Here is a 66181-nt window from a genome sequence, read left to right as displayed (position 1 = left end):
GTCACTTTTGGGTATTTTCTGTCATAAAGACCTCTCAAAGTGACTTCAAATGTGATGTGGTCCCTAAAAAAATGGTTTTGTAAATTTTGTTGGAAAAATGAGAAATCGCTGGTCAACTTTTAACCCTTATAGCTCCCTAACAAAAAAAAATTTTGGTTCCAAAATTGTGCTGATGTAAAGTAGACATGTGGGAAATGTTATTTATTAACTCTTTTGTGTGACATATCGCTCTGATTTCAGGGCTTAAAAATTCAAATTTTGAAAATTGCAAAATTTTCAAAATTTTCGCCAAATTTCCGTTTTTTTCACAAATAAACGCAAGTGATATCGAAGAAATTTTTCCACAATCATGAAGTACAATATGTCACGAAAAAACAATCTCAGAATCAGGGGGATCGGTTGAAGCGTTCCAGAGTAATTACCTCATAAAGTGACAGTGGTCAGAATTGTAAAAATTGGCCCGGTCATTAACGTGCAAACCACCCGCGGGGCTTAAGGGGTTAATGGACAATCCAAGAATAAATAGATACATTTTTTTTATAAGAATATCGTGATATTGATACTTTGCGAAGTCCTCAGTAGAAAAAAATAATACAGAAAGAGTATTATTTTACAGTGTTACAGGGGCCCACTGAGACCCTTTCGCCCAGGGCCCACGAAAACCTGGAGCCGGCCCTGGTTGAAAGCAATGATGGAGGAGGGAGCTTCATGTGACACTCCCTCTCCCATCATTCCTCCTCTGCGTCTGACGCAGCGGCATGATGACGCGCCACGCTGTGTCAGACAGTGGAGCTGGCAGCTGCTGAGGTGATCAGCTGCAGAGACTGAAGCAGCAGGGAACGAGGAGCGGTAAGTATGTATTTATTTATTTATTTATTTTTAAATCAGTGTGTCCTGATAATACTGGAGGACTGGGGCTGCATTTTACCCTATGGTGGGGGACCGCATTTTACTCTTTGGGGGGCTGCACTATACTGCGTACAGGACCATGGGGAGTGCATTATACTGTGTGCAGGACCATGGCGAGTGCATTATACTGTGTGGAGGACCATGGGGTGTGCATTATACTGTGTGGAGGACCATAGGGTGTGCATTATACTGTGTGGAGGACCATAGGGAGTACGTTATACTGTGTGGATGACCATAGGGAGTGCATTATACTGTGTGGAAGACCATAGGGAGTGAACTATACTGCGTGGAAGACCATAGGGAGTTCATTATACTGCGTGGAGGACCATAGGGAGTGCATTTTACTGCATGGAGGACCATAGGGAGTGCATTATACTTAGTGGAAGACCATAGGGAGTGCAATGTACTGTGTGGAGAACCATAGGGAGTTCATTATACTGTGTGGAGAACTGTGGCACCCCAGGGGTCTGGTTTCCACAGTAACAGCAATGTTATGTCTGAGAGCAGGTGGGAGGTCTCTTGGTCAGGAATCCTATGCATGCCACACCTCCTGCCCAGTCCTGGGAGGGGAAGAACTTCCCCTGTATAAACCTGGGGCTGAGGCAGGGTTAGAGGGTTCAGAGGGAGAGTTCAGCCAGGAGGGCTGACAGGGAGCTGTGGCTCCGGCTGGGCCCAGCTCCTGGGCCATGCCAGAAGTAGAGAAGAGAAGCAGCATAGGAAGAAACAACAGGAGCTCTGTGGGAGCAGTGTTACAAAGAGTCAGGGGCTGGCAGCTGCAGAGCTCGCCCTGACTGAGAAGATTTCTTACCGGACCCGGAGTCCGAGGCTGTGGGGACTAACTCCTACCCAGCAGCAGAATCCGTCAGGCAGGGGATTTCAGGTCCTCTGGCCAAGAAACCCGAAGGCACGGTCACACGCATGGGACCAGCACCGCCGTCGTGGAGCGGAAGCTACTAGAAGGCCCCGAGTCACCGGCCATACGGGTGAGCACCACACGGTACACTCAGGGACGTGGGCTACTTATACTCGCTTCTAGCAAGGTAGCCAGAAGAGTATCGTTAGTTTGGGAGGCCTACAACTCCGCCTGGCCAGGGGAGATCCCATCTGCTCAAGGACTGACCAGGCCCCAACCGCTAGCCAGTACTCCGGGAGGGTCTATCTTTGTCACCAGTAAAGACCCTGAACTACACCGCATCGTCTCTGAGTGGTTCCTGCTACCCCCATCATCCACGTCGGCTGCCCTGAGGCCATACCCCTCCCGTTGGGGGTTATACTGTCACGCTGCACAATCCTACCACCGGCCTCAGCGGTCTGCCCTGCAGCAGCAGCTCCTTAGCTGTACTCAACGGGTGGCGTAGTCGTCCAACATCTACCGCTAATACAGCGCCACTTAGTCTGACTCCCTGGGCACGGACCGGGTCACCGCCACGAGACTACAACCCTCAACAGATCCGGCTCCGGGTAAGCTCCCGCGTGTGCAACGCTGCGCGACACAGGCCCAGGGGCGCGTCAGAACTATAGGGAGTTCATTATACTGTGTGGAGGACCTTAGGGAGTGCATTATACTGTGTGGAGGACCTTAGGGAGTGCATTAATCTGCGTGGAGGACCATGGCGAGTGTCTTATACTGTGTGGAGGACCATGGCGAGAGTCTTACACTGTGTGGAGGACCATGGTGAGGATCTTACACTGTGTGCACTTTCTGCTGCTCACGGCACTTTACTAAAACTGTGGATGGATGTTAGCAGAAATAACCATATCAAACCCACTAAAATGTAACGCTAATTCCCAGGTGCCGGTACGTGTGATCCTGATGCGGCACACTGTTGCCACACGTGTGACAAACAGGGACACACGGGACACGGATATCTCTGGTACCGTTTTTTCCTTTCCGGTACTGGAAATATATGGACGTGTGAAACCGGCTTTATAGGGAGTCTGGCCGACTGACAGCGGCTCACCGCTCCTGCAGCTGCACGATCTCGCGACCTAAACACAACAAGGTAAAGGATTGAACTTTATAAAGACACAACGATCAATGACAATGATGTAAATGATTTATCACTTTTTATTAATTCTTCAATACCTTCAATATTTGTCACAGTTGTTAATAGTAAACTAAAATGTTCTATGGAGAAAAAAAAGACAAATGAGGAATAAACCTACACATTATTTCCCATATGACGGAGTATATCTTTTGGGTGTGTTCACAATTGGCTGTTTTTCTGCGGCAATAACACTGCACTTTAAAGTACGAGCTTAGTGTATGAGATTTCTGAAGTCTCATTCACATGCTGCATTTCTTTTCTAGTGTTTTTTGTATTCTGCAGCTTGTCAATCCTTTTAGGGCCGTTGCAGCGTTTTTCACCAATTCAAATGAATGAGAAAAAAAACAATTAAAAACACAGCAAAAACGTGCGTATTTTACTCAGTGTTTTTCCTGCCACCAGTTTGGTTTTTGTTGAGCAAAAAATGCTGCAAAAATGCAGCGTGTGAACATACCCTTATACTGGTTGTGTTCTAACTGGAAATAAAAGAGAACGGTCATGATAACATGGAGATGGATTTTATTCTATGGAGTTTCCACTGTACACATTGCTCGGCAGCATCTGTTTGTGCAGAGTCGCCTCTTGAAGATTCTATCACAAGATTCTATCATGACATCACTGGTGATGCTCGCCCATTATGACATCACAGCTCACAGTCACTACTTCTACAATGTACACAGGGTAGCGGGTGCCATTTTGGCTCCATAGCTAGTTACTGAGCGCACTTACAGTTTCTCACTATGGCCGGATTTTTTCTGGATAATTTTCAGGTACAAGCGCTATGGGGTATTCTTATCAACAATCGCCCTAACATTGTGCTTCTACCACCCGATGGCGTCCTCAGCTTCACTCACCGGCTGGTGGTGCAGCTAGTAAGGAACTGCCTGACCAAATACCAACAAGGTCATCTCACCTCAGAGTATGTGACGGATTTACTTCATAACATCAGGACATTACTACAGCAGGTAAATAGCGGACACTCCGCACAAAACTTCTCCATATAGATAATTGAACCCGTTCTACACCCTAGTGACAAGCATTTTTATTGGTACAATTTCGGCACCATTTTTTTAAAGACACTGTGTCTGCGAATTCACACATAGAGTGTCTTCAATAAAATGCAGCCGGATAGCGTAGTATGCGCACATGCAAACCCCCATAGCCTCCCCACGTCCAGCAGGAGACCCCCATACCCTCCCCACGTCCAGCAGGAGAACCCCATAACCTCCCCACCTCCAGCAGGAGACCCCCATAGCCCCCCCACGTCCAACAGGAGACCCCCATAGCCTCCCCACGTCCAGCAGAAGACCCCCATAGCCTCCCTACGTCCAGCAGGAGACCCCCATAGCCTCCCTACGTCCAGCAGGAGACTCTCATAAACTCCCCACGTCCAGCAAGAGACCCCCATAGCCACCCCACATCCAGCAGGAGACCCTCATAGCCTCCCTACGTCCAGCAGGAGACCCCCATAGCCTCAATGCATCAAGCAGGAGACCCCTATAACCTCCCCACGTTCAGCAGGAGACCCCTATAGCCTCCGCACGTCTAACAGGAGACCCCCATAGTCTCCCCCGGTCCAGCAGGAGACCCTCATAGCCTCCCCACGTCCAGCAGGAGACCCCCATAGCCTCCCCATGTCCATCAGGAGACCCCATAGCCTAAACACGTCCAGCAGGAGACCCCCATAGCCTCCCCACCTCCAACAGGAGACCCCCCATAGTCTCCCCACGTCCAGCAGAAGACCCCCATACCCTCCCCATGTCCAGCAGGAGAACCCCATAACCTCCCCACCTCCAGCAGGAGACCCCCATAGCCTCCCACCTCCAACAGGAGACCCCCATAGCCTCCCCACATCCAGCAGAAGACCCCCATAGCCTCCCTGCATCCAGCAGGAGACCCCCATAGCCTCAATGCATAAAGCAGGAGACCCCTATAACCTACCCACGTCCAGCAGGAGACCCCTATAGCCTCCACACGTCTAGCAGGAGACCCCCATAGTCTCCCCCAGTCCAGCAGGAGACCCTCATAGCCTCCCCACATCCAGCAGGAGACCCCCATAGCCTCCTCACGTCCATCAGGAGACCCCCAGAGCCTCCACACATCCAGCAGGAGACCCCTATTGCCTCAATGCATCGAGCAGGAGACCCCTATAGCCTCCCCACGTCCAGCAGGAAACCCCCATAGCCTCCGTAGGTCTAGCAGGAGACCCCATAGCCTCCCGTGGTCCAGCAGGAGACCCTCATAACCTCCCCACATCCAGCAAGAGACCCCCATAGCCTCCCCACATCCAGCAGGAGACCCTTATAGCCTCAACGCATAGAGCAGGAGACCCCCATAGCCTCCCCATGTCCAGCAGGAGAACCCCATAGCCTCCCCACGTCCAGAAGGAGACCCCTTTAGCCTCCACACATCCAGCAGGAGACCCCATAGCCTCCCCATGTCCAGCAGGAGAACCTCATAGCCTCTGCACATCCAGCAGGAGACCCCCATAGCCTCCCCTGGTCCAGCAGGAGACCCTCATAGCCTCCCCACGTCCAGCAGGAGACCCCCATAGCCTCCACACATCCAGCAGGAGACCCCCATAACCTCCCCACATCCAGCAGGAGACCCCCATAGCCTCCATACATCCAGCAGGAGACCCCCATAGCCTCCCCACATCCAGCAGGACACCCCATAGCCTCTATACATCCAGCAGGAGACCCCCATAGCCTCCGCATGTCCAGCAGGAGACCCGCATAGCCTCCCCACCTCCAGCAGGAGACCCCCATAGCCTCCATATGACGCGCCCCTGGGCCTGTGTCGCGCAGCGTTGCGCACGCGGGAGCTTACCCGGAGCCGGATCTGTTGAGGGTTGTAGTCTCGTGGCGGTGATCCGGTCCGTGCCCAGGGAGTCAGACTAAGTGGCGCTGTATCAGCGGTAGATGTTGGACGACTACGCCACCCGTTGAGTACAGCTAAGGAGCTGCTGCTGCAGGGCAGACCGCTGAGGCCGGTGGTAGGATTGTGCAGCGTGATAGTATAACCCCCAACGGGAGGGGTATGGCCTCAGGGCAGCCGACGTGGATGATGGGGGTAGCAGGAACCACTCGGAGACGGTACGGTGTAGTTCAGGGTCTTTACTGGTGACAAAGATAGACCCTCCCGGAGTACTGGCTAGCGATTGGGGCCTGGTCAGTCCTTGAGCAGATGGGATCTCCCCTGGCCAGGCGGAGTTGTAGGCCTCCCAAACTAACGATACTCTTCTGGCTACCTTGCTAGAGGCGGGTATAAGTAGCCCACGTCCCTGAGTGTACCGTGTGGTGCTCACCCGTATGGCCGGTGACTCGGGGCCTTCTAGTAGCTTCCGCTCCACGACGGCGGTGCTGGTCCCACGCGTGTGACCGTGCCTTCGGGTTTCTGGGCCAGAGGACCTGCAATCCCCTGCCGGTCGGTTTCTGCTGCTGGATAGGAGTTAGTCCCCACAGCCTCGGACTCCGGGTCCGGTGATAACTTCTCAGTCAGGGCGAGCTCTGCAGCTGCCAGCCCCTGACTCCTTGTAGCACTGCTCCCACAGAGCTCCTGTTGTTTCTTCCTATGCTGCTTCTCTTCTCTACTTCTTCTCTACTCACTAACCCTGCCTCAGCCCTAGGTTTATATAGGGGAAGTTCTTCCCCTCCCAGGACTGGGCAGGAGGTGTGGCATGCATAGGATTCCTGACCAAGAGACCTCCCACCTGCTCTCAGACATAACATTGCTGTTACTGTGGAAACCAGACCCCTGGGGTGCCACACATACATCCAGCAGGAGACCCCCATAGCCTCCACACGTCCAGCAGGAGACCCCCATAGCCTCCGCACATCCAGCAGGAGACCCCCATAGCCTCCCCACATCCAGCAGGAGACCCCCATATCCTCTGCATGTCCAGCAGGAGACTCCCATAGCCTCTGCACGTCCAGCAGGAGACTCCCATAGACTTCTCACGTCCAGCAGGAGACCCTCATAGCCTCCACACGTCCAGCAGGAGACCCCCATAGCCTCAATGCATTGAGCAAGATACCGCATAACCTCCCCATGTACAGCAGTAGAACCCCATAAACTCCTCATGTCCAGCAGGAGACCCCCATAGCCTCGCAACATCCAGTAGAAGACTCCTATAGCCTCCCCACGTCCAGCAGGAGACCCCATAGCCTCTGCACGTCCAGCAGCAGACCCCCATAGACTCCCCACGTCCAGCAGGAGACCTCCATAGCCTCCACCCCTCCAGCAGGAGACCCCCTTAGCATCCGCATGTCCAGCAAGAGACCCCGATAGCCTCCCCACGTCCAGCAGAAGACCCCCATAGCATTCGCACGTCTAGCAGGAGACCCCCATAGCCTTCCCCGGTCCAGCAGGAGACCCTCAAAGCCTCCCCACGTCCAGCAGGAGACCCCCATAGCCTCCCCACGTCCAGCAGGAAACCCCCATAGCCTCCCCACGTCCAGCAGGAAACCCCCATAGCCTCTGCACGTCCAGCAGGAGTCTCCCATAGACTCCCCATGTCCAGCAAGAGACCCCCATAACCACCCCACATCCAGCAGGAGACCCTCATAGCCTCAACGCATCGAGCAGGAGACCCCCATGGCCTCCCTACGTCCAGCAGGAGACCCCCATAGCCTCCGCACGTCCTGCAGGAGACCCCCATAGCGTCTGCACGTCCAGCAGGAGACCCCCATAGCCTCCGCACGTCCAGCAGGAGACCCCCATAGCCTCCGCATGTCCAGCAGGAGACCCTCATAGCCTCCGCATGTCCAGCAGCAGACCGCCATAGCCTCCTCACGTCCAGCAGGAGACCCCTATAGCCTCTGCATGTCCATCAGGAGACCCCCATAGCCTCTGCATGTCCATCAGGAGACCCCCATAGCCTCCGCACATCCAGCAGGAGACCCCTATAGCCTCCCCACGTCCAGCAGGAGACCTTCATTGCCTCCCCACGTCCAGCAGGAGACCTCCATACAGAGGCGTACATAGGAATCATGGGGCCCCATAGCAGAAGCGCTAAATGGAGCCCCTCCAAAAAAGTGAAAATTGTCGGGGGTCAAGGAAGAGCATATCTCATAACTTTCCAGCCTTTACACAGTAATTTTTCTCCTGCTGAAGTCCTAGATTCCTCTTTTATTTCCCCATAAGGTATGATGCCAACAACAGTGCCCCCCCTAAACACAGTATGTTACCCCCATGGTGAATTCCTCCACATGCACAGTATAATGACTCTACCGTACCCCACCTCAACTCTCAAGGCAAAGTATGGTGACTCCAACACAGTATGATCCCCCAACTGTGACCCCCACACAGCCCTCCATGTAGTATAATGGCCCCACACCTCTCCACACAGTATAATGCACTCGCCATGGTACTCCACACAGTATAATGCACTCGCCATGGTCCTCCACACAGTATAATGCACTCGCCATGGTCCTCCACACAGTATAATGCACTCCCTATGGTCCTCCACGCAGTATAATGCACTCCCAATGGTCCTCCACACAGTATAATGCACTCCCTATGGTCCTCCACACAGTATAATGCACTCCCTATGGTCCTCCACACAGTATAAGACATTCTTCATACAGAATACTGGCCCCCATATAGTCCTCTCCATACAGTATACTGGCCTGCATATAGTCCTCCATACAGTGTACTGGCCCCCATATAGTCCTCCATACAGTATACCGGCCTCCTTATAGTCCTCTATAGAGAATACTGGCCTCATATAGTCCTCCACACAGTGTATGGGTCCCAATATAGCCCTCCATACAGTGTATTGGCCCCCATATAGTCCTCCATACAGTATACTGGCCCCCATATAGTCCTCCATACAGAATACTGGCCCCCATAGAGAATACTGGCCCCCATATAGTCCTCCATACAGTGTACTTCCCCCATATAGTCCCATATAGTCCTCAATACAGTATACTGGCCCTCATATAGTCCTCCACACAGTGTATGGGCCCCCATATAGTCCTCCCTACAGAATACTGGCCCCCATATAGTCCTCCCTACAGAATACTGGCCCCCATATAGTCATCCATACAGTATACTGCCCCTCATATAGTCCTCCACACAGTGTATGGGCCCCCATATAGTCCTCCATACAGTGTACGAGCCCTTATATAGTGTATGGGCCCCAGGCCTCCATACATTAAAAAAAAAAAAAAATTACATACTCACCTTACCTCACCTGCTGCCGCTGCTCTGCTCTGGACTCCTCAGCGTCGCTGTCTTCCCGCTCTGCACTGTGACTGCTCAGCAGAGGGTGTGGTGGAAAGACGTCATCCCACCCTCTAACCTGAGACGTCACAGCACAGGACGCGGAAGACACCGGAGCTGCGGAGGCACGGGGAGAGGTAAGTATTGTGCCGGGGCCCTGAGCGGAGCGGGGCCCCCCGCCTGCTCAGGGACCCGGCACTTGCCTGGGAGTGGAGCCTGTTGCAAGGGCCCCGCTGCGGGGCATACACGGTGCAGGCGACTGCTATGGGCCCCCCCCCCCGGCTCACGGGCCCCATAGCAGTGGCGTGGCCTGCCGCCATTGGCGGTACGCCACTGCCTCCATAGCCTCCCCACTTTTAGCAGGAGACCCTCCATAGCCATGATGAAATGACGCATACCTCTATTTCTGGCACCACACTCCTCCTCCATCCCCATCCGCCTCCCGGTCTGGATGTGTTCTTCTATCTGCGGCCACATTGTGCAGGTACAGTGCGCTTGCGCAGTCTATAGAGGCTTCGGAAAGAAGGACCCATCCCTGGTTATATTGTAGATAATGGTGGGATAGAAGTTTCTTTCCTCCAATATAAAACACGATGAGTCCCCAGAGTTATTGTATCTGCAGAGAGGAGCAAATGTCACATACAATGGCGGCCTCCTCCATTGTGACCTTTCTCATCTCAAAATTTTCCTTTTTGTTTCTTTTCCTCTTTTTAGGCTGAAGAAAGATCTCAATATGGAGATTTGGCTTTTATTAAAGACCTGGCCGAAAAAGTCCTGTGTGTACTGGAGCGTCCGGCTCGCTCATTGGAACGCCTGGTAAGGAGCCGTCATCTTCTCTAGCACACGTCTGATTTGTACAGTTACAATTGGCTGCATCTGTAAATGCAGGTTTAGTCCTTCCTGATTTATCTATGTGATGATTTAGTGTAAGGTTCCACATGTTAATTATATATATTATATCTACCAGGAAACAGCAGAAGGCGACACCAAAGACGAGCAAAATCTAATCCCGGGACTGAACAGCAATCTGACTACAGGTAAGCCGATCACCCGACCTCCTACAAGAAATATCCAGATATTATACAGAACAGGGAATAATCTTACATTTACTCTGTATATTCTGTGTAATGGGAACCTGTCAGCACATTTTTGCATATTGTGGTATGACTGTACTGGCCATTTCTCTGTAATAATTTTTTGCAGAAATCCAATGTCTCAGTCAAGGGAAATCTAATGTAGAAGCCGTATACAAATCAGCATGGAAGTGCACTGGGGGCGTGGAAGAAGAAATCCATACTGTGACACGCCCCCAGTGCACTTCCAGGATAATCTGCATATGGCTCCTACGCTTCAGCTCTCTTACCATCACTCACATGTACAGCGAGGGTGGGGGGGTCCTCATTCATGTGATGATTGGGGGGTCCTTCATCATTTCCATTACATTTATTCATGGATGCGCCGTACGTTCACATATTTGGAATCCCTATATAATAAGTATTATTCCCATTTACAGACATCTTGTCATGTCTGAGTTATATTGTTGTAATATATATGTAGGATTAATATCGTCTAATACATTTTATTTCTTCATAATTTTTTCACTCTTTTAGAAACAACTGTGTTGGCGGATGCTGACAGTAGAATCTGTGAGATCCCGGAGATCCAACAATCTGACGGTGTAAGTATCATGGAGAGAGATGACGGTGTATCACCAGATTATGGGGTGGGAATGACACCTCCAGTATTGTCTCCCATATAACCATGGGATGTCTCTATTCTAAGAGGAGATGACAGAAGGGAGACGTTTTTGCATCTGGAGCTTTTTTCCAGCAGCTTCTATATCTTTATATAATTTCTTATTCTTTTATAGAGCGTGATCAAATCATTGACCCCGTCAAGACAGCCGCATAAGAGCGACTATGGGACATCCAAACTGATCAGCAGTGGAAGTTTTGGGTGAGTTTTCTGTTGGCATAATCCACATTTCTCAAGGTTCCCAATGACAATGCTCCAGACTCTGTGCTCTTCCCTTCAGTGTTATCATAGGGAAATTATATGATCTGTAGGAAAACAAACTATTAAGGAAAGGGATTAAAATAGAATAATATATTACACCTGCCTGTCCTAGACCCTCATCTGTTCTTACACTGCCACCCCCATCAGAGCTTCCCGATCCTCCGCACCGGTCTGTTCTTTTCGGAATCCATTAGCGAACTGATAAGAGTAATTGGCAACACATGGTCAAGTGAGGGGGTGACACGAAATTTCATCAATGACATCTGCACCCCCCAACCTCCACCATGACCATGTGAGTCTACTCCCTGGTCTCAGCAATAAAGACTGGCACAGAGGACAAGTGGCTATAATGGGTTTCATTTTTTGTAACTCCTTCGCTCCCCTCCATTTATTATGTTGTTATGTCTTGGGGTATGCGGGAGCATAATTAACGTCATGTTATGGCAATTGGACCACTTTTAATTTGGACCAACTTTTATTTGCACTGAATCGTATCTACTGGTCTAATGTAGTGAATCTGCCCAAGAATAATTTCAGTAGATTCTCTCATCTGTAATGTGACCTGGGTGAGGGCTCCGGCGGACGTGGCATTGTGGACACCTCCCATAGGTGATCTATGTAGTGATCTTTTATCAAATTCTAGACATGGACTTCCAGTGACGGACAGACTTCTAGCATTAAACATTAGTACAAAACATTATATAATGACTTCTATAGATGTTCTTGTAGTAAAGATTCATTCTAACCATTGATTCTCTTTCTCTCCAGTGCCGTCTACTTAGCGCACCATAAAGACTCACACCAGATCTTTGCTTTGAAGAAAATGTTCAAGCGAAACCTGAACACTCCAAAAAGAGTGGCATTGGCCTTTCTGGAGAGGGACATCCTAACATTCGCTGATTGTCCCTTCGTGGTCTCCATGCTCTGCTCCTTTCCAACAAAATCTCACCTGTGTATGGTCATGGAGTATGTAGGAGGTAGGACATGTATATTGTAGTATATTCAGCCCATGTCTGCTTACATCTTATCACTGCTCTTATAATTAGGATAATTAGGACAGTTACATCCTCACAGTGCGTTTACTGTAGGTTTTCTATTACCAAGATGCCTGGAAATTCATTGATCTGTGTGCAGCAGTGCTATGGTGCCAGTGAGTCAGATCGGGCCTGGCACCGCTCGGCACTGGGCCCCATTCCACCACCTGTCATCACAATTTCAGTGGTATTCACATTGTCAGAATATGAATACCGATGAAAACAATGGTGGATCAGGGAGCCAAAGGTTCCTAAATCCACCATTCAGCCTCCGCAGATGGGTCCGAGACTCCGTGTACTGCAGGTTCTTCGATGTCGCCACAATATTGCATCTGTAGTGTGGAGTCTCAGTACTTACACTGCACAGGTGGGGCTGGTGGGGGCCATAACACTGAGTGATGGGGCAGGTGGAGACCATATGCTGAGTAGTAGGGCTGGTTGGGGCCATAATACTGAGTGGTGAGGCTGGTGAGGGCGATAATTCTAAATGGTGAGGCTGATAGGGGCCATAACACTAAGTAGTGGTGGGGGCCATAATACTGAGAGGTAGGGCTGGTGGGGGCTATAGTACTGAATGGTGGGGCTGGTGGGTGCCTTACTACTAAGTGGTGGGGCTGGTGGGGGCCATAACACTGAGTGGTGGGGCTAATAAGGGTCATAATTCTGAGTAGTGGGGTTGGTGAGAGCGATAATACTGAGTGTTGATACTGGTGGGGGCCATAATACTGAGAGGTGGGGCTGGTGGAGGTGGTAGTACTGAGTGGTGGGTGCCTTACTACTAAGTGGTGGGGCTGGTAGGGGCCGTAACAATGAGTGGTGGGGCTGGTGAGGGCCATAATACTGAGTGTTGAGGCTGGTGGGGGCCATAATACTGAGTAGTGGGGCTATTGTGTGCCTTACTACTAAGTGGAGGGACTGTTGGGGGCAATAACACTGAGTGGTGGGGCTGCTGAGGGCCATAATACTGAGTGGTGGGGCTGGTGAGAGCAATTATACTTAGTTGTTGGGCTGGTGGGGGCATAATACTGAGTTGCGAGATTGGTGGAAGCCATAATACTGAGAATTGAGGGTTGTGGGTACCATAATACTGAATGGTGTGCCGTGTGAGGGGCTATAGGGGACTGTGAATGCCGCTATATTGAGTTGGTGACTGTACATGCCCCTACACCCCCTGGGCGTCCTCATATTGAATGGTGTGCAGTGGGGGTCCTTATTCTGTGTGGGGATCCTAATTCTGTTTGATTGGCTTTGGGGGCCATCATACTGAGTGGGCAGTGGTGGAGACCATTATATTGTCTGAGGGGCTATGGGGGCCATTATATTAAGTAGGGGGGGCTGTGGGCGCCATTATACTGAGTAGGGGGCTGTGACTGGCCTCATACTGAGTGGGGACATTATAGACAGGTGCTACATCATATCTGTAAGGTGAAACTGGATTAAGATTTCACTGTGGGGATATCTAACTCAGTCTGTGGGTGGGGGCATTTTTGGGAGCATCATATGCTAAAATGGCTATAAAAGGTGTATTGCTGTTGAGAACATCGATTGACTTCAATAAGGGTTTTTTTTTGAAGGGGCGTGCAGTTAGAACTTTTGCTATGGGGCCCTGAGATTTCTCTGTCCGCCACAGTCTGTGTGATCTCCCTGTAAGTCCGCACTGAGCATGTCAGTATCTCCAGCTGTAGACGAGATGAGACATCACTTTATGTTATTAGTTACATGGAGGACATTTCTCCATCGATTCAGACTAATATTATGTGCACTATACATTATATCTGTTTATATTCTCTCCTATCCCAATGTCTCCGCTCACTTCCCATTATACATCATGGTGATCTGCTGTATAAACCACACACCGGTCATATTTCCTTTCTTCTATAGGTGGTGACTGTGAGACCCTCCTAAGCACCAGGGGTCCTCTATCTGTCCCCTTGGCCCGCTTATACTTTGGAGAAGCGGTTCTTGCTGTGGAATACCTCCATAGCTACGGTGTGGTGCACAGAGACCTGAAGCCGGATAAGTAAGTGCCCCTCGTAGTATAATAAAGGCGGGAAGTTATCATTTATTATCATACGGTCTGTGAGGCTAAAACCATCTTCTCTTTCACAGCCTCCTGATTACATCTGCTGGACACATAAAAGTTACCGATTTTGGGATTTCAAAAGTTGGTGTCATGATGCCAAAAACCAACACCTACAAGGAATTAGCGGAGGACATCACCAGGGAGTTCCTGGACCGTGAGGTGGGTAACACTTACAGGAATTTAGCTTGTTCTTTACAAATCTCCAAGGACCAAAGCAAAGAAAGACCTTAAATATAACTTTTAATAGATACATTTAAAAGCACCCATATCAATATATAAAGAGAAAATCCATAAAATGTGGCGGCAGCAGTATTCTCCGATCGGGGTGTATTTATCTCCCGCGTCTGTCCACTGACTCATTGTGGCTATCTCCTAATATGATCCCCTGATGAACCCCAAATTAGGAGGGGGAGAAACGTGTTGGGACAATTTACAGATAAGTCCTCTGGTTACTGCTGACTAAAATGCTTTTTTGGCAACTTTTTTTGTAATTCGCACACTGGATAATGCTGTGTCCCAACATTTGGACGTGTCCTGTGTAGATCAGTCCTGATTATAGATTAGCCAGGGGGATTTTGAGGTTGTCTATATATACCGTCTGTCCTAGACTATTATCTTCATGCTCAATGTCATTATATAGGTGACTTGTTACTACTTTGGACATATTTATGTTCCTATGTTTACCGTTAATTGAGCACACGTGCTTTTATAATATTGTTCTTGTTGCCCGTAATTGCCAGCACTAATGTACTTTATGTATCTATAATAGGCTTCTGAATGATGGTTTATATATCATACTGAATTGTGTATAGATTGGTGCATTTGATATCCTATCTGTACTAGTGGAACTACATTATATCAGCTTCCCTGTTTCCATATAATTGATACATTGAATATTGCCTTTTTTTCATTCAGCATGTTAGCAGCGACATGACTGTCTGCCTTTCATCATTATCTGTATATGTGTATGTCTGTCTAGGGGTGGATAGCGTCACGGAGGGAGTGCCGATGTGGAGGGGGGCGCCAAACCGATTAGCTAGGGTGTCAACCTCCACTGGCATGCGGGATCTCAGCCCATTTGGGATCTCTAGGGCAAGCCTGCATGTCAATTATCCTACGTTTATCCCACTACCCATATATTGTACATTTTATGCATTTTGTCTTCATATATTGATATGGGTGCTTTTAAATGTAGCTATTAAAGATTATATTTTAAGGGGTTTTCTTTGTTTTGCTTTGGTATTTGGTTAACTAATATACCCCATCTGTTCACCTTGCCTTTGGCATATGTTTTTTTTTCTTTACAAATCTCATCACACTATTGTGTCTTCTCTACATTCTTCATTTCTAGAGAACGTTTCCATTGATATTTTATCTTTTGTCATTGTGTTTTTATGGCGAGAACGTGTTATAATAACCATTTTATCATTTTCATCTCTATCTTCTGTTTTCCAGTTATGTGGCACCCCATATTACATCGCCCCAGAGGTCATCCTGAAAGAAGGCTATGGAAGACCTGTTGACTGGTGGTCAATGGGGATAATCCTACATAAATTTCTCACGGGATCTGTACCATTTGATGGAGATTCTGTAGCTGAGCTTTATGACAGGATTGTCATTGGTAAGTGGAATGATCCGACCATTGCTTTGATCAGTTACATTGGTTTAGGTGTTTACTTTGCTTTACCTTACAGTCCAGTAAAGAGATTTTATTTTCTGTATAACAGGTGACATAATTTGGGATTGTAATTCCGCTCCTACTCCCAATGCACAGAACCTGATTACTGAGCTGCTCAGAACAAATCCTGCAGATAGACTTGGGACAGGTAAGAGATATAATACTATTCATATTAGTATTAATATTCACCTATCACACTTATCACTCATGTCCTTGAGGATCAACACTTCTCTATCAGATTGTCCATTTCTAGTTCTCCACACTATGACTTTCAGTCTTCTTCCTTCATGTTGACTCAGTTATGTCATTAATTCAGATTAAGTTAAACTGTTCAGATGTGAAGCAATCTCTGACAATGTCCACATCACTTTTGTTTTGTTCTTTTTCCAGGAGGATCACTTGAGATCAAGAGTCATCCATTCCTGAGTGACTTAGATTTTAACAACCTTCTAAGTCAGAAGCCAGAGTACATTCCTCAGCTTGCCTCAGATGTGGACAACAGCTTATTTATCGGTAAGTAGAAGAAGACATCATCTAGACTAAGCGGCTGTTTGTCTTGTCTTCCATAAAATGTAATAATCAGTACCCACTAATATTGTGATAAATGACGCCTGTTTTATACTAACAACCTCTAATAATACTTCATTACTTTTGTAGATCACTCTGAAATAGACCATTCGGTCTCAGAGGATGAGGAGGGTACAAGTGTGAACAATGAGAACCTTGACTTCCAAAATTTTACATCTTCTTCTGAAAGGCTTTCTAAAGTAAGTACCGTATGTGCGCAATAAATCCAAAATATGTGAAACAAAAAAGACCTCTAAAAGTAAAAAAAAAGTATTTCATATCTTGTTTTTGTCCATGTTTAGCTCTGTACCATCACTACCAGAAAGATGAATGATGAGGACCAGAAGTCTCCTCCAGAGTGTACGCCAGCAACCAATACAAATATCTCAGAAATGTGAGTAGATTATGGGGTCATTACTGGGAGTTCCAGGCTGATATATATGCACAACACATAATATAGGACATAAATACCATAATATCAAATTCAGCCTCAATGATTAGCAGTCATTGTGCTTTTGGCTTCAGAAACCGTTGGTGATAATAGCCCATAATTGCAGCCATTCACACGTATTAGAGCTGCCCATACTGTAGGAGAGATGTAGTATGACATGCCAGCCATTATTGCTAGTTGTTTTTCGCTCTGATCCATAGAAGGTAGATTGGAGCATAAAACCTTCCTCACTATGACTGTCATATGTCCTATTAGGCCCTCTAGTCGGTGTTCTTCTAGTGAGACCACCCCTTTTATTCTGCATTTACTTGTGATTTACATGTTTTTCTTAAATCATAGAATGGGAGAGTTGGAAGTTACCTCCTGGGTCTTCTGGTCCGACCCCCTGATTCTTCCTGACAGGCAGAAAGAATCGTTTTCTGAATCTGATAGCGACAATGCTATAAACAGCTTGTCATCCTCGTCCCCATCATCAGGTATGTATGTACAGCATCAAAAGGTGAATGTTGACTTCAAGGCTCAAATATTTGTTTTTTCTGTATTAGGTCTCCTATGTTGTCCAGGTTTCATGGATCCCAATTATGTTTTCCATGGGCCCATACTGTATTTCTATTTCCTTAATTTTATCCAGGAATTGTTTTCATGGATTCTGTAAAATACGTTTTAGCATCCAGGAACTCACTTCAATATAAGAAGACATTGTCTCCTATAGTAGAATATCGCTCATTAGTGATGCACCACGTGGCGGCACACAGGGCGCTTACTGCTCCATATCAGTGATACATCTAATGCCCCTCAGATTAGGTCATGAACGGTATATAGGACTTATTCTGCCCTAAAATAATGTAATGCCAGATTATCAGGACTATAGGGGACAGGACTAGAACAATTCTTCTATATACAGTACACAAAGCAGATCCTATAAGAATATTTCTTTACTGAGTTTTTTTTACTTTCTGATCAGAATTTCCAACTGAAGAGGAAAGAAAATCTGAAATGAATCTGAGTATAGACCAACAAAACTCAGAAAATGGGAAAAAGGGGAAAAAGAGACGAGGTAAGTGTGAGAATCATCTCCATGTTGTGTGATGTTAGTGATGAGAATAAGTCATGGGGAGCAGATGTCATCTGTCAGTGATGGGATTGTCACATGTATGATGGCTGACAATGACCCCGGACATCTGTGTGAATAAGATTCCTCTGCTGTCCGGCCGGCCACACTGACCGCACAGTAGCATCATGTAATATGGAGTCCCATCACTTACATTGTATTTATTTCTCTTCTCTTAGGTTCCATCTTCCGCCGGATCTTATCATCCTGCCGGCGTGGACTATCCAGGGCAGCTCACGCATTTGCATGCTGTCGCTGTTGCCCAAGTGTCATCTAAAAGACGGAAAAGCTCCGCATCTAGCGGAGTACAGCCGATCCACCATCACTGCTGGACCTGTAAAGAAGGACCTTCACCATCTACCTGTGGCCTTCTAACTGTAACATCTCTACCCGGACTTGTTTCAGTAATGCCTCTGTCACCAGGCTCCGCTGTATCCAAACTGCTCGCCTGACTTGGCTTTTTTTACTGATCACCTGGTATCTGATCCGGATTTCTTACTGACTATGATTTTGTCTACTGATTCTGTCCCTGATTTTGTTCATCCCTCATCCTTCTACCCTATCCCTAATAAAAAAAAAAAAACAACTCCTATATTTATTGAGATTTTCTTATATCTATCAAACTTCACTCTGCATTCTGCTAAGCGATAAAAAATACATATTAACACTTCTGCTTTTAAAAGAATTTTAATTATATATATATATATATATATATATATATATATATATATATATATATATATATATATATATATATATATATATATATATATATATATATATATATATATATATATATATATAGATCAGGGCTGGAATGGGATGAAAAATGAAAAAGCACGCCTGTCACACAAACCCCACCAGCCCACATACCACATCACCGCCCCCCTCATCCCATTGAGGCACAATGAAAAGTTCAGCACATTTTGCTTTCTTGTTCATGCCCCTCACCACTCCATTATAGGGGATGTTTATTAAGCCACGTGTGAATGGAGCTGCAGTGCGAATGATCGACTACCGCTCCATTCACCCAGAGCTCTTCAGATCCCTGGTTCTCAGAAACAGTGGGGGTCCCGGCTGTTGGGCTCCCAGCAATCAGAAAATTATTCCATATCCCAATGATAGAGGACAATTTCCAACCTTCAGATAACCCCTTTAAACAAGTTGTTCAGGATTAATTTTTATTTAACCATAGGATTGTAGACATAGAAAATAATAAACCCATCAGTACTGACCCTCCCCAAAGCCAATGCCACCTCTTCTTCAGCAGAACAGGAGAAGTGGTACTGTGCAATGTATATATACAGAATAATACAGATACTGAGAATTACACCCAGTATACAGGACAAGAGAAGTGGCACTGTGCAGTGTATATATACAGAATAATACAGATACTGAGAATGACACCCAGTATAATATACAGAATAATACAGATTGTAAGGCAGCGCTAGTCATCATACTGGGGGTTACTCGCTTCGCTGCGTCAATCAATGCACACGTGCAATGTCTTTACATTTTTCTCACAATGTTGCAGTTTATTACATCATAAGCCACAGTTCACCAGGTCCAACTCCGTGGCACGCCGACACACATATCTACAACATTCATGAGACAAGTGGCACACAGGCCCACTTGCTCCAGGTTACAGCCTACGGCAAGGTAATAAATTATCAATGACCATAACACAGTCCATGTAACAAAGTGTACTACCTTTGCCGGTTTAGTTGCTGCAGTCCATTTTAATCCGCCACCACTGTGGCTTTGTGGCTTCCCAGGTAGGGGTCTCCAGCCGTCGTTCCCTCAAAGGCCACTGACATCCACACAGGATCCAGGCTCTGCCTTTCAGGACTCTTCCTCAATAATCCGCCACCACTGTGGCTTTGCGGCTTCCCAGGTAGGGGTCTCCAGCCGTCGTTCCCTCAAAGGCCACTGACATCCACACAGGATCCAGGCTCGACCTTTCAGGTACCAGGCTTCACTCCAAAGCCGCTGCCTTCCAAGGCCACTAGCATCCGCACATTATCCAGTCTTTGCCTTTCAGGCTGCCAGGCTTCACTCGGCCTCACTAGGCCTCTCACAAACGGTGTCCCACACACACGGAGCACAGGCCTCACGCCTCACACCGAACACACCTGTCTCCAATTAAAGGGGTTTATATATCCTGTGCACACATACACCCATACTGACAGGACCTTGCTGATGTCACAGTCATGTGATCAGTCAGCTGTGTATATAGGTCCTGTGTGCTGTCCCAGTCATGTGTACAGACCTTTACTGTGCATACAGGACCTGTGTGATGTCACAGTCATGTGACCAGTCAGTTAAAGGGGAAGGTACATGGTCAGGTAAAACACATCCTGGACCATTTACAGTAATGCTAGCAAGCTGCTGCATTACAAGATACTGAGAATTACACCCAGTATACAGGACAAGAGAAGTGGTACTGTGCAGTGTATATATATAGAATAATACAGATACTGAGAATGACACCCAGTATACAGGACAAGAGAAGTGGCACTGTGCAGTGTATATATACAGAATAATACAGATACTGAGAATTACACCCAGTATACAGGACAAGAGAAGTAGTACTGTGCAGAGTATATATACAGAATAATACAGATACTGAGAATGACACCCAGTATACAGGACAAGAGAAGTGGCACTGTGCAGTGTATATATACAGAATAATACAGATACTGAGAATGACACCCAGTATACAGGACAAGAGAAGTGGCACTGTGCAGTGTATATATACAGAATAATACAGATACTGAGAATGACACCCAGTATACAGGACAAGAGAAGTGGTACTGTGCAGTGTATATATGCAGAATAATACAGATACTGAGAATTACACCCAGCATACAGGACAAGAGAAGTAGTACTGTGCAGAGTATATATACAGAATAATACAGATACTGAGAATGACACCCAGTATACAGGACAAGAGAAGTGGCACTGTGCAGTGTATATATACAGAATAATACAGATACTGAGAATGACACCCAGTATACAGGACAGGAGAAGTAGTACTGTGCAGAGTATATATACAGAATAATACAGATACTGAGAATTACACCCAGTATACAGGACAGGAGAAGTGGTACTGTGCAGTGTATATATACAGAATAATACAGATACTGAGAATGACACCCAGTATACAGGACAGGAGAAGTGGTACTGTGCAGTGTATATATACAGAATAATACAGATACTGAGAATGACACCCAGTATACAGGACAGGAGAAGTGGTACTGTGCAGTGTATATATACAGAATAATACAGATACTGAGAATTACACCCAGTATACAGGACAGGAGAAGTGGTACTGTGCAGTGTATATATACAGAATAATACAGATACTGAGAATTACACCCAGTATACAGGACAATAGAAGTAGTACTATGCAGAGTATATATACAGAATAATACAGATACTGAGAATGAAACCCAGTATAATATACAGAATAATACAGATACTGAGAATTACACCCAGTATACAGGACAAGAGAAGTGGTACTGTGCAGTGTATATATACAGAATAATACAGATACTGAGAATTACATCCACTATACAGGACAAGAGAAGTGGTACTGTGCAGTGTATATCTATATATATAATCGTCTTATCCCGTCTGTCTGTCTGTCTGTCTGTGTGTCTGTCGGTGTGTCTGTCTGTCCAGGAAATCCCGCGTCGCTCATTGGTCCGGCAGCGGCCAATCAGCGCCGGGGGATTTCTAAAAAAAGATGGCGGCCGTTAGCGGCTCATCTGCGGGACGGAGCTGAGCGGCGATGCAGCCGGGAGATGAGTGCCGCGAGGCGCTCATCTCCCGGCCGGCAACAGCAGAAGGAACCCGACCGCCGGACCCATCTGCGGGAAGGAGATGCATCCGGGAGATGAGCGGCGCGAGGCGCTCATCTCCCGGCCGGTAGCAGCGGAAGGACCGCCGGCGCCGCTGACCTCCATGCGGAAGGGAGGAACGGGGACCAGCGCTGCGGGTCGGGATACTTCTGCTGCGAGCGCCCGCGATGTCCCGGGTTCTCGCAGCGTAAGTAGCCGCACAGGCAGCGCCGCTCCCCGGTCCTCACCAAGACGATTCGATGATTGGTCGGGGTCTTCGGACCCGACCAATCACTGATCTTAGCGCAAAACTTAAACACCGCTGTGCTGATTGGTCGCCGACGCTGCCCGCGACCAATCACCGATTTGGGCGCCAAATTTAAATATCGTCCGCGACCAATCACCACAGCGGTGTTTAAATGTGGAGCCAAGATCGGTGATTGGTCGCGGCCGATATTTAAATTTGGCACCCAAATCGGTGATTGGTCGCGGCCGATATTTAAATTTGGCGCCCAAATCGGTGATTGGTCGCGGTCAGCGTCCGCGACCAATCAGCACAATAGTGTTTAACTTTGGCGCCAAGATCAGTCATTGGTCGCGGGCCAAGACAGCGACCAATCACCGATTTGTGCGGCAATTTTAAATAGCGTCCGCGACCAATTGGATGTCAGCGCCGCTGCTTGTGCGGATACTTCCGCTACAAGAACCCGGGACATGAGCGGGCGCTCGCAGCAGAAGTATCCAGATTTGCAGCGCCGCTCCCCGGTCCTCCCTTCACACCCTAGCCACTGATGTCCCCACTGTATCCGCATGGTGTTACAAAGGTCCGGAAATTTGTGTTAAAAATCGCTGATTGGTCGCTGGCGCTGCCCGCGACCAATCACCTATTTGGGCGCCAAATTTAAATATCGGCCGCGACCAATCAGCACAGCGGTGTTTAAATGTGGAGCCAAGATCGGTGATTGGTCGTGGCCGATATTTAAATTTGGCGCCCAAATCGGTGATTGGTCGCGGGCAGTGCCAGCGACCAATCAGCGATTTTTAACACAAATGTCCGGACCTTTGTAACACCATGCGGATACTGTGGGGACATCAGCGGCTAGGGTGTGAAGGGAGGACCGGGGAGCGGCGCTGCGGGTCGGGATACTTCTTCTGCCAGCGCCCGCTCATGTCCCGGGTTATCGGAGCGGAACTATCCGCACAGGCAGCGCCGCTGACATCCATGCGGCTATGGTGTGAAGGGAGGACGGGGGAGCGGCGCTGACATCCAATTGGTCGCCGACGCTATTTAAAAGTGCCGCACAAATCGGTGATTGGTCGCGGTCTTGTCCCACGACCAATCACGGATCTTGCCGCAAAAGTTAAACACTACGGTGCTGATTGGTCGCGGATGCTGCCCGCGACCAATCACCGATTTGGGCGCCACATTCAAATATCGGCCGCGACAAATCACCGATCTTGGCTCCACACCGCTGTGCGGATTGGTCGCGGACGCTATTTAAATGTGGCGCCAAAATCGGTGATTGGTTGTGCCCAGCGTCGGCGACCAATCAGCACAGCGGTGTTTAAATATGGAGCCAAGATCGGTGATTGGTCGCGGCCGATATTTAAATTTGGCGCCCAAATCGGTGATTGGTCGCGGGCAGCGTCCGCGACCAATCAGCACAGTACTGTTTAACTTTGGCCGCAAGATCAGTGATTGGTCGCGGGCCAAGTCGGCGACCAATCACCGATTTGTGCGGCACATTTAAATAGCTGCTGCGACCAATTGGATGTCAGCGCCGCTCCCCGGTCCTCCCTTCACGCCCTAGCCGCATGGATGTCAGCGCCGCTGCCTGTGCGGATACTTCCGCTCCGAGAACCCGGGACATGAGCGGGCGCTCGGAGCAGAAGTATCCCGACCTGCAGCGCCGCTCCCCGGTCCTCCCTTCACACCCTAGCCGCTGATGTCCCCACAGTATCCGCATGGTGTTACAAAGGTCTGGACATTTGTGTTAAAAATCGCTGATTGGTCGCTGTCGCTGCCCGCGACCAATCACCGATTTGGGCGCCAAATTTAAATATCGGCCGCGACCAATCACCGATCTTGGCTCCACATTTAAACACCGCTGTACTGATTGGTCGCGGACGCTATTTAAATGTGCCGCCAAAATCGGTGATTGGTCGCGCACAGCGTCGGCGACCAATCAGCACAGAGGTGTTTGAATTTGCCGCCAAGATCGGTGATTGGTCGCGGCCAGCGCCAACGACCAATCAGCGATTTTTAACACAAATGTCCGGACCTTTGTAACACCATGCGGATACTGTGGGGACATCAGCGGCTAGGGTGTGAAGGGAGGACCGGGGAGCGGCGCTGCGGGTCGGGACACTTCTGCTGCGAGCGCCCTCTCATGTCCCGGGTTCTTGCAGCGGAACTATCCGCACAGACAGCGGCGCTGACATCCATGCGGCTAGGGTGTGAAGGGAGGACCGGGGAGCGGTGCTGACATCCAATTGGTTGCGGCCGCTATTTAAATTTAAATGTGGCGCCAAAATCGGTGATTGGTCGCGCCCAGCGTCGGCGACCAATCAGCACAGCGGTGTTTAAATGTGGAGCCAAGATCGGTGATTGGTCGCGGCCGATATTTAAATTTGGCGCCCAAATCGGTGATTGGTCGCGAGCAGCGCCAGCGACCAATCAGCGATTTTTAACACAAATGTCCGGACCTTTGTAACACCATGCGGATACTGTGGGGACATCAGCGGCTAGGGTGTGAAGGGAGGACCGGGGAGCGGAGCTGCGGGTCGGGATACTTCTGCTCCGAGCGCCCGCTCATGTCCCGGGTTCTCGCAGCGGAAGTAGCCGCACAGGCAGCGGCGCTCCCCGGTCCTCACTAATACGATTCCGCTCCCCGCTCCTCCCCAATACGATTCGCTGATTGGTCGCGCTCTCCACACCCGACCAATCAGTGATCTTGGCGCTAAAGTTAAACACCGCTCTGCTGATTGGTCACGGCCGCTGCCCGCAACCAATCACCGATTTGGGCGCCACATTTAAATACTGCTGTGCTGATTGGACGCGGACGCCGGACGCGTCCAATCAGCGAGATTGGCGCCAAGTTTAAACAATGCTCTGCTGATTGGTTGCGGACTCCAGCCGCGACCAATCAACGAGATTGGCGCCAAATTTAAGCAACGCTCTGCCGATTGATCGCGGTCGCTGGCCGAGATCAATCAGCAGTATTGGCGCAAAATTTAAACACCGCTCTGCTGATTGGTCGCGGTTGTCGGCCGTGACCAGTCAGCAGTATTGGCGCCAAATTTAAACCTCACTCTGCTGATTGGTCGCAACCACCGGCCTCGACCAATCTGCGTTTTTTGTGCCAAATTTAAACAACGCTCTGCTGATTGGTCGCGGTCGCCGGCCGCGACCCATCAGCATTATTGGTGCCAAATTTAAACCCTGCTCTGCTGATTGGTCGCGGCCGCCAGCCGCGAACAATCAGCGAGATTGGCGCAAAATTTAAACACCGCTCTGCTGATTGGTCGCGGTTGTCGGCCGTGACCAATCAGCAGTATTGGCGCCAAATGTAAACCTCACTCTGCTGATTGGTCGCAACCACCGGCCGCGACCAATCAGCACTATTGTCGTCAAATTTAAACACCTCTTTGCTGATTGGTCGCGGTCGCGACTAATCAGCGATTTTGGTGCCAAATTTAAACACCGCACTGCTGATTGGTCGCGGCCGCCGAACGCGACCAATCAGCGATTTTGGCCCCAAATTTAAACACAGCTCTGCTGATTGCACCCGGTCAGCCGCATACCTATTCTAGAATACCTGATGCATTAGAATCGGGCCATCATCTAGTCTATATATATAATCGTCTTATCCCGTCTGTCTGTCTGTGTGTCTGTGTGTCTATGTGTCTGTCTGTCCAGGAAATCCCGCGTCGCTCATTGGTCCGGCAGCAGCCAATCAGCACCGCGGGATTTCTGAAAAAAGATGGCGGCCGTTAGCGGCTCATCTGCGGGACGGAGCTGAGCGGCGATGCAGCCGGGAGATGAGCGCCGCGAGGCGCTCATCTCCCGGCCGGCAACAGCAGAAGGAACCCGACCGCCGGACCCATCTGCGGGACGGAGATGCAGCCGGGAGATGAGCGGCGCGAGGCGCTCATCTCCCGGCCGGTAGCAGCGGAAGGACCGCCGGCGTCGCTGACCTCCATGCGGAAGAGAGGACCGGGCAGCGGCGCTGCAGGTCGGGATACTTCTCCTGCGAGCGCCCGCTCATGTCCCGGGTTCTCGCAGCGGAAGTAACCGCACAGGCAGCGCCGCTCCCCGGTCCTCACCAAGACGATTCGATGATTGGTCGCGGTCTTCGGACCCGACCAATCACCGATCTTGGCTCCAGATTTAAATACCGCTGTGCTGATTGGTCGCCGACGCTGCCCGCGACCAATCACCGATTTGGGCGCAACATTTAAATATCGGCCGCGACCAATCAGCACAGCGGTGTTTAAATCTGGAGCCAAGATCGGTGATTGGTCGCGGCCGATATTTAAATTTGGCGCCCAAATGGATGATTGGTCGCAGGCAGCGTCCGCGACCAATGAGCACAGTAGTGGTTAACTTTAGCCGCAAGATCAGTGATTGGTCGCGGGCCAAGACCGCGCCCAATCACCGATTTGTGCGGCACATTTAAATAGCGACCGCGACCAATTGGATGTCAGCGCCGCTCCCCAGTCCTCCCTTCACACCCTAGCCGCATGAATGTCAGCGGCGCTGCCTGTGCGGATACTTCCGCTGCGAGAACCCGGGACATGAGAGGGCGCTCGCAGCAGAAGTATCCCTACCCGCAGCGCCGCTCCCCGGTCCTCCCTTCACACCCTAGCCGCTGATGTCCCCACAGTATCCGCATGGTGTTACAAAGATCCGGACATTTGTGTTAAAAATCGCTGATTGGTCGCCGGCAGTGCCCGCGACCAATCACCGATTTGGGCGCCAAATTTAAATATCGGCCGCGACCAATCACCGAACTTGGCTCCACATTTAAACACCGCTGTACTGATTGGTCGCGGCCGATATTTAAATTTGGCGCCCAAATCGGTGATTGGTCGCGGGCAGCGGCCGCGACCAATCAGCAGAGCGGTGTTTAACTTTAGCGCCAAGATCACTGATTGGTTGCGTGCGGAGAGCGCAACCAATCAGCGAATCATATTGGTGAGGAGCGGGGAGCGGAATCGTATTAGTGAGGACCGGGGAGCGCCGCTGCCTGTGCGGCTACTTCCGCTGTGAGAACCCGGGACATGAGCGACTGCTCGCAGCAGAAGTATCCCGACCCGCAGCGCCGCTCCCCGGTCCTCCCTTCACACCCTAACCGCTGATCTCCCCACAGTATGCGCATGGTGTTACAAAGATCCGGACATTTGTGTTAAAAATCGCTGATTGGTCGCTGGCGCTGCCCGCGACCAATCACTGATTTGGGCGCCAATTTTAAATATCGGCCGCGACCAATCAGCACAGCGGTGTTTAAATCTGGAGCCAAGATTGGTGATTGGTCGCGTCCGATATTTAAATTTGGCGCCCAAATTGGTGATTGGTCGCGGGCAGCGCCAGCGACCAATCAGCGATTTTAACACAAATGCCGCGACCAATCAGCAGTATTGTCGCCAAATTTAAACACCTCTTTGCTGATTGGTCGCGGTCGCGACTAATCAGCGATTTTGGTGCCAAATTTAAACACGCTCTCCATTCCTCACTAACACGGTTCGCTGATTGGTCGCGGCCGCCGCCCGCGACCAATCAGCGATTTTGGCGCCAAATTCAAACACCGTTCTGCTGATTGGTCGCGGCCGCCATCCGCGACTAATCAGCGAGATTGGCGCCAAATTTAAACAACGCTCTGCTGATTGGTCGAGGCCGGCGACCGCGACCAATCAGCAGAGCGATGCAGAGCGGGGTTTAAATTTGGCCCCAAAGTCGCTGATTAGTCGCGTATGACGACCACGACCAATCAACAGAGCGTTGTTTAAATTTTGCGCCAAAATCGCTGATTGGTCGCGGCCGTCAGACGCGACTAATCAGCGACTTTGGGGCCAAATTTAAACCCCGCGCTGCATCGCTTTGCTGATTGGTCGCGGTCGGCGGCCGCGACCAATCAGCAGTATTGGCGCCAAATTTAAACACCGCTCTGCTGATTGGTCGCGACTAATCAGCGATTTTGGTGCCAAATTTAAACACGCTCTCCAGTCCTCACTAACACGGTTCGCAGATTGGTCGCGGCCGCCGCCCGCGACCAATCACCGATATTGCCGCCAAATTTAAACACCGCTTTGCTGATTGGTCGCGGTTGCCGAACGCGACCAATCAGCGATTTGGGCGCCAAATTTAAACGCCGCTCTGCTAATTGCGCCCCGTCGGCCGCATACCTATTCTAGAATACCCGATGCGTTCGAATCGGGCCACCATCTAGTATACAGAATAATACAGATACTGAGAATTACACCCAGTATACAGGACAAGAGAACTGGTACTGTGCAGTGTATATATACAGAATAATACAGATACTGAGAATGACACCCAGTATAATATATAGAATAATACAGATACTGAGAATTACACCCAGTATAAAATACAGAATAATACAGATACTGAGAATTACACCCAGTATACAGGACAAGAGAAGTGGTACTGTGCAGTGTATATATACAGAATAATACAAATACTGAGAATTACATCCACGATTCAGGACAGGAGAAGTGGTACTGTGCAGTGTATATATACAGAATAATACAGATACTGAGAATTACATCCACTATACAGGACAAGAGAAGTGGTACTGTGCAGTGTATATATACAGAATAATACAGATACTGAGAATGACACCCAGTATACAGGACAAGAGAAGTGGTACTGTGCAGTGTATATATACAGAATAATACAGATACTGAGAATTACATCCACTATACAGGACAGGAGAAGTGGTACTGTGCAGTGTATATATACAGAATAATACAGATACTGAGAATTACATCCACTATTCAGGACAGGAGAAGTGGTACTGTGCAGTGTATATATACAGAATAATACAGATACTGAGAATTACATCCACTATACAGGACAAGAGAAGTGGTACTGTGCAGTGTATATATACAGAATAATACAGATACTGAGAATGACACCCAGTATACAGGACAAGAGAAGTGGTACTGTGCAGTGTATATATACAGAATAATACAGATACTGAGAATTACATCCACTATACAGGACAGGAGAAGTGGTACTGTGCAGTGTATATATACAGAATAATACAGATACTGAGAATTACATCCACTATTCAGGACAGGAGAAGTGGTACTGTGCAGTGTATATATACAGAATAATACAGATACTGAGAATTACATCCACTATACAGGACAAGAGAAGTGGTACTGTGCAGTGTATATGACGCGCCCCTGGGCCTGTGTCGCGCTGCGTTGCGCACGCGTGAGCTTACCCGGAGCCGGATCTGTTGAGGGTTGTAGTCTCGTGGCGGTGACCCGGTCCGTGCCCAGGGAGTCAAACTGGACGGCAGTCTGTTAGCGGTAAATGGTTGATGACTACGCCACCCGTTGAGTGCAGCCAGGGAGCTGCTGCTGCAGGGCAGACCGCTGAGGCCGGTGGTAGGATTGTGCAGCGTGATAGTATAACCCCCAACGGGAGGGGTATGGCCTCAGGGCAGCCGACGTGGATGATGGGGGTAGCAGGAACCACTCAGAGACGGTGCGGTGTAGTTCAGGGTCTTTACTGGTAACAACGATAGACCCTCCCGGAGTACTTGCTAGCAAACGGGGCCTGGTCAGTCTTTGAGCAGATGAGATCTCCCCTGGCCAGGCGTAGTTGTAGGCCTCCCAAACTGACTGTACTCTTCTGGCTACCTTGCTAGAAGCTGATGTAAGTAGCCCACGTCCCTGAGTGTACCGTGTGGTGCTCACCCGTATGGCCGGTGACTCGGGGCCTTCTAATGGCTTCCGCTCCACGATGGCGGTGCTGGTCCCATGCGTGTGACCGTGCCTTCGGGCTTCTGGGCCAGAGGACCTGAAATCCCCTGCCTGACGGATTCTGCTGCTGGGTAGGAGTTAGTCCCCACAGCCTCGGACTCCGGGTCCGGTAAAGAATCTTCTTAGTCAGGGCGAGCTCTGCAGCTGCCAGCCCCTGACTCCTTGTAACTCTGCTGTTTCCTATGCTGCTTCTTGTCTCCACTCTCCTTGTCTGACTAACCCTGCCTCAGCCCAGGGTTTATACATGGGAAGTTCTTCCCCTCCCAAGACTGGGCAGGAGGTGTGGCATGCACAGGATCCCTGACCAAAGGACCTCCCACCTGCTCTCAGACGTAATATCTCTATCACTGTGGCAACCAGACCCCTGGGGTGTCACATTCCCCCCTAGTGAAATTTAGTACTCCGGGACTAAACACTTTTTTTTTTTTTTTAGAAAAATATACCAAGGTATAACAATAACAATAAAATACAATAAGGAAACACAATAAGATGGTCACGGCATATCCGCAACCGGGTGTAGTCTTTGAAGAAAAGCAAAGGTGTCCATTTCACCAACACAGGGAGACGTAACCAGGTAGGGGTCTGTCCTACCCCGAGTCCTTAACAGTCTCTAGTCCATCCTGGGTTACGCTCCAACTATATACAAGGATTCCCGGTAAATCCACCAAGGTTTCCTAAAAACAACTGGAAACACAAAATTATACACAAGCAACAATACACAAATAAACATAAATAAAACTATTTTTACACTTCAAATTCTCCAGCGTGCGGGTAACTGGCCTCTAGTGGACCTAGTGGACCTACGGAGCTGACTGTCTGGCCCTGAACTACAGGGTGTAGGAGCTGTCAAGGGTAAACTGGGCAGCTGTCTACCGGCTCTTTGTCTCACTAGGGGTACGGCAGGCTCACTATAAGCAGAGGGTTGATTCTCCTGTTCTACTTGTGTGGAGTCTTCTGCCTCCTGGACCGGCTGTTTTTCCAGCTCTACCCGTTGCTCCGTAGGTTCTTGGGATGATGGTTGGAGGAAGGTGAGTACGGGTACCACAACTGCACCATTGACTTGAGTCCAAGACCGAGGGAAGTCCCCGAGCACGGTACTAACCATATCTTCCCTTTCTCCCACGGGTCGATGGTCTTCTTGTTCCTCTTCAGGGTTCCTCAGTTGTTCGGGACACTTCTTCAGGTGGTCCCGGGATACAATGGCTGTGGTTTCCCCTCCGTCTTTACTGATGGTACAGACCTTCGGGTTCTCGTGGCTTGAGGGCAGTACGGTGTACGGGTCCTTCTCCCACTGGTCGTCCAACTTGTGGAGCCGTCTCTTCCTCTTCAAGACCTGCTCTCCGGGTACCAGGGGAACAGCGGGAGCATACTGGTTGTAAGTTTTCTCTTGTCTTTCCCTAGCCTGACAGAGACTTCGCTCCACGCTCTCCTGTACTCTCCGGTACTGCTGCTGCCTCTCTGTGTCCCAGTCTGTTTCTGGTGAAGTGTCCTCGGGGGTCAGGACTCCCATTTCCAGGTCAACAGGTAACTTACCAGGTCTTGCCCTCATTAGGTAAGCCGGGGTACAGTTGGTGGAACCTACCGGGATGTGGTTGTATAGGTCCACCAGATCGGGCAACTTTTCAGGCCACAGACTGCGTTCTTCCAGGGGCAACGTTTTTAGAAGATCCATTACCACCTGGTTCATTTTTTCACAAAGTCCATTAGTCTGCGGATGGTAGGGTGTCGTCCTTATCTTCCGTCAGCCATACAGATTGCAGAATTCCTGAAAGACCTCCGCTTCAAAGGCAGGTACCTGGTCCGTCAGCACTTGGTCCGGGTACCCGTGTGGACGGCAGAAGTGCTGCTGGAAGGCTCTAGCTGCTGTTTGAGCCGTTAAGTCCTTGACGGGGACGACAACCAAGAACCGGGAGTAATGATCCACGATGGTTAACGCGTAGACGTAGCCACTTCTGCTTGGGGTCAGTTTTACATGATCCAAGGCTACCAGTTCCAACGGTTGCCGGGTGACGATGGACTGCAGGGGAGTCTTCTGGCTGGCCCGGTCCTTCCTTCTCAGATTGCACGGGCCACAGTCTCTGCACCACTTCTCGATGGTTCCCCTCATGCCTACCCAGTGGAACCGCTCGCGCAGCAGGAACTCCAGCTTTTTCCACCCGAAGTGTCCAGCTCCGTCGTGGTATGCCTCCATCACCATGGCTGCGTCTCTTCGTGGCACCACTACTTGCCAGAGTAGTTCATGCGTCCGGGAGTTGACCATTCTGCGGCACAACTTCCCCTTGTAAAGGAATAGTCGACTCTTCTCCGCCCATAGTTGTTTGGCTTCCTCCGGAGCGTCTGGTTCAAGGCGAGCCTCCGGTCGAGTCAGCATCTCCTTCACCAGTCGGACGGCAGGGTCGCTGTCTTGCGTTTCCGCCCAGTTGTAGTGGGGTAAGGGGTTCAACGTAGCAGCCTGCTTACCCCTTACCCGGTGGGAATACTGGATAGTCCCATGACGGTGGAACGCAGGGAGTTCAACTTCTTCCAGTCCCTCCGGATCTTCTCCTTCGTCCGGCAGGTTGGGCATCCTGGACAGGGCGTCCGCGTTAGTATTGGAGCGTCCTGCCCGGTATTTGATTGTGAACTCGTAGTTGGACAGACGGGCCATCCACCTCTGCTCCAGGGCACCGAGTCTTGCCGTGTCCAGGTGTGTCAACGGGTTGTTATCTGTGTATACGGTGAACCGGGAAGAAGCGAGGTAATGCCTAAAGCGCTCGGTGACTGCCCATACCACGGCCAGGAACTCTAGCTTAAATGAGCTGTAATTTTCGGGGTTCCTTTCGGTGGGTCGCAGTTTTCGGCTGGCATAGGAGATTACTCGTTCTCTCCCCTGCTGAATCTGGGACAGTACGGCTCCTAGCCCGATGTTACTGGCGTCGGTGTAGAGGATAAAGGGCTGACTATAATCCGGGTACGCCAGGATTTCGTCCCCCGTGAGGGCCATCTTCAGCTGGCGGAAGGACTCTTCTTCCAGCTCCTCCCATTTGAAGGGCGGCTTCTGGTTCTTGGCCTTCCGGGACTGGCCTATCAGGAGGTCCTGCATAGGTGCTGCCTTTTTGGTGAAACCGGGAATAAACCTTCGGTAGTAGCCTACCAACCCGAGGAACTGCCGCACTTCTTTTACGCTGGAGGGGCTTGGCCATCCCTTAATTGCGGTGATCTTATCAGGGTCGGGAGCCACTCCGTCAGCGCTCACCACGTGTCCCAGGTACTGCACCTTTGGTTTCAGGAGGTGACACTTGGAGGGTTTCACCTTTAGGCCGTAACTCGCCAGAGCCTCGAACACTTCCGCCAGGTGTTTCAGGTGGTCCTCATACGTCTTGGAATATACGATGACATCGTCCAGGTACAACAGGACCGTCTCGAAGTTTCTGTGGCCCAGACAACACTCCATTAGGCGTTGGAAGGTTCCTGGTGCGTTGCAGAGTCCGAACGGCATGCAGGTGAACTCGCTAAGTCCCATCGGGGTGGTGAATGCGGTCTTCTCCCGGTCCGCCTCTGCTACAGGAACCTGCCAGTACCCGCTAGTGAGATCCAAGGTAGAGAAGAAGTTAGCAGATCTTAAAGCAGCCAATGACTCCTCTATCCTTGGTAAGGGGTACGCATCCTTGTGTGTGATACGGTTGATTTTCCGGTAATCTACACACATCCTCATAGTGTTGTCTTTCTTTTTGACTAAAACTAATGGGGCTGCCCAGGGGCTACAACTATCCCGGATTACCCCAGCCTCCTTCATGTCTCTAAGCATCCCCTTGGCGTGTTGGTAATGTGCAGGGGGTACGGGTCGATACCTCTCTTTTATGGGAGGATGATCTCCCGTGGGGATGCGATGTTCTACCCCCTTGACTCGCCCGAAGTCTAACGGGTGTTTACTAAACACTCTCTCATACTCTTGAACCACCCGATAGACTCCTTGTTTCTGATGTGAGGGAGTGGAGTCAGTACCCAGATGTAGTTGCTGACACCAGTCCTCCATGTCTTTCTTAGAGCCGTTACCTTCCTCCGGGTGAGATGGAGGCAAGGGTTCCACAGATTGTATAGAATTTTGATTAGTGGTATATAATTTGGCTAGCGTGGCATACCGGGGCAGGTACACTTCCCTCTCCCCGATATTTATTATGCGAACGGGCACCCTCCCATGGCGTACATTGACCACCCCCCGTGCTGTCAAAATGGTGGGCCTACTGTCTGAGTAAACTGGTTCTACCATTGCCTGGTAATCTCTACCTCTCAGACCAATAGCTGCCCGGCACCAAATCATCATTTCACTTTTTGGGGGCATGGCAATAGGAAAAGGGTCACACATTCTTACGCTACCAATCTCACCGCCGGAGAGTTCCACTTGTTGCCGTTGCATCAGTGCCCGGATCTCTTTCTGGAGCACCCGCTGCTCGCCGGAGCTGGCATTCTTGGCAACCTGCTGTAAAAGGAAAATCACCTCTGCAAGACAATTTTCAATTACATTAGTTCCTAGAGTTATTTTTGGGTGACTCTCATGTTTGTCAATATCTACAATGATCAGTCCCTGTGCGGCCAGTTCGACTCTACCAATTTTGATGGTCACCTCTTTAAATCCGATCTGTGGCACGGGCTGACCATTGCTGGCGATGATACTCAAGTCGTCGTCAGGGTAGCGGGTAATATCCGAGTCATTCCAGTACTGCTTGAAGAGCACGTACGGGATGGTGGTGACCTGTGACCCGGTGTCCAGTAGGGCACTCATGGGAATGCCATCCAGTACCACAGGCAAGACTGGACGTCCTCCCACATATCTGTCGCGCCAGTTCGATGGGCCTGGTGATCTTTTTCCTGGGGGTTGGCCCTCTACCCCAGGTTGTGCCCGTTTAAAGAACAGTACCTTGCCATATGTCCGGGTTGATTGCAGCGGCGGCAGATGGGTCGTCCGTCCTCACTGTATCGGTCACTGGGTCTTCCTCTGGCCGGTGGGGTCCTCCTTGGTCGACGCCACGGGATGTCCTCCGGTCCGGATGCCAGCTGGATCTTCCCTGGGGTGGAAGCCTGTAAAGACTGCACAGTTCGGGTTAGCGCAGCAACGCTCTTAGCTAGCTCTTGGACCTGATGGTGTAGGTCTGGAGCCGGGTCATTGTCCAAAGCCTGCGCATCAGCTCCCACAGGCCCTGCTGACAAGGGCGCCGCCTCCTGGTAGTAAGTGGTAGTGGGGCGTCTGTGGGTCACAACGCCACCTGGTGCCGGTTCTCGGAGCACCCGGATGGCTCTGTCTTTGAACTGTGCAAAGTCCAGATGGGGATCCTGTAAGGCCATTGCCCGCAACTGGGTTCGGTGGGCATTGCAATATAAACCCTCTATAAATTGTTCAGTCAACAGCCTGTCCTCGTTTCCCACCCCATCAGGGTCGGTCTGCTTTATGGCCCTCAGGGCCTCTTGTAGGTTTAGTGCATAGTCCCTTATACTCTCATGCGCTCGCTGCTTGCACCCGTAGAATCTAAGCTTAATCTCGGCTGAGGTGCGGGTATCAAAGGTGTCCTTCAGCCGGGTTAGTATCCCTGCGACAGTCTTCCTCCCAGGTGGCCAGGATTTTACTTCCCTTTTGGCTGCCCCGGTTAGTTGGGCCACCAGGATGCTCACTTTTTGCTCTTCTGTGAGGGGGTACACCTGGAAGAGGCTATCCAGCTTTTCTCTAAAGTCATGCAGGGTATGTGACTCCCCTGAGTACTGGGGTAGCCAAGCTGCTCCCGGGATATAGGGCATGGTGAAGGGCATAACTGCAGCAGCGGTAGCGCTGGCGGGGGTTGAGGCAGTGAAGCTCTCCTCCGTATCCGACATCTTCCTCCCCCCTAGTGGACCGTGGCCTACCTTGCGATGATCCTCTTCCGTAGGCCGCGGCTCCGCAGTGGATCGTCAGGGTTGAGGACCTTCCGTCGCGCTCCTGTGACGTCGGCGTCTGCTGGGCTCCTTCCAGGACCTTACGCAACGTCCGGACGTGAGGCGGGGCTTCAGTTCTCGCGCGCTTTCGGAGTCCACGCCCCTCTTCTTCCCGCGCGGCGTCCTCAAGATGGCGTCCAACGGCGGGAAAACTCCACGGATGGCGGGAAGAAGGCCGAAGATGGCGCCGGATGGCGGGAAACTTCACCGATGGCGGGAAGAAGGTAGAAGATGGCGCCGGTTGGCGGGAAACCTCCACGGATAGCGGGAATCTTCACCACTGGTAAGTTTGAACAGTCTTTGCTTTTCAGGCACGCAGTACCCGGTGGTTGCGGGCACGAAATCCTGCCGACTACGCCAAAGTTGACGCGCCCCTGGGCCTGTGTCGCGCTGCGTTGCGCACGCGTGAGCTTACCCGGAGCCGGATCTGTTGAGGGTTGTAGTCTCGTGGCGGTGACCCGGTCCGTGCCCAGGGAGTCAAACTGGACGGCAGTCTGTTAGCGGTAAATGGTTGATGACTACGCCACCCGTTGAGTGCAGCCAGGGAGCTGCTGCTGCAGGGCAGACCGCTGAGGCCGGTGGTAGGATTGTGCAGCGTGATAGTATAACCCCCAACGGGAGGGGTATGGCCTCAGGGCAGCCGACGTGGATGATGGGGGTAGCAGGAACCACTCAGAGACGGTGCGGTGTAGTTCAGGGTCTTTACTGGTAACAACGATAGACCCTCCCGGAGTACTTGCTAGCAAACGGGGCCTGGTCAGTCTTTGAGCAGATGAGATCTCCCCTGGCCAGGCGTAGTTGTAGGCCTCCCAAACTGACTGTACTCTTCTGGCTACCTTGCTAGAAGCTGATGTAAGTAGCCCACGTCCCTGAGTGTACCGTGTGGTGCTCACCCGTATGGCCGGTGACTCGGGGCCTTCTAATGGCTTCCGCTCCACGATGGCGGTGCTGGTCCCACGCGTGTGACCGTGCCTTCGGGCTTCTGGGCCAGAGGACCTGAAATCCCCTGCCTGACGGATTCTGCTGCTGGGTAGGAGTTAGTCCCCACAGCCTCGGACTCCGGGTCCGGTAAAGAATCTTCTTAGTCAGGGCGAGCTCTGCAGCTGCCAGCCCCTGACTCCTTGTAACTCTGCTGTTTCCTATGCTGCTTCTTGTCTCCACTCTCCTTGTCTGACTAACCCTGCCTCAGCCCAGGGTTTATACATGGGAAGTTCTTCCCCTCCCAAGACTGGGCAGGAGGTGTGGCATGCACAGGATCCCTGACCAAAGGACCTCCCACCTGCTCTCAGACGTAATATCTCTATCACTGTGGCAACCAGACCCCTGGGGTGTCACATATATATACAGAATAATGCAAATACTGAGAATTACATCCACAATTCAGGACAGGAGAAGTGGTACTGTGCAGTGTTTATATACAGAATAATACAGATACTGAGAATTACATCCACTATACAGGACAAGAGAAGTGGTACTGTGCAGTGTATATATACAGAATAATACAGATACTGAGAATTACATCCACTATACAGGACAAGAGAAGTGGTACTGTGCAGTGTATATATACAGAATAATACAGATACTGAGAATGACACCCAGTATAATATACAGAATAATACAGATACTGAGAATTACACCCAGTATAATATACAGAATAATATTGACGCGCCCCTGGGCCTACTTGGTGTAGCGTTGCGCACGCGGGGACTACCTGGAGCCGGGCCTGTTGGGGGTAGTAGTCTCGTGGCGGTGACCCGGTCCGTGCCCAGGGAGTCAAACTGTGTGGCTGAGTATTAGCAGTAGATGTTGGAGGACTACGCCACCCGTTGAACGCAGCTATGGAGCTGCCGCTTCAGGGCAGACCGCTGAGCCCGGTGGAAGGATTGTGCAGCGTGGATGGTATAACCCCCAACGGGAGGGGTATGGCCTCAGGGCAGCCGACGTGGATGAAGGGGGTAGCAGGAACCACTCAGAGACGGTGCGGTGTAGTTTTGGGTCTTTACTGGTGACAAGGTAGACCCTCCCGGAGTACTGGCTAGCGATCGGGGCCTGGTCAGTCCGTGAGCTGATGGGATCTCCCCTGGCCAGGCGGAGTTGTAGGCCTCCCCAACTAATCGTACTCTTCTGGCTACCTTGCTAGAGGCTGATAAAAGTAGCCCACGTCCCTAAGTGTACCGTGTGGTGCTCACCCGTATGGCCGGTGACTCGGGGCCTTCTGGTAGCTTCCGCTCCACGTCGCGGTGCTGGTCCCTTGCGTGTGACCGTGCCTTCGGGTTTCTTGGCCAGAGGACCTGAAATCCCCTGCCAGGCGGTTTCTGCTGCTGGGTAAGGATTAATCCCCACAGCCTCGGACTCCGGGTCCGGTAAGAACTCTTCAATCAGGGCGAGCTCTACAGCTTCCAGCCCCTGATCTCTTTTAGCACAGCTCCCACAGAGCTCCTGATCTTTCTTTCCCTAAAGCTGCTCCACTACAGACCAGACTGTGTCTCTGTCTGTGTTCTCTGCTCTTTCTTTCTCTAACCCTGCCTCAGCCCTAGTTTTATATAGGGGAAGTTCTTCCCCTCCCAGGACTGGGCAGGAGGTGTGGCATGCATAGGATTCCTGACCAGGAGACCTCCCACCTGCTCACAGACGTAATATTGCTATTACTGTGGAAACCAGACCCCTGGGGTGCCACAATATAGATACTGAGAATTACATCCACTATACAGGACAGGAGAAGTGGTACTGTGCAGTGTATATATACAGAATAATACAGATACTGAGAATTACATCCACTATTCAGGACAGGAGAAGTGGTACTGTGCAGTGTATATGTATTTCACCCAAAATTGTACTAATAAAAGCATCATCTAGCCAAGGCAAAAATAAGCCATCACACAGCTCCAGTATATAGAGGAAATGTCCAGTGCGCTGTAGTATATAGAGGATGTGTCCCGTGTGGTGTAGTATATAGAGGATGTGTCCCGTGTGGTGTAGTATATAGAGGATGTGTCCCGTGTTGTGTAGTATGTTATGCACACACCTGGGCTGACTGGCATGTGCGTGATTTAGTGATTCCACTGTGCCATGAACCGGAGAGTGTCTGGAGGGGCGTAACTAAGTATCAACCCGATCCGACCAAGTTCGCACGACGGCTAACGACGCCGTGCACCAGGGAGGAACCGAGCAGTGGGACCAGGTGCTACTCCAGGCCAGATCCCGGACACGGCTGTTGACCCACACCGGGGAATACAGGAACAGGCGGGTTAGTCTTGCACACAGACAGGTGGGTATTGGCATGCACGGCTGGAGTGCAGACAGGAGGATACTGGCAGGCACGGCTGTTATGCAGACAGGAGGGTACTGACCAGTGCGGCTGGCGTGCAGACGGGGAGGTACTAGCAGGTTGAAGCACAGGCTGGATAGAGTCCAGTACAGAATGGGATACAGGAACAGAACCGCAGATGCGGTAGACAAGCAGAGCAGAGAGGTACCACCGGAGTGGTGGGAAAGGCGGAGCAGAGAGGTACCGCTGGAGCTGTGAGCAAGCAGAGCAGTTAGAAACCGCCGGAGCGGTGAGCAAGGCAGAGCAGGCAGGAACCGCCGGAGCGGTGAGCAAGGCAGAGCAGGCAGGAACCGCCGGAGCAGTGAGCAAGGCAGAGTAGGCAGGAACCGCTGGAGCGGTGAGCAAGGCAGAGCAGGCAGGAACCGCCGGAGTGGTGAGCAAGGCAGAGCAGACAGGAGCCGCCGGAGTGGTGAGCAAGGCAAAGCAGGCAGGACCCGCCGGAGCGGTGAGCAAGGCAGAGCAGGCAGGAACCGCTCGAGTGGTGAGCAAGGCAGAGCAGGCAGGACCCGCCGGAGCGGTGAGCAAGGCAGAGCAGGCAGGAACCACTGGAGCGGTGAGCAAGGCAGAGCAGGCAGGAACCGCCGGAGCGGTGAGCAAGGCAGAGAAGAGGGGACAGGGCTCTGTTCACACAGAACAGACTGGAAGGGAAAGGCAGAACCAGATATACACAATATACTTGCAATGAAGTAGCGAGTGGACTCTTAACTCACAAACGGAAGTACAGCGACAACGAGTAGGAAGTAACCGGGCTGCTGCCCTAAGCAGTCAGAACAGAGACAAACAGACAGCATGAATAGAAGCCAGGCTAGCAGACTGGACTGAAGATCAAGTTTGCAATCTTGCATAGTGAGAGATGGTGCACCATGCAAGCCCGCCACCAGGTATGTTACAGTGTATATAGAGGATCTGTCCCGTGTGGTGTAGTATATAGAGGATGTGTCCCGTGTGGTGTAGTATATAGAGGATGTGTCCCGTGTGGTGTAGTATATAGAGGATGTGTCACATGATGCGTAGTATATAGAGGATGTGTCCCTTGTGGTGTAGTATATAGAGGATCTGTCAGCTCTCCTGTGTGGTGTAGTATATAGAGGATCTGTCCTGTGCGCTGTAGTATATAGAGGATGTGTCCCGTGTGGTGTAGTGTACAGAGGATCTGTCGGCTCTCCTGTGGGGTGTAGTATATAGAGGATCTGTCCTGTGTGGTGTAGTATATAGAGGATCTGTCCCATGTGGTGTAGTATATAGAGGATCTGTGCCGTGTGGTGTAGTGTATAGAGGATCTGTCGGCTCTCCTGTGTGGTGTAGTATATAGAGGATGTGTCACTTGTGGTGTAGTATATAGAGGATGTGTCCCGTGTGGTGTAGTATATAGAGGATGTGTCCTGTGTGGTGTAGTATATAGAGGATGTGTCCCGTGTGGTGTAGTGTATAGAGTATCTGTCGGCTCTCCTGTGTGGTGTAGTATATAGAGGATCTGTTCTGTGCGCTGTAATATATAGAGGATGTGTGGCGCCCTGCTGCGCAATAGTGCCACAGATCCTAGAGGGGTGCTTGGACGGATTTCTCCACAAGAGGCCCTCAGAGCATACACACACCTCCACCCTACCTCAGACCACCAGACGGAGCCCGGATAGGGACATATATATACGGAGGGTGGAGTTAGGCAGGCAGAACAGAGCAGGAAGCTCCTGCAAGTACAGCCTGTGAGTCTGCTGCAGCCACAGAGCAGAACAGTCTAGTTGTGTTTTAGTGTAGGCTCAGACACAGAAACAGGTCTGCAGCCAGTTCCTGCAGGAGTCAGTCTGCAGAGGTAGGCCAAGCTAGACTCAAGTAGCTCAGGTTAGTGAGCTTAAGGTGTACCAACGCCATAAGAGAGGTGAAGCGCAGCCTGCCAGCTGCTAGTGTGTATAGCCTAGTGAGGGCCCCGAGTAGGCTGAAGGCTAGTGGAGTGAGTAGCATTGGGGGCAGAGGAGCTGTACAAGCTCACCCCAGAAACATATACCGGACACCGGGTCCGCGTCTACAGGGCCATATATTCCCCTGTAGAGACAACCGGATTCCCTGGAAGACTTCAGGTCCCAGGATCACCCAAGAGCTGATACGTACCAGAGCCAGGAGTCACGGAGGCCCCGCAAGCAGGGAGTGTGAACTCCAAGAGAAGGCCCTATCAGAAGATCAGCAGGTGCAGGACAGTGACAAAGTTAGGCCTAGCTCCAGGCAGGTCAGAAACTTACTACACAAAGGCAAGAAACAGGAGGCCCTATACCTGCTCACTGGGGAGAATCCTGATATGCACCCTTCACCCTATAGTGCTCCGGAATGTGACTGAATTTCCACCAGTAAAAGGTACTGAAGTGAACTGTGTGTGGTTGCCAATCCTTCTTCAGACCCGGCTGGGTCCCCTCTGTCCTGCATCCCTACATTTACACTGCCCTGAGGCCCAGCTCCACCTGTGGGGAGCTATACCACCCAAGCTGCCTTAACACCGGCCTCAGCGAACTGCCGCAGCGCTGGTGATCCTCACCAGACACCACAGGTGGCGTCACGAACTTTCACATAATTATCCACCTTTTTAAAGAGAGGCCCAGGGTACGGGCCCGGGAGCCGACTACCGCGACATCCCCCAAGGCCAGGCATCAAGGCCCAGGCGCCAAGTACATCCCCATCCCCTGGGCTCGTCATCTCTTTCCTGGCGTCACGAACAGGATAGCGTGCCCGCGGCTACGGAAGGAGTTGTGCCCGTTGCCACCGGGTACTGTGCGCCTTTATTCACGAACTGTATATTGTACTGTGGCGAAGATTGATGCCATTGTTACGTCACTGTGCGAGAAGAAGGGCGTAACCACGCGAAAACTAGGAGGCGTACCTGTGTAACCGCGCGAAGTCTCTGACACGCCCCACGCACTAACGCAGCGTCAGGTCCTGGCAGGAAGCCCCAACGCACGCTCTGACGTAAGACGAGAAGCGACGCAAGGTCCTATCCGACGACCGTCACCTGCAGAGCTGCGGCCTACGGAAAAAGAAGGTAGGCCACGGTTCGCTAGGGGGATGCCAGGATGTCGCAGGAGCAGCCCGATACCGGGGTTCGGGTCGAGAACCCCGATGATCCCACCGGGGATGATGCCGCGCGGGATGGAGCAACCGCCCCATCAACAGGGCCTGTAGCGCCTATCGTACCATTGACTTTACAGTACATGCCTGGAGCAAAGTGGCTCCCCCAGTACAGCGGCAAGCCAGACACCCTGTCTGGATTCAAGCGAAAAATATGCAGCATACTGGACATGTATTCTATGATGGGCAAACAAAGAGCTGCACTTGTTGTGGGACAATTGACTGGTGCTGCGGAGAGAGAAGTAGAGACTTGGTCGGCAGCAGACCAGGAGTCAGTGTCCGTAATCTTCAAAAAGTTACAAACTTCTTTGAGGCAGACCTCCAGATGAGGTTCTACCACTGCTCACAGAAACCGGTGGACAGTGTTCGGGACTATGCCTGCCGTTTGCAAGGGGCCCTGCGGGCTCTGAAACAGGTCAGTCCAACCAGCATAACTGATGAAAGTAAAATGCTAAAAGAACAATTTGTCCGGGGGCTGAGGTCCCAAGAGGAGAGCAGGACTGTGCGTTGGTGGTCCTTGGATCATCCAGATGCTACCTTTAAGGACATGGCTATAAAGGAACTGCAACCCCTGGAAACAGCAGATACTGCTATACAACATTACCAGGGTAGGGCCACTCCAACGCCCGCAGCACCCACCTTTTCCCCACTGGCTAATGAAGCTAAAGTGCAGGCAGCGCCCCCTTGTGAGCTGGACAGTCTGGGCTCAGAAGTGCGCCAGCTGACTAAAAACCTGGTCACTCTGATGAGTGCCCTGCAGCTACGGACGGAGCCAGAGACGGAGGGAAGGATCCTGCTAGCCGACTGCCCTGAGGATGTCCCCTGGATGAGAGGAAGGAGGAGGACGCCGTCGCCCCGGAGGAGGACAACGCCGCCCGGGAGGAGGAAAACGCCACCTCGTGGAAGGACCAACAACCAGCGCCACCCTCAACGAGAGTTTGTCAGCCACCGCTGCCAGAAGGCAGGCCACACAGTGCGCAATTGCCCTTTAAAAGAGCAAACCCTCGGTCCGAGGGTCAACACCCGGGAATAGACTCAGCAGGCCCCTCAGACTGGCACAGCACGTTCGTGGGAGGAAGACCTTTCCTGTCCATAATCCTGGACGACATTGAGATACCGCCCTGCTGGACACTGGATCTCAGGTAACCATAATGCCTGATGCCCTTTACAAGAGATTCTGGTCCATGGACAATCTCCAACCCCCAGATACAGATTTCTCCGTTTATGCCTCTAACAACCTCCCTCTTAACCTAGTCGGGGTTAAGGATGTGGCGGTAAAGGTGGGGAGAGTGGAGCTGAAGGACCAGGGGTTCATTGTAGTAGAGACTCTCTCTGATGAGAATGGACTGTATATGGTACCAGGTACTAATATTGTTGATAACTGTTTGGAGGAAGTGGTGTTTTTACTCCAACAGCTCGCTGACGTCGCCAGACCGGGGCAGAGGAGAGCCCTCCAGAAGGAGATTCGAGCCCTGATGTACCAGCAGCAAGTAAAGTTATCCGGTGGTGAGATTGGTAATGTGCGGGTAGCAGACCCGATGCCCATTGTGATTCCCCCAATGAGTGAAATGCTTATATGGTGTAGAGCAGCAATAGGTCTTAAAGGACAGAGTTACCAGGCGGTAGTAGAACCCCTTAGCTCAGAGCACAGACCTACACTCTTAACTGCCAGAGGGGTAGTGGATGTACGCAATGGGAGGGTGCCCGTCCGTCTTCTCAACTATGGGGAAGACGAGGTCAGATTACCACGATATACCACTGTTGCCAAGTTACATGCTGTAAATAACAACTCCATCCACACGGTGGAGTCCTTAACCTCCCCAGACCAAGTGGAGGATAATGACCCGGCAACCCAGGTGGAGGACTGGTGTCAACAGATCCATGTTGGGACAGACACCACTCCAGCTCACCAGAAACAGGGGGTACACCGGGTGGTTCAGGAATACGCGCAGGTATTCAGCAAGCACCCACTTGACTTTGGGAGGATTTAGGGGGTACAACATCACATCCCCACAGGCAACCATCCCCCCATCAAAGAACGGTACAGGCCTATACCACCAGCACACTACCAGAAAGCCAAGGAGATGTTGCACGACATGAAAAAGGCAGGGTAGTAAGGGATAGTTGTAGTCCCTGGGCAGCTCCCCTAGTGTTAGTCAGGAAGAAGGATGGAAGCATGAGGATGTGTGTAGATTACAGAAAAGTAAATCGCATTACACATAAAGATGCATACCCTTTATCACGAATAGAGGAATCCCTGGCTGCCTTAAAGTCTGCAAATCAAATTACTTTTCCACCCTTGACCTCACTAGTGGGTACTGGCAAGTAGCTGTGGCTGAGGAGGATAGGGAGAAGACGGCCTTCACCACCCCGATGGAACTCTGCGAGTTCAACAGTATGCCGTTTGGACTCTGCAATGCACCTGGAACGTTTCAGAGATTGATGGAGTGCTGCCTGAGACACCACAACTTCGAGACTGTGTTACTATACCTGGACGACGTGATTGTGTACTCCAAGACGTATGAGGACCACTTGAAGCACCTGGCGGAGGTATTTGAGTCACAGTCCCAGTATGGGATGAAGCTGAAGCCCTCAAAGTGCCACCTGCTCAAGAGAAAGGTACAGTACCTGGGGCACATTGTCAGTCCAGAGGGAGTGGCACCAGACCCGGAGAAGGTCACTGCCATCCAGAAATGGCCGGAGCCGAAGAACCTCAAGGAGGTACGTCAGTTCCTGGGACTAGTAGGATACTACCGGAGGTTTGTAAAAGATTACACCAAGAAAGCAGCGCCTCTGCAAGACCTCCTGGTAGGACAGTCCCCCCAAAGGCAGAAATCCCCCATTCCACTGGGGTGAGGAGCAAGCCGAATCATTTCAAGAGATGAAGGAGATACTGACAGGCGACGAGATCCTAGCCTACCCTGACTACAGCCAACCGTTCTTGCTGTATACTGATGCCAGCAATGAAGGATTAGGAGCTGTCCTAAGTCAGAAGCAGAATGGCCTAGAGAAAGTGACAGCCTATGCAAGCAGGAAGCTCCGCCCGACTGAGAGGAACCCAGAGAACTATAGCAGCTTCAAGTTAGAGTTCCTGGCCTTGGTCTGGGCCATCACTGAAAGGTTCAAGCACTACTTAGCCTCCAGCAAGTTCACTGCCTACACTGACAATAACCCCCTGACTCATCTTGAAACAACCAAGCAAGGAGCCATGGAACAGCGATGGATGGCTCGGCTGTCCAATTACCAATTCACAATTAAATACCGGGCGGGCCGCAAGAACGCCAACGCCGATGCCCTGTCCAGGATGCCTCACCAGTCAGACACAGAAGAAGAAGTGGATGACCTGGAGGAGATTGAGCTACCTGCCTTTCACCGGAATGGGATGATCCACGAGTAATGAGCCTCCAGGAGGCAGCGTGGTAAGACGTTAAACCCTTTGCCTCACCACAGCTGGAAGGAGACCAAGGACAGCGACCTGGTTGTCAGCCGTATCAAGGAGCTGATAACCCAAGAAGGTTCCTCCCTGGAGAAAGATGCATCTTTCCAAGCAAAACAGCTGTGGAATGAGAGAAGCCGGCTGTTCATCTATCGAGAGAAGCTGTGCCGGAGGTACATCAATCCCAAGACCCACGAGATGGTATGGCAGATAGTGGTCCCCAAGATGGACATCCAGATGGTGTTGGAGGCCTACCACGATCAGGCGGGGCACTTTGGCTGGAAAAAGCTAGAAACCCTGCTAAAGTGTCGATTCTACTGGATGGGAATGCGCAGCTCCATTGAGAAGTGGTGCAGAGACTGTGGATCCTGTAGCCTCAGAAGAAAAGACTACAGCAGCCAGAAGGCGCCCCTGCAACCCATCAAGATGGCTTGACCCCTGGAGATCGTGGCGCTGGACCATGTCAAGCTGTCACCCAGCAGGTCAGGGTACTCCTATGCCCTGACCATGGTAGATCACTACTCCAGGTTCCTGGTGGTCGCCCCTGTCAAAGACCTGATGGCAGAAACAGCAGCAAAAACGTTCCAAGCATATTTCTGCAGACCCCATGGATACCCTGAGCAGGTGCTGACAGACCAAGGCCCAGCCTTCGAGGCCGAGTTGTTCAAAGAGTTCTGCCATTTGTATGTGTGTAGGAAGATAAGAACTATACCGTACCACCCCCAAACCAATGGTCTCTGTGAAAAGATGAACAACATTGTCATCGACCTGCTGAAGACCTTACCACTTGAGGAGAGAAATCAGTGGCCAGACCTACTACCTGACCTGGTAGATCTGTACAATCACATACCTATGAGTTCCACCAATTGCACTCCAGCATATCTCATGCGAGCAAGACCAGGAAAGTTGCCCATGGACCTGGAGCTTGGTGTTGCAGAACCAGAAGCAGATATGTCCACTGAGGACTGGGACACGTCCAGACAGGAGCAGTACAGAAGAGTACAAGCCTGTGTCGAAGACAGTCTCGCTAGGGTGAAGGACAAGCAGGAAGACCACTATAATAAGAGTGCGCCAGCAGAACCCTTCACACCAGGATAAGTGGTATTGAAAAGGAAAAGGAGAAACCACAAACTTGATGACCAGTGGGAGACAGAACCCTACCCTGTGTTGAATTTATAGGTTTGATAACAGGAAGACGTGTTTGATTAGCAAAGATGAAGGAAGAACAACTGCAACGGTATCTAGAGACCACCTGAAGTTGTGTCCAGAACTGCTAAAGCCCCAAGAAGAAGTGCCTCTCATCACCCCGGAGGAACCTGAAGAAGCAGTAATACATACTGATTTAGGAGATTTCCCGGCAGATTGGCCTCAAATAGGAGGAGCAGTCATAATCCCAGTACTCCACTTCTTTCGACAGCCAGAAGACCCTCCACAGCCAGATGAACCTGTAAGTGCTGCAGAAGAGCCTAGTGCTGCAGAAGAGTCAGCTCAAGAAGAATCCCCGGACGAAGCATCCCCGGCAGGAGCAGAGCAAGAAGGCCCAGCCAATGGTGAACTTGCCAGGCCCAAAGGGAGGTTAAGGCAGTTTTTCAATACCATCACTAGTAGAACAAATCGGGTAACTGACAACACAGATACCACACATTCTATGAAGAATCCTTTATCGTGATTAGTAATTCTTCTATATAAAGTAAATGACATGTGGGAGTATGGTGATGATTACCGCACCCATCCTTCTAAAATAATTCCAGTGCAGAAGAACAGCATGTAGTCTGACCTGGGTATCAGGGGTGTATTAAGGATAGCCAGGGCCCCGCGTGGCCCCCCCACGTGACGGGTCGGAGGTCACCATATACCTGAAACATTATTATTGAAAAAAATAGCTGCCGAGTGAAACTAACCTAAAAAACATCCATTAATCTAAAATTTACCTTCAGTTAAAAAAAATACTTTACCCATAGTATTGAACAGACCAACTTTAATATGTAATCAAGTCTCTTGCCAATTTTCACAAGGTTTTCATATCAATAGTGCAACAAACACAGAATACAGTAGAAAACATTAACAATATAACACTTCCATTACAACAGAAACATCAGTCATTATATCTAAAAGTGTCAAATGCATAACAATAAATAAATATATATTTTTCAAAAGCTGTCAGAACCATAAACTGTAGAAGCAAAGTATCCTCTCCCTAAGCCTAAGCTCCAGCATACCAGATAGTTTTGGGGTATGTTACTTGCTACATTTAATAGGTTAATTTGAACTTTAGCCTAGGGATGTTAGTAAAGATTTGTCTCTGGAAGTGTCACCCATTTCCCCTGTATGAGGTTGACCAACCAAACTGGAGGCATGAAGGAAAAAAAAAAGAAAAACCAACAGATTAAGGCAAGACCTCACCTTTTCTGAGTAATATAAGACTCATGTTTAAAGCAATACTGCAGTTTTTTTGTATTACGGCACTGGAGTAGAGCCACTAATCTAAGTTCCCTGCCCCTAGTCTCATCCTTACCAACCGGCATCTTCATCTGTATTCCGTGAGGCTCCTGACGTTCTCCAGCAGTTTGTGACCTGCTGGCTTGCTCCAGTGTTTGCTGGCCTATCAGGAAGTCAGAACTCAATTTAAGCCCATGAGATCCAGAACAAGGCCAGCAACAGGCCCCCACACTTATACTGAGAGCTTCTGACCATTACTTCAGGTCAGTCCAAAGTTGCAGTCAAAACATGGCTGTGGGACTGAAGCGGCGCTGGGAAGAGCTGAAGACAGTGGCTAGTAAGTATAATAATAGGGTTAAGGAACCACTAGTTTAGTTGCACCACACCAGCGCTGAAATAAAAAAAAACAAACCCTGGAGTGGGGCTTTAACCAGGTGACAAAACTGTCACTATCAGTGATTACTGTGCAGGCGGAGGAGAGCAGAGGTGTGTGATTCCATATACTGCTCTGCATCTATCTCAGGCTGTGTGGAATAAAGCCCTGGTACCTGAGGTAGATGCTGAGCGCTGTATGTGACACGTGCTGATCGGACACTGCAGCTCTCATCTCAGTAATGTCCTGCTGCTGTGAGACAAGAACTGTAATGTGCCATCAGCACTTGTAACAAACAGCGCTCAGCATTTAGCCCAGGTGCCTGAAATTTATTCCCCAAAGCCTGGGATGGATGCAGAGCAGTATATAGAATCATACACCACTGCACAGCAATCAATAGAAGGCAGATTTTTTTTTTAACTAGTTAGACATGAGTATTATATACAGAGAAAGCCAGCTCTCATATCCTCTGCGATTGTGCGCTTTATCCTCTGCCTGACACCTCCTGCACATTATTGGGTAACATCATACAGGGAAAAAAGTAAATGCCCCCTTAGTTGAAGGGGAAATTGGCATAAAGTTTTCAAGTAATTGTAAAAACTAAAAATGGCTGCTGTGTCAGTCTGTGTGTTTTGTGAGTAACTTACAGTTTGGCTGGTACTTTGAAGAGGAAACACACGATGGTATGTGCTGTGCTTGAATTTTCAATACCTAAAAGAAATGAGGCAAAAAATAATTTTTCTTAACATCTGTTTACACATATACATAGTAACAGTCATCCTTCAACCTTAAAAAATAAGTCCATCTAGTTCAAGCCATAGCCTAACATGCTGATCCAGAGGAAGGCAAAAAAAAACCATGTGGCAAACACTAAGCTCCACATTGGGGAAAAAAATTCCTTCCTGACTCCATACGACAATCAGACTAGTTCCCTGGATCAACGCCCTATCAAGGAATCTAGTATACAGTGCTGTGCAAATTAATTGGGACAAAGCCAAAAAAACCCATATTTTTGAATATTTAATAATAAAATGTTATAATGCACTGTTACATACAAATTATAGTAAGAAATATGTCCTCCTTTAGCAGATATGAGATTTTCAATGCGTTTTGGCATTGATTCTACCAAGTTTTTGCATAAATTCTTCCATTCTTCATCATGGAACCACACTTGTATGGCACTGTTTATCATGCGTTCTTTGGTTGTACAGTCCATTTTGCCAAGACGTCTCTTCACAATGCTCCACAAATTTTCTATAAGATTTAAGTCTGGTGAATTGCCAGGCCAGTACAGCACTTTTACTTTATTTTCTTCCAGGAATTTCTTCACACACTTGGAATTGTGGCATGGAGAAAAAGTACACTAAACCACTCCTCACAGAAACAAGCTCTCAACTGAAGCTGAGGGGGCAGCTAGCTGTTATTTTCTGACTAAAACCAGTCAAACCACATTTTGTTACTCACGGTTGTACACTCACACCTGTTCAAAAAAGTTAAAACTGGTTTGAATCACTGACTGGTAACCAACTTACGATTTTACTTAAAAAATGCTTTGTCCCAATTAATTTGCACAGCACTGTATATAATCTGTAATATTATACTTATCAAGAAAGGCCTCCATGCCCTTCTTAAATGTTAGTAGTGAATCCCTCATTACAACATCATGCGGCAGAGAGTTCCATAGTCTCACTGCTCTTACAGTAAAGAATCCGCGTCTGTGATTATGATTAAACCTTCTTTCCTCCAGACGTAGAAGATGCCCCCTTGTCCCCGTCTCAGGCCTCAGAGTAAAAAGATCAGTAGAAAGGTCTTTGTACTGTCCCCTCATATACTTGTACATACCGTGTTTCCCCGAAAGTAAGACCCCCCCGAAAGTAAGGCAGGGTGGGGGGTTTCGGGGGGGTCCGCCAATGTAGGGCACCCCCCGATTGTAAGGCAGGGTAGCGGGGGGGGGGCCGGGGAATGTAAGGCTGATTCGTCACAGGCTCCCTAGCCGGCTCGCAGCTGATTGGCCGATCAGCCTGTTCGTCACAGGCTCCCTAGCCGGCTCGCAGCTGATTGGCCGATCAGCCTGTTCGTCACAGGCTCCCTAGCCGGCTCGCAGCTGATTGGCCGATCAGCCTGTTCGTCACAGGCTCCCTAGCCGGCTCGCAGCTGATTGGCCGATCAGCCTGTTCGTCACAGGCTCCCTAGCCGGCTCGCAGCTGATTGGCCGATCAGCCTGTTCGCCACAGGCTCCCTAGCCGGCTCGCAGCTGATTGGCCGAATCAGCTGCGACGTCACCGCCTGCAGGCTCGCTCCGATTGGTCCAGCTTCCCCGGCATCCGAATCGTCAGCCCGGCACCGCAGAGGAGATCGAAACAGAAGGAAAGTAACGGTAAGTTCCGAAACTCTCTCTGTGTGTGTGTGTGTGTGTGTGTGTGTATACGATATGTGTACGGTATGTGTATGGGTGCCGTATGGGGCTGTGTGTGTGTGTGTATACGATATGTGTACGGTATGTGTATGGGTGCCGTATGGGGCTGTGTGTGTGTGTGTATACGATATGTGTACGGTATGTGTATGGGTGCCGTATGGGGCTGTGTGTGTGTGTGTGTGTGGTGGCAGAGTGGGGGGCAGAACCACTGTATGGGGAGGCTGCATACTGTTCAGCCTGTTTTTTTTCCCAATGTAAGGCCTCCCCCGAAAGTAAGGCAGGGTGGGACTTTTGGGGGTAAAATTAATGTAAGACAGGGCCTTACTTTCGGGGAAACACGGTAGTAATAAGATCACCCCTAAGCCTTCGTTTTTCCAAACTAAATAACCCCGAGTGAAATTGATAAGAAAGTGTGTGTCATATGCGAGTGTACTTGAGAAACACTTACTAGAAAGTCACTGGATCTCTGTTTTGTCTTTCTCCAAGAGCTTCTTGGTCCTGACACGTGTTCCATTGATCAAATCATGAGAGAAGTTCCTGCAGACAAACCCTGAAAAACATAATGCGAGTCACTTCTGACCAGATTGTCATCTACTTTTCTCAGAACGTCTACTTCTACTTCTCTTAACGTGAGAAAATGGCTGTGGATTTTTAACATTTCTTTTACTTTGTTAGTCCCCTTAGGCAACTTGAAACTGAACGTTAGATCACTTGTCTATATTCAAAAGTACTTTTGCATTGCTACATATAAAATCACTATTGCCTGTGAAGCCCAACCACAGAATGACAGTGGCATGTGAAGAGAACCTAGTATGTCCATATCCTCAAACGCTATTGACGCGCCCCCTGGGCAGCGGGGTACTCGCCAACCGGGCCTTGATGGATTTGGGGGATGTCACAGTGGCTGGCCCATTCCGTGACCCAGGGTGGTCAGTCCAAAAATAAAAGGGGGGATAAAAATGTAAACCAAAAAGGGGAAGTAGGGTAGGTTTGTAAATGTTCGTGACGCCACCCGTGGTACCCGGTAATGACTACTGGCGCTGCGACAGTCCTCTGAGGCCGGTGTTCCGGGCAGCTTAGTTGGTGCTACTCTCCACGGGTAGAGTAGGCCTCAGGGCAGTGTAGATGTGATGTAGAGTGGTGGCGGGTGCTGTGCCGCTGTAGAAAGAACAGGCAGAGATAGCGGTTGAAGTCATCCGAGTCTTTACTCACTTTTTATCAGCTCAGAGCTTCTCTCTGCTGTCACACGGCGAGCTGCGGCCGCCAGGGTGGGGCTCAGCACTTTCCAGGTAGTTCAGGAGCACCTGCCAGGACCCCGCTCTAGTGTGTTCCTCTCTTGCTCAATTTCTCCCGCCGTGTGTTCCCCACTGAGTCCCGTACGGGTGCTGCAATCTCTCTATGGGCAACGTGTAGTTCCCGGACCGACTGGGCGCCCTTTTTGGTGACTTGTGGTGAGGCTGAGGCGTAAGGCTGGGTCCCTCTGGGTAAACTCAGATTAGGGCATACAGGTGGCGACTCCGCTCCATCCGTATCCCCCTGGGATCCACATAAGCCTCCGGATTCTTCCGACAGAGACGTGAAGTACAAAGTCAGATTGGGGACCGGTTACCCCTCTTGCGGCCGGGTCCCTCTGGCTAGGCCAGAATAAGGTATGCAGGTGGTGGCTCCGCTCCGTCCATATCCCCTGGGATCCTTTCGCCTGTGGAGCTTGACTCCTCTGCTCCCCTCCTGGGCCTCCTACTCTCAGGACCCTGACCGAGACAGAGCCTACAGCAACTCTGCCCTGCTCCTCGTCTCGAGGCCTGAGACCGAGGACCGTGGACCCTCAGCTGGCTGCAGCGTTGTGCTGTCTACCGACCAACGACCCACAACCAAAGACAATGATACCAAGATGGCCTCCATATATATATGATCCAGCTAAGTGCTCAAAATAAATGCTTCCTCCACCCTCACTCACTACATGGTTCCCCCCAACTCCTCCATTCTGGCCCGGGGCGGCACTATGGTGCATATAGGCCCCCTTCAGAACTGGAGTGGTGTAGTGTTGAGTGTGTGTTTGGGGTCCTGTATGGTACTCCATCCTTACCTGGAAGAGGAGATATCACACCCTTAAGTGGGGTGCAATAACTCTGTGGCGACTGAGCCCGCAGGGGCGCCACATTATTGACCTGCAGTGCAGGTTAATAGTATAGAAAAGTGCCCAACCGCTGTACTGAACGTGCAGCTCATGGGAAAAAAATGGAATTTAAATCATTCCAAGAACCTTTACTGGCCTTCAGTCATACAGGTGTGTACAAAGCATCTACAATTGCAGCCCATAGCACTGCGAGTGGCTCCTGCAAGCACGTGTGACGCTCACAGCCCTCCCTGGGAAGATGGGGGGGTACTCAGAGCCGGGTCAGATGTTGGGGGATGTAGCCGTGGCCTGGACCCGTTCCGTGCCCAGGGCCGTCACATTAAAAGATTTAATGGGCTTTCAGGGTTGGTGTTAATTGAGTGGTTGTATTGACTACACCACCTGTGGTGCCTGGTGATTCTCCACCAGCTCTGCATTCAGTCCTCTGAAGCGGGATGTAGCGGCAGCAGAAGATGGTACTACTCCCCACAGGCGGAGCAGGGCCTCAGGGCAGAGAGGACAAGAGGATGGGAGCTGTTGTGGAAGATGTTGTGCGGTGTAGTGCGGTGCCGCGTTGCAATAAGAAACCGGAGGCCATAGGGGTAGTCCTCCAAGCTTTACTCACGGTAGAATGCTCAGCTGCAAGGCTTCTCCCTGCTCCTCACGGCGCGCTGCGGCCACCAGGACCGGGGGTCCGACAACCTCCGGGTAGTTCAGGTGCTTTGGTCAGGACCCCGCACCAGAGTGTTCCTAGACTTTCCCACTAGGTCCTCTCCTGTCCGTTTGTGGTGCGTTTACTAAGGCCGGGTCTCCCTCTGGACTATGCACAGAACAAGGGTACGGGTGGCGACTCCGCTCCGTTACCCGGTGGGATCCACTGAGCCTCCGGGCTTCTCTGACTAAGACTTGTAATGACAGAGTCAGATATCGGGGGCCGGTACCCCTTTTGCAGCAGGAATCCCTCAGACTAGGCCAGAATAGTGAGGACAGGTGGCGTATACTGCTCCGTCTTCATCCCCCTGGGATCCTTTTGCCTGCGGAGCTATACTCCTCCGCTCCCCTCCAGACCTTCTTAAGTAAGGACCTTGACCGGGTAGAGACAGCCGTTAACTCTTGCCCGTTCCTCGACTCAAGGCCAGAGTTCGAGGACCGTGTCCCCATCAACTGCAGGTTCACACAGAAAGCCACGTTCAGCGATGAAGATCACAATCAAAGACCTTGAACTTAAGATGGCTGGCTATTAAATATGAATTTAGTACGTGTAACCTCTAAGTGTATCCTCCACCCTCACCCACTACTAGGTTCCCCCTTACTTTGGTTCCCCCATCTCCACTTATCCCGGCTGGGGCAGCACCCTGGTGCCTTAAAGCCCCCCTACAGGTGGGAGAGATGTAGTGTTGAATGCAGAGGTGGGGTCCTGACAGCTGCACCATCCTTACCTCGAAGGAGAGATACCACACCTCATTAAAGAGATGCAGTACCCCTTTGGCGACCGAACCCTCAGGGGCGCCACACACGCCCTGGCACTTTGACTGATAGCTGACTCTACAGTGATGCACTGCATCGCGAGAGGTCAAATTGCTAGGGTGTGCTTACAGCAGCCACTCGCATGTATGACTGAAAACCGGCAGTTCTTGCGATGAAGTCTATTTCTCTCTTCTCATCTCTCAAACAATCCTGCTATTACATATAGACGCTTAAAAAAATTAAAATATCTTCTGGTAAACAGCCACCTTGGGGGGCCAGCAGCTAAGGGTTTATTTGGATCCAAGGGCCCAAGCTGGGGCTGCCACCCATGTGGCTCTTGCGTGGCGTGCCTCAATATAGAGTCTACGAAAATCTTTACAAATTCAAATGGTACGAAGCAATATAAGATTACTCATACCATCACATGTACCACAGTTGGGGTGATCTACAGTGCAAAATGCCCTTGCAACAGAATATATGTAGGCCTTACATCAAGAGAACTCCGAAGAAGAACTAGAGAACGCGTCTTGGATATCAAGGCAGCAAAAGAAATTTACAATGTGGATGAGCTCAAGACATTACCGCGTCACTTTATGAAGTTTCATAACAGTGACCCTTCTGGTCTCCAGTTGAGTGGTTTTGATAGGGTCTACCCAGGCACTAGAGGAGGTAACTGGAAAAAAATCCTGGCACAGAAGGAGGCAAGGGGGATCACTGTGTTGAACACCTTAACCCTCCATGGTCTCAATGAGACAAATAGTTTTGTTTCATTTCTTTAATATTGTTGGGTGGTTCCTAGTGGAGTGCATTGTATTATGGTCATTTTACTTTTAATCTTATTTTAATTGTTTTTATTCGTTTATACTTACGTTTTCTTCTTTCCTTCTCTTCTTAGTTCTTTCGCCTGACGTTTGCTATTTTTCAGAGTTGGTCATCTTCTTGAGCGTCATCATCACCAGTGCATTTGAACCTCTTTTTATATTTTAAAGAATTTAAATATCTTCTAGTAATATATGTATAATGTCATGCATTTATGTGCCCCATGCCTTTTTGTTATATAAATATATTTTTCATCTCATCATATTTTTCACTATATATTCACTAGCACAATTGCACTGTATGGGTCATATTATATGATAGGTGTCACACTATCCATCATATATCATAGATATATAATTTTTTCATATGATATATATTCTCCTATAACATTTTCACGTTATTATCTCATATACGTCCCTGGTATCCTGTTATTAATTTCCAGGGCAGGTCCTTGTTAGCTAGTGGACTGAAAAAAAGGTAATTAGCTCATATCACCTGAAACTCACAGGAATCCCAGGCTCACGGATTAGTGTCCAGCATAAACTTGTAAAGATATATAGAAAAAGTAAAATCCGGTGCCACAAGCGATAAATCCTTTATTCCAAAAATTAAAAATCACATGTCCCTAGGAGGGGAACAACTGGACGCGTTTCGAGGACACAGCCCCTTAATCGTCAGTATACAAATGAATTAAAAAACAACACATTTATAATAAAAACTGTGACCACCCCTAAGCATGTGTGATAGATTAGTATACACATTAGGATATTAACTCCTACTTAGACAAGATTTGCGTGCAACAAATTCTCATAGAATATACAGACATAGACTTAGGGGGAAAAAAAAACAAAAAAAAAACTTTTTTGTAAATAATTTGCCATATAGATGCACAGAACAGAATATGCATATAATATTATAAATGCAAGTATATATATATATATAATTCAATAAAAAAACATTAAATCTGATCTATAATTCATACCTTGCGGTATCCGTGCATTTAATTTCAATATCCACAATTTTTCTTTGTTATGGAGCATTTTCTCCCAATTACCGCCACGATGGGGACGTGGTACTCTCTCTATGCCTGTAATATTTAATGTACTTATATTGCCCGCATGTACCTCTCTGAAATGTTTGGAGAGACCTGATAACCTGATGGATTTTGAGGCAGGATTTGCTCCTGTAATATGTTCTGATATTCTTGCCTTAAGGGCTCTGGTAGTGCGGCCTATAGAATATTCTGAACAGCTGGCACAAGTTGCCATATAGACAACATGGGAGGTGTTACAATGTATATAAGACTCTATGTCATATTTTCTACCTGTATGTAAATCAGAGAAACTTGAACCCATAGCGACATATTTGCACATACAGCATCTATTTTCACCACATTTATACATGCCGACATATTTCAGCCAGGTGGGACTTTGTACTTTATTATCCAAAAATACGCTGGGTGACAACATATTGCGTAGATCCTGACCTTTCCTTGAAACCACCCTACAGCCTGCTTCCAATATATTAGACAATTTGTCATCCTGATATAATATGGGTAAGTTCTTGAGAAAGATTTGTTTAATGTTGTAAAAATGATCACTATATGGCGTAGAGAAAGTTAATGAAGATTTAGCCTTATTGGAACTATGTTTTACTGATTGTGTCAACAAACCTTCTCTATCTTTAGATGTAGCTATAGATACAGCCCTATCGATCATCCATTTTTTATATCCCCTAGACCTCAGTCTCGCTGACATGGTTTTAGTTTCCTCCTCAAAACACTCTTGTTCACTGCAATTGCGTCTAGCTCTAATGAACTCACCCACTGGTAAATTTTTTATAACATGTTTTGGGTGGCTGCTTTCAGCTCTCAAGAGAGAATTGCCGCTAAGGGGCTTGCGGTAAAGTTTAGAGGCAATTTTCCCTGTACTCACACAACCAGTCAATACGACATCCAAAAACGGAGTGGACTCCTTGTGAATCTCCATAGTGAATTTCAAATTGTAGTTGTTATTCTCCAGATAATTTAGAAATTCAGTAACAGGTGGTGCGGGAGACCCCGATGACAGACCCCATATGAGGATCATGTCATCAATGAATCTCCCGCACCACCGAATATTGTTCCTATATGGACAACATTCATTGAAAATATATTCTTCCTCCCATCTTTTCATATAAACATTGGCCAGTGAAGGGGAAAACTTAGAGCCCATCGGACAACCGCAAAGCTGTAAGTAAAATTTATCATTGAAGATGAAAAAATTACTCTTCAAAAGAAATTCCAAACTCAAAAGCAAAAATTCCTTGACACCATCAGTAAAAATGTCAGTTAGATTCAAAAAATATTGCACAACCCTCAATGCCTTATCGTGAGGTATTGAGGAATACAACTGGACAACATCACATGTTATCCAATTACAGTCCTCCTGCCAAGACATAAGATTAATGGCCTGCATTAAATGCTGAGTATCTTTTATCATACCTGGTGATCCCTCCAGTAAGACACGTAATCTGGAATCCACCCACCCTGAAAGTCTCTCATTGAGGGAATGTATACCCGCCACGATTGGCCTCAGGGGAGGTGGAAACACTGACTTATGCGTCTTAGGGAGGGCATGAAAAATCGGAATAACAGGCTGATCTGGAGACAAAAATTCCTTCATTTTGGAATCAATGGCTCCAAGAGCTACTCCTTCCTCCAGTAGCCTGTTTAATTTTATAGTAAAATTCTTTGTGGGATCAGAGACTAAGGGGCGGTAGGTGGTGGAATCAGATAATATATCCTCTACCAATTTTTTATATAATCCTGAATCCAGAATCACCACCGAACCCCCCTTGTCTGAAGGTCTAATGACAATGGTAGAATTAGCCCTTAGGGAAATTATTGCTTCCCTTTCCCTTTTGGAAAGATTATTTGATACTCTCAATTTTCCATCATCCAAGAGATTATTTAGATCCCTTTCCATTGCGGCTTGAAAGGAATCCATAGCTGGTATCCTCGCCGCAATGGGATAATAACTTTCGTTGGATGTAGCAAAATTGGATATTTCCAAGTCACTTACCCATATTATATCAGGATGACAAATTGTCTAATATATTGGAAGCAGGCTGTAGGGTGGTTTCAAGGAAAGGTCAGGATCTACGCAATATGTTGTCACCCAGCGTTTTTTTGGATAATAAAGTACAAAGTCCCACCTGGCTGAAATATGTCGGCATGTATAAATGTGGTGAAAATAGATGCTGTATGTGCAAATATGTCGCTATGGGTTCAAGTTTCTCTGATTTACATACAGGTAGAAAATATGACATAGAGTCTTATATAAATTGTAACACCTCCCATGTTGTCTATATGGCAACTTGTGCCAGCTGTTCAGAATATTATATAGGCCGCACTACCAGAGCCCTTAAGGCAAGAATATCAGAACATATTACAGGAGCAAATCCTGCCTCAAAATCCATCAGGTTATCAGGTCTCTCCAAACATTTCAGAGAGGTACATGCGGGCAATATAAGTACATTAAATATTACAGGCATAGAGAGAGTACCACGTCCCCATCGTGGCGGTAATTGGGAGAAAATGCTCCATAACAAAGAAAAATTGTGGATATTGAAATTAAATGCACGGATACCGCAAGGTATGAATTATAGATCAGATTTAATGTTTTTTTATTGAATTATATATATATATACTTGCATTTATAATATTATATGCATATTCTGTTCTGTGCATCTATATGGCAAATTATTTACATAAAAGTTTTTTTTTTTTTCTTGTTTTTTCCCCTAACTCTGTCTGTATATTCTATGAGAATTTGTTGCACGCAAATCTTGTCTAAGTAGGAGTTAATATCCTAATGTGTATACTAATCTATCACACATGCTTAGGGGTGGTCACAGTTTTTATTATAAATGTGTTGTTTTTTAATTCAGTTGTATACTGACGATTAAGGGGCTGTGTCCTCGAAACGCGACCAGTTGTTCCCCTCCTAGGGACATGTGATTTTTCATTTCTGGAATAAAGGATTTATCGCTTGTGGCACCGGATTTTACTTTTTCTATATATCCTTACAAGTGTATGCTGGACACTAATCCGTGAGCCTGGGATTCCTGTGAGTATCAGGTGATATGAGCTAATTACCTTTTTTTCAGTCCACTAGTACTCAGCATAGCTCTCACCTCTCACATTTTTAAGACATTGCTCTTTTCATTTGGGCTGGTTAAATCTCACCCATGGAATCCACGCGAGACTACCTATCATTATGCCGGGATTTGCGTGCAAAAAAACTGGACTCTATTTTCTCTGGTGGTGGAAATATGGACAGGAGTGCTCCTGAAATTCATGAGGCATTTTTTACTTTGGAAAAAGCTTTGATTCAGCATCTAAAGGTTTGGTGGGATCATGCCACCTTGAAGAAATACGTCTTGAAAAAGATGATTCCTCGAGGCCTCCGTATTAAAAAGATTGCAACTACTCCGTTCAGTGATGAATTTACAAGTAAGTGGAACGATGTTCTTTCGGAATGTTCTTTTAAATTAATGAATCTTATCATTTTGGAGGAGGAAAATAAATTGGAGTCTTTAGAGAATGATATCAAGGTTTTGCAAGATGCAGCGGATAAGTTTATTTCTCAGAATGTATATGAATCACTATATGAGAATATGCATAAAAAAATTGATGAACTTGAAAAGACTATCATTGATTTAAAAAGTTCCAAGTACAAACGAGATTTAAAAGACTATGAAAGTAATTCTGTCTATGTATGGAAACATCGTACTCCTGGAAAAACTCGTTTTTTATCTACCGCTAGCACACCTAAAACTCCTAAACATTCCACAAAATCAGGCACCATAAAATCCATTCTGAGAAATCCACCTGAACAAGTGAGCAACCGTAATGTGAGTTTTTCTTCACCTGTCTCATCAGCAAGTACAGATGAATCAGATGTGCCGTTTTCTGGTCAGGATGGAAATGGCTCTTTTAGAGCATACAATACTAGATATGCCTCCACATCTGCTGTTTCAAAAAACTGCTACAAAGGCCGAAAAGGCGCTCACGGAGAAGGAGGAAAAGAGAAACACAGGAAATAAATAACATAGATATAGTTTCTGTTCACAATTTATCTGCTTGCATTTTTTCTGAACATGAACTTAAAGTTTTGGAGAAAGATTTAAATTTTGTACCTAATAAAAATGCTGATTTATTTCAAACATTGAAGGATGTAAACAAGAAATTTAGCAGTTAAAAGACATTTTTATGATAGAAACATCCTTCAGGTCTCTACAGATCATGATTGTGTCCCTCCTATATTGCCTGACTGTTATCCATTACATATGGGGTTACAGGAAACCATGTGCATCAAGGATTTACATCATTTGGAAAACAATGTTAAGATCAAAAAATGTATGAAATTAAGAAATGACTTGGAAATATTCAATTTTGCTACATCCAACGAAAGTTATTATCCCATTGCGGCGAGGATACCAGCTATGGATTCCTTTCAAGCCGCAATGGAAAGGGATCTAAATAATCTCTTGGATGATGGAAAATTGAGAGTATCAAATAATCTTTCCAAAAGGGAAAGGGAAGCAATAATTTCCCTAAGGGCTAATTCTACCATTGTCATTAGACCTTCAGACAAGGGGGGTTCGGTGGTGATTCTGGATTCAGGATTATATAAAAAATTGGTAGAGGATATATTATCTGATTCCACCACCTACCGCCCCTTAGTCTCTGATCCCACAAAGAATTTTACTATAAAATTAAACAGGCTACTGGAGGAAGGAGTAGCTCTTGGAGCCATTGATTCCAAAATGAAGGAATTTTTGTCTCCAGATCAGCCTGTTATTCCGATTTTTCATGCCCTCCCTAAGACGCATAAGTCAGTGTTTCCACCTCCCCTGAGGCCAATCGTGGCGGGTATACATTCCCTCCATGAGAGACTTTCAGGGTGGGTGGATTCCAGATTACGTGTCTTACTGGAGGGATCACCAGGTATGATAAAAGATACTCAGCATTTAATGCAGGCCATTAATCTTATGTCTTGGCAGGAGGACTGTAATTGGATAACATGTGATGTTGTCCAGTTGTATTCCTCAATACCTCACGATAAGGCATTGAGGGTTGTGCAATATTTTTTGAATCTAACTGACATTTTTACTGATGGTGTCAAGGAATTTTTGCTTTTGAGTTTGGAATTTCTTTTGAAGAGTAATTTTTTCATCTTCAATGATAAATTTTACTTACAGCTTTGCGGTTGTCCGATGGGCTCTAAGTTTTCCCCTTCACTGGCCAATGTTTATATGAAAAGATGGGAGGAAGAATATATTTTCAATGAATGTTGTCCATATAGGAACAATATTCGGTGGTGCGGGAGATTCATTGATGACATGATCCTCATATGGGGTCTGTCATCGGGGTCTCCCGCACCACCTGTTACTGAATTTCTAAATTATCTGGAGAATAACAACTACAATTTGAAATTCACTATGGAGATTCACAAGGAGTCCACTCCGTTTTTGGATGTCGTATTGACTGGTTGTGTGAGTACAGGGAAAATTGCCTCTAAACTTTACCGCAAGCCCCTTAGCGGCAATTCTCTCTTGAGAGCTGAAAGCAGCCACCCAAAACATGTTATAAAAAATTTACCAGTGGGTGAGTTCATTAGAGCTAGACGCAATTGCAGTGAACAAGAGTGTTTTGAGGAGGAAACTAAAACCATGTCAGCGAGACTGAGGTCTAGGGGATATAAAAAATGGATGATCGATAGGGCTGTATCTATAGCTACATCTAAAGATAGAGAAGGTTTGTTGACACAATCAGTAAAACATAGTTCCAATAAGGCTAAATCTTCATTAACTTTCTCTACGCCATATAGTGATCATTTTTACAACATTAAACAAATCTTTCTCAAGAACTTACCCATATTATATCAGGATGACAAATTGTCTAATATATTGGAAGCAGGCTGTAGGGTGGTTTCAAGGAAAGGTCAGGATCTACGCAATATGTTGTCACCCAGCGTATTTTTGGATAATAAAGTACAAAGTCCCACCTGGCTGAAATATGTCGGCATGTATAAATGTGGTGAAAATAGATGCTGTATGTGCAAATATGTCGCTATGGGTTCAAGTTTCTCTGATTTACATACAGGTAGAAAATATGACATAGAGTCTTATATACATTGTAACACCTCCCATGTTGTCTATATGGCAACTTGTGCCAGCTGTTCAGAATATTATATAGGCCGCACTACCAGAGCCCTTAAGGCAAGAATATCAGAAGATATTACAGGAGCAAATCCTGCCTCAAAATCCATCAGGTTATCAGGTCTCTCCAAACATTTCAGAGAGGTACATGCGGGCAATATAAGCACATTAAATATTACAGGCATAGAGAGAGTACCACGTCCCCATCGTGGCGGTAATTGGGAGAAAATGCTCCATAACAAAGAAAAATTGTGGATATTGAAATTAAATGCACGGATACCGCAAGGTATGAATTATAGATCAGATTTAATGTTTTTTTATTGAATTATATATATATATACTTGCATTTATAATATTATATGCATATTCTGTTCTGTGCATCTATATGGCAAATTATTTACATAAAAGTTTTTTTTTTGTTTTTTTTTTCCCCTAACTCTGTCTGTATATTCTATGAGAATTTGTTGCACGCAAATCTTGTCTAAGTAGGAGTTAATATCCTAATGTGTATACTAATCTATCACACATGCTTAGGGGTGGTCACAGTTTTTATTATAAATGTGTTGTTTTTTAATTCAGTTGTATACTGACGATTAAGGGGCTGTGTCCTCGAAACGCGTCCAGTTGTTCCCCTCCTAGGGACATGTGATTTTTCATTTCTGGAATAAAGGATTTATCGCTTGTGGCACCGGATTTTACTTTTTCTATATATCCTTACAAGTGTATGCTGGACACTAATCCGTGAGCCTGGGATTCCTGTGAGTATCAGGTGATATGAGCTAATTACCTTTTTTTCAGTCCACTAGTACTCAGCATAGCTCTCACCTCTCACATTTTTAAGACATTGCTCTTTTCATTTGGGCTGGTTAAATCTCACCCATGGAATCCACGCGAGACTACCTATCATTATGCCGGGATTTGCGTGCAAAAAAACTGGACTCTATTTTCTCTGGTGGTGGAAATATGGACAGGAGTGCTCCTGAAATTCATGAGGCATTTTTTACTTTGGAAAAAGCTTTGATTCAGCATCTAAAGGTTTGGTGGGATCATGCCACCTTGAAGAAATACGTCTTGAAAAAGATGATTCCTCGAGGCCTCCGTATTAAAAAGATTGCAACTACTCCGTTCAGTGATGAATTTACAAGTAAGTGGAACGATGTTCTTTCGGAATGTTCTTTTAAATTAATGAATCTTATCATTTTGGAGGAGGAAAATAAATTGGAGTCTTTAGAGAATGATATCAAGGTTTTGCAAGATGCAGCGGATAAGTTTATTTCTCAGAATGTATATGAATCACTATATGAGAATATGCATAAAAAAATTGATGAACTTGAAAAGACTATCATTGATTTAAAAAGTTCCAAGTACAAACGAGATTTAAAAGACTATGAAAGTAATTCTGTCTATGTATGGAAACATCGTACTCCTGGAAAAACTCGTTTTTTATCTACCGCTAGCACACCTAAAACTCCTAAACATTCCACAAAATCAGGCACCATAAAATCCATTCTGAGAAATCCACCTGAACAAGTGAGCAACCGTAATGTGAGTTTTTCTTCACCTGTCTCATCAGCAAGTACAGATGAATCAGATGTGCCGTTTTCTGGTCAGGATGGAAATGGCTCTTTTAGAGCATACAATACTAGATATGCCTCCACATCTGCTGTTTCAAAAAACTGCTACAAAGGCCGAAAAGGCGCTCACGGAGAAGGAGGAAAAGAGAAACACAGGAAATAAATAACATAGATATAGTTTCTGTTCACAATTTATCTGCTTGCATTTTTTCTGAACATGAACTTAAAGTTTTGGAGAAAGATTTAAATTTTGTACCTAATAAAAATGCTGATTTATTTCAAACATTGAAGGATGTAAACAAGAAATTTAGCAGTTAAAAGACATTTTTATGATAGAAACATCCTTCAGGTCTCTACAGATCATGATTGTGTCCCTCCTATATTGCCTGACTGTTATCCATTACATATGGGGTTACAGGAAACCATGTGCATCAAGGATTTACATCATTTGGAAAACAATGTTAAGATCAAAAAATGTATGAAATTAAGAAATGACTTGGAAATATTCAATTTTGCTACATCCAACGAAAGTTATTATCCCATTGCGGCGAGGATACCAGCTATGGATTCCTTTCAAGCCGCAATGGAAAGGGATCTAAATAATCTCTTGGATGATGGAAAATTGAGAGTATCAAATAATCTTTCCAAAAGGGAAAGGGAAGCAATAATTTCCCTAAGGGCTAATTCTACCATTGTCATTAGACCTTCAGACAAGGGGGGTTCGGTGGTGATTCTGGATTCAGGATTATATAAAAAATTGGTAGAGGATATATTATCTGATTCCACCACCTACCGCCCCTTAGTCTCTGATCCCACAAAGAATTTTACTATAAAATTAAACAGGCTACTGGAGGAAGGAGTAGCTCTTGGAGCCATTGATTCCAAAATGAAGGAATTTTTGTCTCCAGATCAGCCTGTTATTCCGATTTTTCATGCCCTCCCTAAGACGCATAAGTCAGTGTTTCCACCTCCCCTGAGGCCAATCGTGGCGGGTATACATTCCCTCCATGAGAGACTTTCAGGGTGGGTGGATTCCAGATTACGTGTCTTACTGGAGGGATCACCAGGTATGATAAAAGATACTCAGCATTTAATGCAGGCCATTAATCTTATGTCTTGGCAGGAGGACTGTAATTGGATAACATGTGATGTTGTCCAGTTGTATTCCTCAATACCTCACGATAAGGCATTGAGGGTTGTGCAATATTTTTTGAATCTAACTGACATTTTTACTGATGGTGTCAAGGAATTTTTGCTTTTGAGTTTGGAATTTCTTTTGAAGAGTAATTTTTTCATCTTCAATGATAAATTTTACTTACAGCTTTGCGGTTGTCCGATGGGCTCTAAGTTTTCCCCTTCACTGGCCAATGTTTATATGAAAAGATGGGAGGAAGAATATATTTTCAATGAATGTTGTCCATATAGGAACAATATTCGGTGGTGCGGGAGATTCATTGATGACATGATCCTCATATGGGGTCTGTCATCGGGGTCTCCCGCACCACCTGTTACTGAATTTCTAAATTATCTGGAGAATAACAACTACAATTTGAAATTCACTATGGAGATTCACAAGGAGTCCACTCCGTTTTTGGATGTCGTATTGACTGGTTGTGTGAGTACAGGGAAAATTGCCTCTAAACTTTACCGCAAGCCCCTTAGCGGCAATTCTCTCTTGAGAGCTGAAAGCAGCCACCCAAAACATGTTATAAAAAATTTACCAGTGGGTGAGTTCATTAGAGCTAGACGCAATTGCAGTGAACAAGAGTGTTTTGAGGAGGAAACTAAAACCATGTCAGCGAGACTGAGGTCTAGGGGATATAAAAAATGGATGATCGATAGGGCTATATCTATAGCTACATCTAAAGATAGAGAAGGTTTGTTGACACAATCAGTAAAACATAGTTCCAATAAGGCTAAATCTTCATTAACTTTCTCTACGCCATATAGTGATCATTTTTACAACATTAAAC

At 48.2% G+C, this 66181-nt stretch overlaps 1 protein-coding gene across 1 annotated transcript; it reads left to right on the top strand.

Moving 5' to 3' along the window:
• Positions 1 to 12339: 12339 nt before the first annotated feature.
• LOC141222224 (microtubule-associated serine/threonine-protein kinase 3-like) lies at positions 12340 to 55596 on the top strand. The gene is made up of 8 exons (XM_073666634.1): positions 12340 to 12348; positions 15771 to 15936; positions 16043 to 16141; positions 16384 to 16506; positions 16651 to 16760; positions 16863 to 16954; positions 17351 to 17487; positions 55505 to 55596. The coding sequence occupies exons 1-8, from the start codon at positions 12340 to 12342 to the stop codon at positions 55594 to 55596; spliced, it is 828 nt and encodes a 275-aa protein (XP_073522735.1).
• The last annotated feature ends 10585 nt before the right edge of the window (positions 55597 to 66181 follow it).

This window comes from Phyllobates terribilis, unplaced genomic scaffold, assembly GCF_046119375.1.
Source record: "Phyllobates terribilis strain yellow unplaced genomic scaffold, ASM4611937v1 Scaffold_343__1_contigs__length_2019054, whole genome shotgun sequence".
In the NCBI taxonomy this organism is placed as follows: Eukaryota; Metazoa; Chordata; class Amphibia; order Anura; family Dendrobatidae; genus Phyllobates; species Phyllobates terribilis.
This window is presented reverse-complemented; position numbering and strand designations above follow the sequence as displayed.

Bases quoted from the DNA above. Each gene is read 5' to 3' on its own strand.
- LOC141222224 (XM_073666634.1), top strand. The intron at 16,507-16,650 runs GTAAGTAGAAGA...TTACTTTTGTAG, and splicing joins GGACAACAGCTTATTTATCG to ATCACTCTGAAATAGACCAT. The intron at 17,488-55,504 runs GTATGTATGTAC...TTCTCTTCTTAG, and splicing joins ATCCTCGTCCCCATCATCAG to TTCTTTCGCCTGACGTTTGC.